Raw genomic sequence first — 72,089 nt, forward strand, 5'->3', positions numbered from 1 at the left:
AGTCTGCTACCTGTCAGTCGAGTCGTTCTCTGAGGGTGGACCCCGAAAGGCTGTGGCTATGCGTAGGACTTAAAAAGCTCTGCAAGGCCTCCATCAACAACACGTCTGTAAAGCATCCTGTCCTTGCCGGCGTGGTCGTGGGAGGAGGAGGATTACTTTCACCTCTTCCCCTGTTAGATTACCGTTGTGCTGTGACATCACCCTTATACGCTGTGTAAAGCATATTTTTAAATTTATTTTGAAACTGCTGCATCCTTTCCGAATTACGGTAATTCGGTAACATTTCAGGCACTTTCTGCTTATACCGGTGGTCTAGTAGCATGGACACCCAGTACAGGTCGTTCTCCTTCAGCCTTTTTATACGAGGGTTCCTCAACAGGCACGACAGCATGAAAGACCCCATTTGCACAAAGTTGGATGCCGAGCTACTCATGTCCCGTTCTTCGTCCTCAGTGATCTCACTGAAGGTATATTCTTCCCCCCAGCCACGTACAACACCACGGGTACCAGATAGGTGACAACGAGCACCCAGCAAGGTCCAGCAAGCGATGCTGATAAGGCTGTTTCTGGGGGTGATGGTGACCACAACTCTTCCTCTTCCTCTTCACGCTCATCTACGGCCTGATCCAGCACTCTTCGCAGGGCACGCTCCAGGAAGAAAACAAATGGTATGATGTCGCTGATGGTGCCTTTGGTGCGACTGACTAGGTTTGTCACCTCCTCAAAAGGACGCATGAGCCTACATGCATTGCGCATAAGCGTCCAGTAACGTGGCAAAAAAATTCCCAGCTCCGCAGAGGCTGTCCTAGCACCCCGGTCATACAAATAGTCGTTAACGGCTTTTTCTTGTTGGAGCAGGCGGTCGAACATTAGGAGTGTTGAATTCCAACATGTCGGGCTGTCGCAAATCAAGCGCCTCACTGGCATGTCGTTTCGCCGCTGGATATCTGAAAAGAGCGCCATGGCCGTGTAGGAATGCCTGAAATGGCCACACACCTTCCTGGCCTGCTTCAAGACGTCCTGTAAGCCTGGGTACTTATGCACAAAGCATTGTACGATCAGATTACACACATGTGCCATGCACGGCCCAATTTCAATGCCGCCAACAAATTTCTTCCGTTGTCACTAACCACTTTGCCAATCTCCAGTTGGTGTGGAGTCAGCCACTGATCCACCTGTGCGTTCAGGGCGGACAGGAGTGCTGGTCCGGTGTGACTCTCTGCTTTCAGGCAAGTCAACCACAAGACGGCGTGACACTGCCGTATCCGGGATGTGGAACAGTACCTGGGGAGCTGGGGGGCTGCCGTTTATGTGGAGCAAGATGCAGCAGCAGAAGAGGACTCAGCCGAGGAGGTTATGGAAGAGGATGGAGTAGGAGGAGTAGAGGAGATGGCAGCAGGCCTGCCTGCAAGTCGTGGCGGTGTAACCAACTCCTCTGCAGAGCCACGCATTCCATGCTTGGCAGCCGTCAGCAGGTTTACCCAATGTGCAGTGTAGGTGATATACCTGCCCTGACCATGCTTTGCAGACCAGGTATCAGTGGTCAGATGGACCCTGTGTGCCAGACATGCCATTACTTCCTTTTGCACAATCGAGTACAGGTTGGGGATTGCCTTTTGTGCAAAGAAATTTCGGCCGGGTACCTTCCACTGCGGTGTCCCAATAGCTAAAAATTTTTGGAACGCCTCAGACTCCAGCAGCTTGTATGGTAAAAGCTGGCGGGCTAAGAGTTCAGACAAGCCAGCTGTCAGATGCCGGGCAAGGGGGTGACTTTGTGACATTGGCTTCTTATGCTCAAACATATGCTTGACGGACACCCGACTGTGGGCAGATGAGCAGGAACTGCTCAAGGCGAGAGACGGAGTGGCGGATGGTTGAGAGGGGGTAAGGAGGACAGCAGTGGTTGACGTGGCTGAAGATGCTGGACCAGGAGGAGGATGGCGGCTTTGAGTTTGTGTGCTGCTTGTACTCATGTGTTGATCCCATAGGCGTTTGTGATGTGCGATCATGTGCCTTCGCAAAGCAGTTGTACCTTGGTGGGTGTTGGACTTCCCACAACTCAGTTTCTTTTGGCACAGGTTGCAAATGGCATCGCTGGTGTCAGAGGCAGACACACAAAAAAATGCCACACTGCTGAGATCTGCAATGACGACATTCTGGTGGTGGCAACAGCATGCGTTAATTGGCATGCTGTCTGGCTGACCCCGGGTGCCGATGCATGCTGTCTGACTGTGCCACTAGCTCCTTGCGACGACCTCCCCCTGCTTCCAACTCGTCTCCTCCTCCTCTCTGTCTCCCCATCTGAACTTTCCCCCTGTTCTTCTTCTCTTCTAGCGGGCACCCACGTGACATCAACGGATGCATCGTCATCATCAACCGCTTCACTTGTATCTGACAACTCAGTAAAGTAAGCAGCAGCGGGTACAACATCATCATCATCACACCGTACGTCCATGTGTGTAATGCTGCCTGACTGAGACATATCCCTGTTATCTACATCCTCTGGCAATAATGGTTGCGCATCACTCATTTCTTCCAACTGATGTGTAAATAACTCCTCTGAAAGATCAAGTGAAACGGCTGTGGTGCTAGTGTTGGTGGTGGCGGCAGGCGGGCGAGTGGTAACTTGAGAGGTGCCCGAAGCTAAGCTGGAGGAGGATGGTGCGTCAAGGTTCCGAGCGGAAGCTGTAGAAGATTGGGTGTCCTGTGTTAGCCAGTCAACTATGTCCTCAGAGCTTTTCGAGTTCAGGGTACGTGGCCTCTGAACACTGGGCATTATTCTAGGGCCAAAGGGAATCACAGCACCACGACCACGACGGCCCCTGCGGGGTGGCCTGCCTCTGCCTGTCATTTTTTTTTCGATTAGTGGTACTATGCATGCAAGCTACTGTGACAACAGATATGCGTGACACTGAGGACTGGCAGAAGTTGGCAGAGTAGACGCTGTAGGCCTGACACACATGCTTGCAGACAACTAACTGCTATTCAATCTATTACAGTCATAATTGTATTTTTTTTTTAAATGTACACTACTGTTACACCAGATATGAGTTGCACTGGTGTGACACTGTGCCCTGGCAGGCCCTGAAACGCACACGTGTGAAGGAAACTGACTGCTATTATTTCACAGTCAAAAAAGTTTTTTTTTTTTTTTAAATGTACACCACTGTTACACCAGATATGAGTTGCACTGGTGTGACACTGTGCCCTGGCAGGCCCTGAAACGCACACGTGTGAAGGAAACTGACTGCTATTATTTCACAGTCAAATTTCTTTTTTTTCTTTTTAATGTACACTACTGTTACACCAGATATGAGTTGCACTGGTGTGACACTGTGCCCTGGCAGGCCCTGAAATGCACAAGTGTGAAGGAAACTGACTGCTATTATTTCACAGTCAAAAAAGTGTTTTTTTTTTTTTTTAAATGTACACTACTGTTACACCAGATATGAGTTGCACTAGTGTGACACTGTGCCCTGGCAGGCCCTGAAATGCACACGTGTGAAGGAAAATGACTGCTATTATTTCACAGTCAAAAAAGTGTTTTTTTTTTTTTTAAATGTACACTACTGTTACACTAGATATGAGTTGCACTGGTGTGACAATGTGCCCTGGCAGGCACTGAAACGCACACGTGTGAAGGAAACTGACTGCTATTATTTCACAGTCAAATTTCTAGTTTTTTTTTTAATGTAACACTACTGTTACACCAGATATGAGTTGCACTGGTGTGACACTGTGCCCTGGCAGGCCCTGAAATGCACACGTGTGAAGGAAACTGACTGCTATTATTTCACAGTCAAATTTCCATTTTTTTTTTAAAATGTACACTACTGTTACACCAGATATGAGTTGCACTAGTGTGACACTGTGCCCTGGCAGGCCCTGAAACGCACTAGCGTGAAGGAAACTGACTGCTATTATTTCACAGTCAAATTTCTAGTTATTTTTTTATGTACACTACTGTTACACCAAATATGAGTTGCACTGGTGTGACACTGTGCCCTGGCAGGCCCTGAAATGCACACGCATGAAGGAAACTGACTGCTATTATATTACAGTCCAAAAAGTTTAGTTTTTTTTAAATGCAAGTTATTGGGACAACAGATATGAGTGAGTGGTGGCACTGGGCAGGCCCTGAAACGCACACTCGTGAAGGAAACTGACTGCTTTTATATTACAGTCTAAAAAGTTTGTTTGTTTTTTTTAAATGCAAGCTATTGTGACACCAGTGAGTGAATGGTGGCACTGGGCAGGCCCTGAAACGCACACTCGTGAAGGAAACTGACTGCTATTATATTACAGTCCAAAAAATTTAGTTTTTTTTTAAATGCAAACTATTGGGACACCAGATATGAGTGAGTGGTGGCACTGGGCAGGCCCTGAAATGCACATTGCTATTATTTCACAGTCAAAAAAGTGTTTTTTTTTTTTTAAATGTACACTACTGTTACACTAGATATGAGTTGCACTGGTGTGACAATGTGCCCTGGCAGGCACTGAAACGCACACGTGTGAAGGAAACTGACTGCTATTATTTCACAGTCAAATTTCTAGTTTTTTTTTAATGTAACACTACTGTTACACCAGATATGAGTTGCACTGGTGTGACACTGTGCCCTGGCAGGCCCTGAAATGCACACGTGTGAAGGAAACTGACTGCTATTATTTCACAGTCAAATTTCCAATTTTTTTTAAAATGTACACTACTGTTACACCAGATATGAGTTGCACTAGTGTGACACTGTGCCCTGGCAGGCCCTGAAATGCACACGTGTGAAGGAAAATGACTGCTATTATTTCACAGTCAAAAAAGTGTTTTGTTTTTTTTTAAATGTACACTACTGTTACACTAGATATGAGTTGCACTGGTGTGACAATGTGCCCTGGCAGGCACTGAAACGCACACGTGTGAAGGAAACTGACTGCTATTATTTCACAGTCAAATTTCTAGTTTTTTTTTTAATGTAACACTACTGTTACACCAGATATGAGTTGCACTGGTGTGACACTGTGCCCTGGCAGGCCCTGAAATGCACACGTGTGAAGGAAACTGACTGCTATTATTTCACAGTCAAATTTCCATTTTTTTTTTAAAATGTACACTACTGTTACACCAGATATGAGTTGCACTAGTGTGACACTGTGCCCTGGCAGGCCCTGAAACGCACTAGCGTGAAGGAAACTGACTGCTATTATTTCACAGTCAAATTTCTAGTTATTTTTTTATGTACACTACTGTTACACCAAATATGAGTTGCACTGGTGTGACACTGTGCCCTGGCAGGCCCTGAAATGCACACGCATGAAGGAAACTGACTGCTATTATATTACAGTCCAAAAAGTTTAGTTTTTTTTAAATGCAAGTTATTGGGACAACAGATATGAGTGAGTGGTGGCACTGGGCAGGCCCTGAAACGCACACTCGTGAAGGAAACTGACTGCTTTTATATTACAGTCTAAAAAGTTTGTTTGTTTTTTTTAAATGCAAGCTATTGTGACACCAGTGAGTGAATGGTGGCACTGGGCAGGCCCTGAAACGCACACTCGTGAAGGAAACTGACTGCTATTATATTACAGTCCAAAAAATTTAGTTTTTTTTTAAATGCAAACTATTGGGACACCAGATATGAGTGAGTGGTGGCACTGGGCAGGCCCTGAAATGCACATTGCTATTATTTCACAGTCAAAAAAGTGTTTTTTTTTTTTTAAATGTACACTACTGTTACACTAGATATGAGTTGCACTGGTGTGACAATGTGCCCTGGCAGGCACTGAAACGCACACGTGTGAAGGAAACTGACTGCTATTATTTCACAGTCAAATTTCTAGTTTTTTTTTAATGTAACACTACTGTTACACCAGATATGAGTTGCACTGGTGTGACACTGTGCCCTGGCAGGCCCTGAAATGCACACGTGTGAAGGAAACTGACTGCTATTATTTCACAGTCAAATTTCCAATTTTTTTTAAAATGTACACTACTGTTACACCAGATATGAGTTGCACTAGTGTGACACTGTGCCCTGGCAGGCCCTGAAATGCACACGTGTGAAGGAAAATGACTGCTATTATTTCACAGTCAAAAAAGTGTTTTTTTTTTTTTTAAATGTACACTACTGTTACACTAGATATGAGTTGCACTGGTGTGACAATGTGCCCTGGCAGGCACTGAAACGCACACGTGTGAAGGAAACTGACTGCTATTATTTCACAGTCAAATTTCTAGTTTTTTTTTTAATGTAACACTACTGTTACACCAGATATGAGTTGCACTGGTGTGACACTGTGCCCTGGCAGGCCCTGAAATGCACACGTGTGAAGGAAACTGACTGCTATTATTTCACAGTCAAATTTCCATTTTTTTTTTAAAATGTACACTACTGTTACACCAGATATGAGTTGCACTAGTGTGACACTGTGCCCTGGCAGGCCCTGAAACGCACTAGCGTGAAGGAAACTGACTGCTATTATTTCACAGTCAAATTTCTAGTTATTTTTTTATGTACACTACTGTTACACCAAATATGAGTTGCACTGGTGTGACACTGTGCCCTGGCAGGCCCTGAAATGCACACGCATGAAGGAAACTGACTGCTATTATATTACAGTCCAAAAAGTTTAGTTTTTTTTAAATGCAAGTTATTGGGACAACAGATATGAGTGAGTGGTGGCACTGGGCAGGCCCTGAAACGCACACTCGTGAAGGAAACTGACTGCTTTTATATTACAGTCTAAAAAGTTTGTTTGTTTTTTTTAAATGCAAGCTATTGTGACACCAGTGAGTGAATGGTGGCACTGGGCAGGCCCTGAAACGCACACTCGTGAAGGAAACTGACTGCTATTATATTACAGTCCAAAAAATTTAGTTTTTTTTTAAATGCAAACTATTGGGACACCAGATATGAGTGAGTGGTGGCACTGGGCAGGCCCTGAAATGCACATTGCTATTATTTCACAGTCAAAAAAGTGTTTTTTTTTTTTTAAATGTACACTACTGTTACACTAGATATGAGTTGCACTGGTGTGACAATGTGCCCTGGCAGGCACTGAAACGCACACGTGTGAAGGAAACTGACTGCTATTATTTCACAGTCAAATTTCTAGTTTTTTTTTAATGTAACACTACTGTTACACCAGATATGAGTTGCACTGGTGTGACACTGTGCCCTGGCAGGCCCTGAAATGCACACGTGTGAAGGAAACTGACTGCTATTATTTCACAGTCAAATTTCCAATTTTTTTTAAAATGTACACTACTGTTACACCAGATATGAGTTGCACTAGTGTGACACTGTGCCCTGGCAGGCCCTGAAACGCACTAGCGTGAAGGAAACTGACTGCTATTATTTCACAGTCAAATTTCTAGTTATTTTTTTTATGTACACTACTGTTACACCAAATATGAGTTGCACTGGTGTGACACTGTGCCCTGGCAGGCCCTGAAACGCACACGTGTGAAGGAAACTGACTGCTATTATATTACAGTCAACATTTTTTTTTTTTAAATGCAAGCTATTGTGACACCAGATATGAGTGGTGGCACTGGGCAAGTGGGCACAGTATACGCTGTGAGCCTGACACACACGCTGGCAGGCAGGCAACTGCAATTACATTACACTGGAAAAAAAAAGCAGACTGATGTTCTAGCCCTAAAAAGGACTAGAGGACACTGAATACACTAGCCTAGCTATCGATTTCCCTGTTAAATCAGCAGCAGCTACACTGTCCCTCCTCTCACTAAGAATGCAGCTTCCGAATTAATCTAAAATGGATGCTGTCCAGGAGGTGGGAGGGTCTGGGAGGGAGGGTCTACTGCTGATTGGCTGGAATGTGTCTGCTGACTGTGAGGTACAGGGTCAAAGTTTACTCAATGATGACGAATAGGGGGCGGACCGAACATCGCATATGTTCTCCCGCTGTGGCGAACGTGAACAAGTTATGTTCGCCAGGAACCATTCGCCAGCGAACTATTCGGGACATCTCTAATTAAGTAACATTCTTTAAGTTCATGAGAATAATCTTCAATAGGAACAATAATCAAGTAGCTAAGAATATTTGCAAAGCAAGAACAGTTCATAGTGAATAAGCATGATGGGAGTTGTCCTTCATGTAATTGGTAGATTGAAGCACTGAATGTATTTGCAAAGCAAGAAACAGTTCATAGTGAATAAGCATGATGGGCGTTGTCCTTCATGTAATTAGTAGATTGAAGCACTGAATGTATTTGCAAAGTAAGAAACAGTTCATAGTGAATAAGCATGATGGGAGTTGTCCTTCATGAGATTAGTAACTTGTAACAATGAAGGTTTGAGTAAGCCAGCATTAGTTCATTAATAAATGATTTTGTAGACAAATAGCTGAAAGATATACTTAACGTAATATGGGTAGTCCTCCAATAGTTCAGAGATCTGGTCCACTTGTAAAGTAGCAAAGTATTCGTTCTCCAGTAATCCTTTATGGCATGCAGCAATCCTTGCATTTGCTCAAAGGCTGGAACGGCTTGTCTGAGCGTGTGGAGAGGCAAGTCTGGTGGAATTAGATCCCAGTAGCTGAGCCTGTGGAGCCCCCAGTCTCGTGGAGGCAGCTCATACGTTAGCTCACACAATCAATCACCAAGCACCCTCCCTCTGGCCCAATCTCCCTAAATACCGTCAGAGCTGTGTCAGAAGGGGGCGGGGTCCGGCTCCTCACAGCTGAGTGCCGAACTCGGAAGTGTTACTCCATGACAACAACATACGTGTATATACCAGCCCACCTATGTGAATATACTTATAACCTGCTGGAATATACACAGGATGTCTGTAGGGTGGGAGACAAAAAACAAAATATGCACTCCTAGTGCAATAAATTACTTCAAATTAAATAAAACCAATGCACTCAGTAAAATGCAACTCACAAATAGGGAGTGGTAAAAGCCCCACTCCTAGCTTTCTCGCCCAGGGAGGATCAGCCCCTTGGGTACGTAGGATCCTTAATGCATGTTCTTGTGACCCAGGTGTCAGGTAAGTGAATATTTATTGATTCAAAATAGAAGCTAAAAGCAGCAATACAATTAGAGTCCACCATAAGCTCACCACACCAATGGGAGTTGGATGCAGTAGGACATGAAAAATCCGCCGCCCTTCTGGATGTGGTCCGTCCGCCCGGTGTGTATGAAAGAGTCACTTCCGCGTTACCCAATCACGTGGTAACGTGGCACGTTTCGCCACTCCTCTTGGGGCTTTCTCAAACAAGCAGTATCCTCCCACATGAGTTGGTCTTTTGTATGAGTCTAAAAGCCGTGATCCAATCGGCTTATAACTTCATATAGCTAATAGTAAAGTTAATAAACTCTAAAGTCCATAATCACTTTAAAAAAAATCATCAATAAATAATATCTTCAAACAAGGCAATCTGTTCAGACAAAGAGGTATCCCAGAACATGTTTAAGACTCATTCAATAAAAAAAAATACAAAAAAAAAATAAAATACAAATTGTAAATAACTTCATCTAAAATACAGCACATAGTATATCTAAAAGTGTTTTCATCCCATATGGACTAGCCACACATAGTTTATGTCACTCCATTCATTTATTTGTAATTAACACATATGATGATGAAACATTGTGAAAAAGGGTAAGATCATCTAACTCAAATTATAAAGTAATATAATATTGTTCACTCCACCACAATAAAATCAAACCCAGGACTGTCCCCTGGCTAGAAACATTCATGTGTCCAGAGGGCGTAACTATATCTGTCCTAAAAACTACTTAAAATCAATATACAAACAGCCCTCATAGTGCAATCCATAAAAATCTTGGAACCTCAAACGGACTCTCACTGGTATGTAAGCAGGGCCGGACTGGGACAAAAATTCAGCCCGGGCAATTCAAGGCAGAGCAGCCCACTAGTAGGGGCGGGGTCAGAAAGGGGACGTGTAATGTCACCACCATTAACACGCACCCCCCACAAAATAATTTGTGTTGTAGTGTATGTGTAAAGGGTTCTGTTCGTGGCGCACTATGTGTGGTTAGATGCTGTAGTGTGTGTGTGTGTTTCTGGGTTGTAAAGTATGTGTGTATGTGCGTGTGCGTGTGTGTGTGTGTGTGTGTGTGTGTGTTTGGAGGGCCTGTGGAGTATGTGGGCCTAGGGGATGTAGTGTGTGCGTGTAAGGCTGTACAGTGTGTTTGTGAGTGTATCTAGGGGCTCTAGTGTGTGTATACATATAGGGGCTGTAGAGCACATGTGTATAGGTGTGTCAATGTATGCATAGGTGGTATAGTGTGTACAGGGGGTGTAGAATGTGTATTTATAGGGGATATAAATCAGTGTGTGTGCATGCAGGGGGTGTAATATGTGTGTTTATAGGGGTATAAAGTATGTGAGTGCAGGGAGTGTAGTGTATGTTTAGGCGGTATAGAGTGTGTTTACTGTGCGTATGTAAGTGCTCTGGGTATAGTGTGTATATAAGGGGTATAGAGTGTGTGTAGTGTGTTTGTGTGAGTGCAGGGGGTGTAATGTGCATACAGGGACATAGTGTGTGTGTAGTATTTATAGAAATGTATAGCATCTGTGCAGTGTGTTTGTGTGTAAGTGCACGAGGTGTAGTGTGTATATAGGGGTATAGTGTGTGTAGTGTTTTTGTGTGTAAGTATGCTTGTGTGTTAGTGCAGGGAGTGCAGTGTGTCTGTGTGTTAGTGCAGGGGAGCAGTATGCATGGGGTTTAGTGTGTTAGTGGAGGGGTTGTAGTGTGTGTTTGTGTGTTAGTGCAGGGGGTGCAGTGTGTCTGTGTGTTGGTGCAGTGTGTCTGTGTGTTGGTGCAGGGGGTGCAGTGTGTTTGTGTGTTAGTGCAGGGGGTGCAGTGTGTCTGTGTGTTGGTGCAGGGGTGTAGTGTGTGTTTGTGCAGGGGATGCAGTGTGTTTGTGTGTTAGTGCAGGGGTGCAGTGTGTCTGTGTGTTAATGCAGGGGGTGCAGTGTGTTTGTGTGTTGGTGCAGGGGGTGCAGTGTGTTTGTGTGTTAGTGCAGGGGAGCAGTATGCATGGGGTTTAGTGTGTTAGTGCAGGGGGTGTAGTGTGTGTTTGTGTGTTGGTGCAGGGGGTGCAGTGTGTTTGTGTGTTGGTGCAGGGGGTGCAGTGTGTTTGTGTGTTGGTGCAGGGGGTGCAGTGTGTTTGTGTGTTAGTGCAGGGGGTGCAGTGTGTCTATGTGTTAGTGCAGGGGGTGCAGTGTGTCTGTGTGTTAGTGCAGGGGAGCAGTATGCATGGGGTTTAGTGTGTTAGAGCAGGGGGTGTAGTGTGTGTTTGTGTGTTAGTGCAGGGGGTGCAGTGTGTTAATGCAGGGGGTGTAGTGTGTGTATATGTGAGGGGAGTGTATATAGATATGGTCTTAAATTAATTATATATTTCAAAAACATAAAAAAAATCCCATTTAATTCCTTTTATAACTTTGTGGTTGGATATGGGCTTAAATTAATAATTTAATTTAAAAAAACAACAACAACATTTTCTCTATTATAACTTTGCAGGGGGAGATGAAACATGCAGGTACCTGGTAGTCCAGTAAGGGGGGGCCACGCCGCACACCGATCCCTGGCGGTCCAGGGCAGGTAATTTCGCAGGGTACAGACCATGTCTCTCTCCCTCTCGCGAGCACCGTATTTTCAGAGCGTTGCCGCAGGTTACCATGGCAACGCTCTGATAATCTCGGAGCTCGCGAGAGGAAGAGAAGGCAGCTTCTCGGCGTGTGCGGAGGGTGACCGGCTCACTGCTCGATCTCCCCTGCGGCTCATGATGGGAACTCCTTCTTGGGGCCGGTGCTGCCCTGCATGGGCCGGCAGGGGAGATCTTTTGATCTTTCCTACCGGCCTTGGCCCATGGCCATCGCGGCCCACCGGGCATTTGCCCGGTGTGCGCGATGGCCTGTCCGGGCCTGTATGTAAGGAATGAATGGGCGTGTAAAAATGAGGAATAACCACACATCTAAAATGGGAGATATCCAACAGGTGTGGCGAAAAATAAAAAACCTAATAATGGAAAAAAATAAGATGTATGTATAAAATATATGTACGTTAAATAAATATATATGCCAAACAACAGACATGTAAAAAAGGTAAAAGGATAAACCACATAGGTAAAAGTCATATAAAACATTAAAAATAATTGTTTCTGGTATACCTAATGTATTACACAGGAGTGAGGGAGTAGGACTAGCCCTAGGCCGCTCAAAACTGGAAATACTGGATTTTACTAAAACCTATAGAGAAAATGGTATGGGAGGACACTATAAACGTGTACAGATACCAGGAGCTGGCCTAAGATATGACTAAAATGTGACAGTAACTGCGTGCAAAAATATGAAAATATAGATATTGGAAGAACAGAAAGATCGAAATCCAAGAGCAAGAATGTAAGTAAGAAAAAATGTGCAAGAATGTAATAAAAATGAATAAAAATGAATGGAAGTAAAAATGCAAAAGCGAGACCAATGTATAGAGGAAGAAAATAAAACCAGATATAAAGTGGATTGGAGATCAATAAACAGCAAAGTAATATATATCTTATTCAATATGTGCAGTGCCAGTGCCTCTATTCCCGCTATAGAACAGGGTAGCTGGTACTTGCTCCAAATTATATACTTTGTATCATGCAAAGATAAAAATAAAAATACAAATATAGGGCCTTAACAATGCATTTTTTTTAAATGTTGTGAAACGCTGTGACACTCTAGACCTTTTTTAATATTGTATATGTGCTCTCTGATTCTGATATGTAGTGGGTGTGTGGCCCTCCCTACATATTATAGGTGACAGGGACATCTGACGAGATATATTACATTATTAGTGTAACAGGTAATATGTTCCCTAATTGTAAATTCTTTTGCAGTTTTTTCAGATTTAATGGTCAACTCTACTTTATTCTTATTCCTGTTAGCTGTCCTACAAGCATAACACATCTTGCATTTAAAGAACCCTTTTGACTGTGCCAGAAAAGTACTAAGTGGTCTATTCGGTTTCTCTCTATAAAAACTATGAACTAAAGAGTTCCTAAGATTAGGTGCACCCCGAAAGGTAACTTAAGGTTCGGGTGGTAGTGTCCCCCCCAAATCTTTATCTGTTTTTAAAATTGGCCAATATTTCCTAATTATGCGTTTAATTGATTTGTGTTGGTCATTAAAATCAAAAACTAAAACATCCTTAAAACCTTCAGGACCACTATCCTGTTCTTTCTGCTTATGTATTAATTCCTTTTGTGTTATAGCCTTCACTTCCTCCAGGGCCTTTTCTAACATTTTCTCTGGGTACTGTTTATCTCTGAATTTATTTAGAAGGTCATGAGCTTGTTCCTGGAACCTAATTTCTTCTGTACAGTTCTGTTTCAGTCTGAGGAGTTGGCCCTTGGGTATGTTGTTAAGCCAAGGGGAATAATGCCCACTACTATAGGTCACATACCCATTAACGTCCACCTTTTTGAAAAAAGTTTCTGTCTTAAGGACTCCATTATCCACAGTGATCTTTAAATCTAAAGAGTCGATGGACTCCGAGCTAAAATTGTCCGTGAGGTATATACCCCATGTGTTCTGATTCATAAAATCTAAAAACGCTTTAAAATCTTCCTCAGTCCCATCCCAAATAAAAAATAATTTCATCTATGTATCTGCGATCGGCAAGTACCTGTGTGCTCCAGTCATGCTGCCCATATATAAGACTACTCTCCCAATGGGCCATAAAAAGGTTCGCATAACTGGGCGCATAGGTACTGCCCATCGCAGTCCCCCTAAGCTGTCCCTAAATTGGGAATTGAACCAAAAATATTCTCTAGAGTCCATCTAATACAATCAACAAGAAAATCAATTTGGTGTGGGTCCATTGTCTAATCTAAGTCTAGGAAGTACTTGACAGCTGCACAACCCTTGTCATGCGGTATGCAGGTGTACAAGGAGGTAACATCACATGTCACTAGTGCATACGCCTCCTTCCATACAAAATCTTTAAGCATCTTTAGTACATCTGTAGTGTCCTTCAAAAAAGAACTGGTATTAACAACTACAGGTTGGAGGAAGGAGTCAATATACTTTGACAAATTATATGAGAGAGACCCAATCCCGGAGACAATGGGTCTCCCTGGGGGATTCAACAGATCCTTGTGGACCTTAGGAAGGATATAAAATACTGGAGTCCTAGGTGTTTGTATATTTAAAAACTCATATTCCTTATCAGTTAGAATCCCTTCCATTTTCCCTTTGTCCAGAAGTCTAACTGGTGACTTTTTCATATTCTCTTATGGATCTCCCTCCAGTTTCCTATAGACCTCAGAATCCTTAAGTTGTTTCTTACATTCCGCCACATACTTCCCAGAGTCCATTATCACCAAACTCCCGCCCTTATCTGCGGGTTTGATGACAATCTGATCATTTTCTCTGAGTCAATTTAAGGCAGTCCTTTCCTCCAAAGTCAGATTATGATATACACGTCTGTTTTCTAATTTCTTAAGATCATTAAAAACCGCTTTCTCGAATGCCTCTATACTGACATGTTTCAAATAATTTGGATAAAAAGTGGATTTATTCTGAAAGGAAGTGTGTCTAAAGATATCCTTATCTTCCATAGTATTTGCGACTATAGGCTGTTTATTCAAAAATATTTTTTTCATACATAGTCTCCTACTGTATTTTAATAGATCCACATATGCAGGGAATGTATTAAAGTTTCTAGAAGGTGCAAATTTTAATCCTTTATTTAGGACCCTAATTTCATTCTCATTAAGGGGATACGTGGAGATATTATTGATCCCAATAGGGGTCATTGGTTGTATATTTTTTCTTTTCTTTTTCTTTCCTCCTCTACATCCCCGAAACTGATTTGCCTCGTCCTTTTGAGTGGAAACTCTTCCCTCCTCGGTTCTTTGTCTAAAAAATCATCCTCAAATTTTCTACCTCTAAGAGCCTCATAACGGTTATTGGAAGTATACGTTTGTGGGCTATTTCTCCTCACTGATCTAAAGCCTCCTCTCTGCTGATTTGGGGGTATCTACCTGTCAGGATCGGGACAGGGATCCAACACACAGAGTACAAACAGTAGCCAGATACGTATACCGGACCTTAGAATGGCCGGACTAACGTAAGTAGTACAGTATAGAATGGTCAAAGACAAGCCGAGGTCGAGGGTAACAGAAGACAGGTAAGCGAGAGACAAGCCGAATCAAGGGTAACAGAGATAAGCAGAGTAAGATAAACAAGCCGGGTCAAAACCAAAAGGGATAATAGAATACACAAGCACTGAGTGACTAGAACAAGCTAGAACCACGACAGGGCAATGAGCTAATGAAAGAAGCTCTGTTAAATACCCTGTTCAGAGCAGTAACCACGCCTCCGAGGCGTCCTGATTGGTCCTGCAGCAATTGACTGACAGGTCGTTCCGGGGGAGTGTCCTGATGACTACTTCCTGCCTAGATGCTGTAAAAGGCAGTCACTCCCTCGCGGCCGACCTAGCATGACCGGATAGACCGCGGGGAAGGGAGCCATCAGACCATCTGGATGGAGGAACAGCTAAGTCTCTACCTCTTTCGGAGGTAGAGACCACAGGTACCCTGACAGTACCCCCCCTCTCAGATACGCCCACCGGGGTGGAATGAACCGGGACGAGATGGGAAGCGAGAGTGATACGCCCTGCGGAGACGGGGAGCATGAACATCCTCCTGAGGTACCCAACTCCTCTCCTCAGGACCATATCCCTTCCAATCAACCAGATATTGTACTCTCCCCCGGGAGATTCTAGAATCAATAATAGAGTTAACCTAATACTCCTCCTGACCCTCCACCTGAACGGAGCGAGGAGGGGCTATTGTGGAGGAAAATCTGTTACATATGAGTGGTTTCACCAATGAAACGTGAAACGAGTTCGGGATGCGTAAGGTATTAGGAAGAGCTAAACGATACGCAACTGGATTGATACGGGTCAGCACCCTGTAGGGTCCAATATAACGAGGAGCGAACTTCATGGAGGGCACTTTTAAACGAATGTTCCTCGTGCTCAGCCATACCCTATCACCAGGAACAAAGACCGGAGCCGCCCTTCTACATTTATCAGCGTGTTTCTTGACCAACATAGAGTTGTGCACAAGGATTTGTCGAGTTTGATCCCACAATTTCCTCAAATTGGCAACATGAACATCAACCGACGGTACCCCCTGGGAAGGAGAATCCGAAGGAAGAATAGACGGATGAAGAAGGGGCTTGAATGAGTAGAATCGCAAACGAGATTGTTGTGTGCAAACTCCGCCCAAGGAATCAAACCGACCCAATCATCCTGGTGTTCAGAAACAAAGCATCGTAAATATTGTTCAATTTTCTGGTTGGTACGTTCAGCAGCTCCGTTAGACTGAGGATGATAGGCAGAAGAAAAGTTTAATTTAATACCAAGTTGAGAGCAGAAGGACCTCCAAAAGCGGGAAACAAATTGGGAGCCTCTGTCCGATACAATTTGAGAGGGTATCCCATGTAGGCGAAAAATCTCCTTAGCGAATATCTCTGCCAATTCGGGAGAAGACGGGAGTTTAGGCAGGGGAATGAAGTGTGCCATCTTAGTAAACCTGTCAACCACGGTGAGGATAACAGTCTTTCTTTTAGAGATAGGTAGATCGACAATAAAGTCCATGGCCAAACAGGACCATGGTTTTTCTGGAACCTCCAAGGGTTGCAGGAATCCACATGGAAGCGTATGGGGTTGTTTGGTTTTAGTACAAACTTCACATGCAGCGATGAACTCCTCAATATCCCTCCGTAAAGCAAGCCACCAGAAGTCCTTAGAGATCAACGCGTAAGTTTTGCGAATACCAGGATGTCCCGCCATCTTGCTATTATGTAAACACTGTAAAAGTTCCAGTTGAAGAGCAGGAGGAACGAAATGACGGCCCGCAGGAGTCTGTTTAGGTGCTAGATGTTGCAACTTAATGATCTCGGCCAATAATGGAGAATGAATCCTGAGATTCGTATTAGCAATGATATTGCATTTCGGAACTATAGAAGAAAGAACTGGTTCAGGTACAGTAGAAGGTTCATATTGGCGAGATAATGCATCGGCTTTAGCGTTTTTAGAACCAGGTCTGTAAGTCAGTACATAATTGAAGTGAGTCAGGAATAAGGACCAACGAGCTTGTCTAGAGGATAAGCGCTTAGCCTCCCCAATATAGGACAAGTTTTTGTGGTCCGTCAAAATCGTAATAGGGTGTAGGGTCCCCTCCAACAAATGTCTCCACTCCTTTAAGGCTTTAATGACTGCTAACAGTTCCCTTTCCCCGATGTCATATCTGCTCTCAGGCCCAGAAAATTTCTTAGAGAAGAAACCACAAGGGTGTAACGGTTTATCCACCCCTAACCTTTGAGACAGAACAGCCCCAACTGCTGTCTCAGAGGCATCGACCTCGAGCAAGAAAGGCAGAGTCGTATCAGGATGGACTAGAATGGGAGCCGAGGCAAAAAGTTCCTTGAGAGTCTTGAAAGCACCCAGAGCTTCCTTAGACCAGAACTTAGTATCAGCCCCTTGTTTGGTCATATTGGTAATAGGCGCAATGATAGAGGAGTATCCTTTAATGAAGCGCCTATAGTAGTTGGAAAAACCAATAAACCTTTGGATAGCCTTGAGTCCTTTGGGCAAGGGCCAGTCTAAAATAGATTGAAGTTTTACAGGATCCATTTTAAAACCTTCCCCAGAAATCACGTATCCAAAAAAGTCTACCTGAGACTGATCAAAACTGCACTTCTCCAATTTGCAATATAGACCATGTTGCAGCAGCTTGTGTAATACCTTTCTGACCTGTCTATGGTGAGTCTCAATCTCCTTAGAGTGTATTAGTATGTCGTCCAGGTAAACAATAACACAATCATGCTGAAACTCCCTAAGTACCTCATTAATCAAATCTTGAAATACTGCAGGAGCATTGCATATTCCAAATGGCATAACAGTGTATTCGTAATGGCCATACCGGGTATTGAATGCCGTCATCCACTCGTGACCTTGCTGGATTCTCACCAAATTGTAAACCCCTCTGAGATCTAAATTGGTGAAGATTTTGGAGCCCTTAAGACGATCAAATAACTCGGTAATCAGTGGGATAGGATAGGCATTTCTGACAGTTATTTTATTCAAACCTCGGTAATCGATACAAGGTCTCAGCGTGCCATCCTTCTTCTTAATGAAAAAGAACCCAGCCCCGGCCGGAGAAGAAGACCTCCTGATGAATCCCTTTTCTAAATTCTCCCAAATATACTCCTCTAGAACCGAGTTTTCCTGAACAGACAAAGGATATACATGGCCCCTCGGAGGCATAGTGCCGGGTAGAAGCTTAATCTTACAGTCAAATGACCTGTGTGGAGGCAAAGAATCGGCATTCTTCTTGTCAAACACTGCCCTTAAGTCTAGGTAAAGGTCTGGTATTTGTCTTTCTGTGGACTGAGTAGGATTCTCCGGTATGTTAATATTAGCTAATGGAGAAACCTTGCACAAACACCGATCCTGGCAGCCCTGGCCCCACGAGAGTATCTCTCATAACTCCCAATCGATAATAGGGTTATGTTTTTTCAACCATGGGTACCCAAGAACTATGGGAACGGAAGGAGACGACATGAGCAGAAGAGATAAATTCTCCACGTGTAGGATACCAACATTTAAATTAATGGGTATGGTCTCACGAAAGATAACAGGGTCTAGTAGTGGTCTACCATCTATGGCCTCAACGGCCAAAGGTGTCTCCCTTAGCTGGGATGGGAAATTGTTCTTACTAGCAAAGGCTTGGTCGATAAAATTCTCAGCAACCACGCCTCCGAGGCGTCCTGATTGGTCCTGCAGCAATTGACTGACAGGTCGTTCCGGGGGAGTGTCCTGATGACTACTTCCTGCCTAGATGCTGTAAAAGGCAGTCACTCCCTCGCGGCCGACCTAGCATGACCGGATAGACCGCGGGGAAGGGAGCCATCAGACCGTCTGGATGGAGGAACAGCTAAGTCTCTACCTCTTTCGGAGGTAGAGACCACAGGTACCCTGACACTACCCTCCCATATTGTCTTTTTCTATTGTTGTATCTTACTTTTGTCCACTCTTCCTTCCCTTTCCCATTCTCAACAGGATCCTCTCCTCTACTGGGATATGTCTCTGGCCGTTGTCTGGAATAAGTGTTACGGGATTTCTTTTCAGTATAGTCCTTATTCCATTTCTGATTCCTATTTACACTCCTATTGGGATGTTCCTTCCTAAAATCGCTTACTTTCCCTCCTTCTTAGTCCCTCTTGTCAGTCTTGTACTTCCTAATTTTCGTCTCTTTGATGTCAATGTCTATTCTTTCTACACTCCTCTGCGTTCTCTGTGATAATTCATTAAAATCATCTGTCCCTATACATGGCTGTAGCTGTTTGTGTATGGAAAGCACTTCTTCGTCAATCTTAGTTAGGGATTCGGATCTACATGCAATGAGAATACTCATGCACTCAAAAGAAAACCTTTCCAGGGCATCATCCCATATTTTAGAATATTTCTTGTTTTCTTTCTCAAACGTAGGTGTTTTAAAGAACCTTAGGCCCCTTGGTGTGATTTTTTCAGTTAGATACTTCTCAATGGTAGCAATTTCCCATTTGTATTTTGTCTCCTTAAGTAATTTCTCTAACCTTTTAAATATCTCTTCTATATCATTATCATTTTTGTCTATTTCCTCACGTCCCACACCTGGATCCAGCGTGCAAACTCCCCATCATCGCCCCTCCTCCTCTCTTGACAATCTTTATTTGGAAGTGGTTGTTATCCAATCTAGTCCTATAACACTAGTGGGTGGTGAGGTAGCTTTTAAGGTGAAAACGCATTGTGCATGAACATGAAACCCAGAGGACATTATGGACCTTCCCCACCTTGTTTAGTGGGGAAGTATAGCTGTGTCATGCGCCTGTGTAGCTGTATCGTGAGTGTGTTGTGTGGGAGAAAGCTTAAAGTGAGGACAGTGTTGGGGCGATAGTCGGGGGTGGCGAGGTCGACTTAGGGTGAAGAAAGTGGGGGTGAGAGAATGAAGAGAAAGACAAAAGGGAGAGGGGGAGAAAAAAAAGAGGTGGTAGGGTATAGTCTCAATCTCCTAGAGCTCCGCTCGCCCCCAGCACACAAACCAGGGACAAATGGATTTTGTCAGAGTGAGAATGACTGGACATCTAGTCCGTTGCATTTTGAGAGGGAATCCAAAATTGGATATTGTTGCGATCAATTGTTAAAAAGAATGATAACACTTCTGCATCAAGTAATATCATAAACATGAATGTATAACTTTCCAAGAAACATAGGTTATAGCAGTTTGGCAAGACCCTGGGGGCACTCGGTTAGCGGTACTCTCAAATGCATCATTCCCTTTGGTTTATTGTTCCCCCCCTTTGATGGTCAAGGTGCTACCAGGTCCCTGACACCCCTTACACATTCTGTGTGTCCAAGCCCAGGGTCTCTCTCCCAGCAGGCGGCCCCCATCCATATCCCCGGCTAACCATCCATCAGGGGAACTGGGGCTGAGAGGGACAACTAAGCAGATGGGGACTGCAACGGTAAGTGCTTAGTGCCCAGGGGCAGTTTGTCTGTCTTAAATAGCCCTTCCCCTCCACCCCAGCACAACCTGCATGTGGCCTCGCTCTCTGCCATAATCTATCCAGAGCACACAAACAACACAATCCAGCCCACAAATTCCCTGTATGACACAGTTACAACTGCCATGGCTACATCCCAGTCAAGACATCGATCCACATTTCATGTATATGCGTGAGTAACTGGTTTCAGGTCCGAGGGGCAGGGCCCTTGAGGGTGCGGTGCGGCAAAGGGCAATGATGATCGCAGGGAGCCGCTGTTTAGTGGCTGATCCACAATGGGTCCATCATACCAGTGGGAGTCCCCCTCGGCCTGAAGGCAAGCAAAACCAGCGGTTCCAGTGCTACTAGATGATAAGTCACTGAGGAAAGCCACCCCAGTGCAAGCAGGCATATCCAGGGCCATGAAACTTGGGAATAGTAGGTTATGTTCGCAAGCTATCCCCCCTCCGCCCTGCCAACCCTCCGTTAGTGAAGTGGTCATGTCCACTGAGGGAGTAAGGGTCAGATGGACACCAACCCTCAGGGTGGGCTATTATTCACCCGTACAGAAGGGGATGGGGCAAACGTGGTAAGAGTCAGAGCCAAAGTAGAAACATTTCCTGAATAGTAAGTGACCAGTGTGCAGGCCAAGATGGGTGATTGGGGCACCACTGCCAGTCCAGGCAAATTCTCCATGGATTATTCTTCAGGGCTGTTTGGGCTGCCTCTGTGTGTGGGCAGGTTACAGCTCATAGATAGTGGCTCTCATGCAAGCGGGTCCCCAGCTGTGGTTGTAGGTAATTACAGGATCATTTATGGCTGGTAGATTCATGCTCCGCAGGAAACTGGGCACATAATTTGGCCAACAGATCGAGTGCCATGTGTTGCCATCCCTGGCCTGGAGACTAAAGGGGAATTCCCATTTGTAGGGTATTTGCCTATTTTGCATCAGACGGGTAAGTGGTGTCAGGGCTCTTCGTGCCTCCAGGGTTAAGGTAGAAAGGTCTTGGTAAAGGGATACCTGTGTGTCCAGATAGGGCACCGATGCTTGTGATCTGTTGGCTCTCATGATCGTGTCCTTCAGCTGGAACCATAGGAGGCAGCAAATTACATCTCACAGTTGGCTGTCTCTCCTGGGCAGGCGCATGGCCCCATGTGGTCTCTCTATGCCAAAGTGATCTGGTGCATTTTGCCCCAAGATCTGGGTGAACAAGCCCATGAGAAGTTCCACCAAGGATTTGCCCTCAGACTCTAGAAGGCCTCTGGTGTGGATGTTGTTGTGTCTTCCTCTGTTATCCAAGTCCTGAACTTATCTCTGCAATTCCAAGAGGACAGAGCCTTGTCTCATGGATGATGCGTCCGTGGCCTGTTCTTGGAGGATAGTTTGCTTGTTGTCTGCTTCCAGTTCCTCCACGCAGTCCTCCAGTGGTGTTAGATCCCTCCGGACCTCCTGCACCTTTTCCCGAATCAACAACCGCAATTCAGTTTCCAACTGAGTTTTATAATTTTGTTTTCCTTTTAAAGCGGCACTGTCATGCCGAATCCTGTTTTGTTTTTTTTAACCCCCCTCCCGCCTCCACTACATCCAATTTGCCCCCTAGTCACCACCAAATGCCCCTAAGCCCCCCACATTACCTATTTTTTATTCTTTATTTTCTGCCCCGATCTTTATTCAGGGCGCCGCCATCTTTGTGTGGGAAGGTGAAGTCCCTGAGGGACACGTCATCTGCCCACACTAGATAGACTGTGAGATTCCCGCACATGCCCAGTGAAACACCTGGACATGCGAACGGGAATTTCACCTATTCATTCATTCATCAGACAGACGAATGAATGAATAGAAAAAATCAAACGAACAAACAAACACCGAATATCAGTGTTCGTTTGTTTGTTCGGTTTATTACAAGGAGGGAGCTACCGGCGTGCAGCTCCCTCCTTGTAATATGTAAAGACAGAAGTGGCAGGGAGCTGTGCTCCCCACCACTTCATAAGCCCCACAGTGCTCTGTGTCATTTTACACAGCGTGAGAAAGTTCTTTGGAATTTTCCCACGCTGTGTTAAATGACACAGAGCACTGTGATTGGATGGATTTCAAGCCATCCAATCACAGTGCTCTGTGTCATTTTATAAGCGTGGGAAAGTTATTTGAAATTTTCCCATGCTTGTAAAATGACACAGAGCACTGTGATTGGATGGCTTGAAATCCATCCAATCACAGTGCTCTGTGTCATTTTACACAGCGTGGGAAAGTTCTTTGGAATTTTCCCACGCTGTGTAAAATGACAAAGCGCACTCTGATTGGCTTAAACCCACCAATCAGAGTGTTCTTAGCCTAATTGCAGGGCGGGGCAAGGTTTTATAAGCCTTCCCCCGCCCTGCGGAGCTCAGTCTGCGCGGAGCCTCCATGGGTGAAGATGGATTATTTTTTTTGCGCTCGGGTTTTTTCTTTTTCGTCTGTTTTTTTTTTTCGCTCGGGTTTTTTATTTTATTTTTAGTTTGACGGGTATGATGGCTTTTTATTTGGCCTTTTTTGGGACTGAAAAATGAAGATTTTAGAAAAAAGAAGACGTCAAATGGTAAGTTTAATTTTTTTTTTTTACAGGTTAGTTATTTTATTCCCACCTCACTATTTTTAGTGTGAGGGGGTAGGTAGGGGATAGTTTGTTTTGGGTGGGGGGGTGACTAGGGGCTTGGGACCCCTAGTCACCTTGATTGGGGGGGTGTTTCATTTAGGGCCCCCACCCACCGCTCAGGGGTGGGGGCCAGTGGGGAGGACAGTAGGTCCCCCCCTTATTGTTTTATTAGGGCCCCCACCCACCGCGCAGGGGTGGGGGCCGGGGGGGAGGACAGTAGGTCCCCCCCTTATTGTTTTATTAGGGCCCCCACCCACCGCTCAGGGGTGGGGGCCGGGGGGAGGACAGTAGGACCCCCCTATCTTTATTTAGGGCCCCCACTGCTCAGGGGTGGGGGCCGGGGGGGAGGACAGTAGGTCCCCCCTATCTTTATTTAGGGCCCCCACCCACCGCTCAGGGGTGTGGGCCAGGGGGGAGGACAGTGGGTCCCCCCCCTTATTGTTTTATTAGGGCCCACACCCACCGTGCAGGGGTGGGGGCCAGGGGGCAGGACAGTAGGTATCCCCCCTTATTGTTTTATTAGTGCCCCCACCCACCGCGCAGGGGTGGGGACCAGGGGGGGAGGACAGTAGGTCCCCCCCTTATTATTTTATTAGTGTCCCCACCCACCGCGCAGGGGTGGGGGCCAGGGGGGGGGAGGACAGTAGTTGTCCCCCCGTATTGCTTTATTAGGGCCCCCACCCATTTAGGTCTTTCAGCCTTTTAGTAGATAGCTCCCTGATACCGAGTTATCTACTAAGCGGCTGCAAGATGCAGCCGCGGCAATGAATAGGATTGGAGTTTCATTCATTAGAATGAAATTCCGATACGAACAAAGTACTGAATTGCATCCTAACACCAATGGAGAAACTCTTCTCATTCTGTTAGGATGCAATTCGGCAGTTTTGTCGGCGTTCTGTCTAAGTGAAAGGACGTTTCGGCAATACTGACAGGAAGCATTGTGGGAACAGGGAGGAAAGCATGGATCATGGGAAAATTGCTCTGACCAGCGGAAATGAAGCACACTTTGCTCCTCCGCTGGTCAGAGCTGGTTAAGCGGAGGAATCCTCCATAAGGCAAAGAGTCCCTACTTTGTCTTATGATTTTAAAGAAAACTAAAGAAGACAGGAAGAAAAAAAGAACAGATCCCGAGAGAGGGGGAGAAGAGGAAGAGATTGAGGAAAGGTAAGTTCGGCATGACAGTGCCGCTTTAAAATTAAAAAAATGGGATCATCAACATCAGGATTAATTTTAATGCAAAAAAAGATATCTTTACAAAAGTGAAAAGAACTGGTTATTGGGCAATTGACAACGCATGCATATCTTCCACCTTGAGAAGAACAAGATGTTAGTGTAACAGTGTAACAGTGCCCTATCAGCTTATACCAATGGCATATGTGAAGGCAGGTGTAGCCATAGCACAAATGAGTTCAGACACTATATATTACTAAGGGAAAAAAGCTTGCAAAGTAGTGGCACTGAAGCACACTGTAAATCAAACAATGTCATGCTAGAAATAGAAAAAAAAATCATAAATCAGTAAAACAATTCTAAATCAGTGAATCAAAGTGAATGGCACTGGCAGTAGCTAGGCAAATAAACCTTTTATTATTATTTTACTAGCCTGAACCTCTGCACTAGCACTTTGTTAAGTAATGCATTGCTATCAGAAACTGTGGTTGTGGTGGTAGTAGTGTTGTTGTGGTTGGTAGAAGTGATGATGGAGGTGGTGAATAATAGGAATAATAATGACAGTGGGTTATCTACATGGGCCATTTGTAGCAGATAATCTTACACCTTTGTCCATTGTATGTGGAGATTCAAAAGCAGATGGAGATACAGCAGGAGAGTGCAGAAAATACTAGCTGCCTGCCCTATCTAGACTGTCCTCTTGTAATTCCTCTGGCTCATAGTAGAAATTTCCCTGGGCCAGAGATAAATAAAAATTAAGGCTGCAGTAGTACAGAAAAGAGTGATATAATCATCTTTAGACTCATCCCTCATCACTTACCTGTATTTTAGATCTGAACCGCCCTTTTGGATGGGATCAATATGATATGCAAATGGGTTAGGTTATCTCTGTAATTGCGCAAGAAAAGTTAAAACTAGTTAGAGAATCGAGTGCCCACCAAAGGGCAAGTTGTTTGAGTTGTTGTTTGTTCGCAGTATTCTCTTGCACTCTGTTTTCGTTTTAAATTGTTTTAAATTTAAATGACACTTCAGAGTAATAGAATTTGAACACCCCATTGATTTGCCAAAATTCAGATGAATTGTGCAAGTCTGAGAATGGTTGGTTTAGTTAAAGCAATTATTCTATAGTAGTTTATTGTATGGAGCCTAATTCACCATAATGACAGTAGCATTGGATTTTAAACTAGCAGTATAACCTTTTTCATATAAATCATGTATAACAAATTAAGGGTTATTCTCTAAAGCGAACATTGTGAGGAATTCAAACATGAATTCAATGTAAATGTAAATGTAAAATGTAATATAATAGCCTGAACTGGAAACATTCTCCACGTCAGGTATATTTCCCCTTGATGGCCTTAAATTTTAAATTAATTTTGAAGTCCCAAAAATTCTCACTTTAATGAATATATCTGAATGTTTTACAGTTACTATCTTAATAACTTAACACACATAACACAACAATGATATTAAGGTTTACGTTAGTTCTTGTAATTATATATTTTACTTACTGCTGCTATTATTGGTTTACAAAAAATGGGTATTGAAAAAACTATTATATCAAATATAATATAGGTCACACAATTCTTGTTTTCATTCCATAATTACATTTTAAAACTAATTTATTTTCCTGCTCCTTTTTTGTTTTTCTTGCTTACATTTGACATTAGGATTGTGTTTGATGAACGTTCTGCAGCATGCTATATATTATCTAATTTAGTGGTATTTGCCTTTTACTCTACTTTCTTGACCTTTCCTGTAGACAAATAACATGGATAAATGGAACTCTGATTTGTCTGAACATGTTTATGGAACATGACCTCTAAAAATTTGACATTTTAATATTTTCAAAGGCTTTTTCTTGGTATTAGAGTGTATAACATATCTGTATAGTATATACAGCATTCATATAAAAATGTGTATGTAGGAAACCTGTATAGGGAAATGTGTATATAGGAAACACAGTCATCTCTTCATGTTTTTAAGAGTGGGCATAATACATATTAGACTGTGTAGAAAATTATATTTTAAATGGGACAGTTTAAGTACAAAGAATGTTTTTTTTTTATAATGAAGTTATTTTGGGGTAGAACTGTGACAAAAAACTTTGCAGCTTTGTAAATGAAAATGGCGACATTTCTGAGAAATGGCAGCACTGTTTATATTTTGTACTCTCCACTTCTACTGGCGGCTGTCAGAGATATGAAATGGAAATATATGTTCTTAAATACATTTTTTTCTTTATTACCGATAGGAAATTTACTTTTAAGTACATTTTAGGAAGCAAAATATACAGGTTGATTTACAAGATCTACAACAAAAGCAGAACATATGAGAACTCTGAGAATGGTCAAAATCTTACATTTCAGTTCTGGACTTTCCCTTATTGGTGGAGTAAGTCTGATATGCGAATGGTATAGTTTCTCTTTGCAATAGCACAAGTGAGCAAAAACATTTTTGAGACCTGAACGGGGACTAACCAAAGGGTAAGTAACTATATATCTCATATTCTCAGTTTCTGTTACAATGCATTTGTCTGGATTACAGACAGTGGAGTGTGGACCAACCGATAAATGACTTAATCTAAGCGTTTGCTTGTTCTCAGAAATATCACATTCTCTAGTTTTGTTGCAATTATTTACTAGATCCAAACACAAAAATAAAACTGTTAAAGGTGTGCCAAAAATTATATTCAGAAGCATGTGTATCTGAGCTGCTATTACAGAAAAAAAACTCCATATTAAATAAATGCACTAAGGAACTTACCTGTGGAAAGTTGCACATTTTAACATGAATCACGTGATTGCTCAAGCCATGAGGGCAAGAAACTTTGGACATTGAAATATATACTATATGATAGTATAACCAATTAAACATATTGCAGAGGATTGGGAAAGCACTGGAGACTGGAGTGGGTAGTGAGAAAAGAATAGAGTTCTATTAAGAAAATATTTGGGGTGAATAAAGATATAGTGGTGCATTGTCAGAGCTCAGCAGGCAAGGGTCAAGATGAATGAGTAAGGTAAGTGAATTTTGTAGTGGTTTTCATTGTCAATTGGAGATGAGGTATGCAATTGATGTAACTACTGAGCTAAAGTAATACAGATATCTCTTAAAGTGGATTGGCATTTTAGTTGCATCTAAAGATGACCCCTGGGTTCGGTCTTAAATTGAAAGGCAGGATTTCGTAATTGACTGAATATGGGAAGAGGATGAACGGTGCAAAACTAGATGTAATGCCAAAGTAGTTGTTTGGACAGTTTGTGAGATTGTGGCATTAGAGACTACAAGAGAAGTATCAGGTGTTAGAATTGAAGGTGAAAGGTCACTAAAAGTTTGATTTTAAATATATTAAGATTTAAATAGTGGAAAGTCATTCAGGAAAGCACTTTAGATATATAGTAACTGACACCACAGCAGACATGGCAAAAGGAGAGGGTCATGAATGCTACCAGCTTCAAAATTTCAGTATCCCAGAAGGAATGCTCAATTGCTGACAGAAATATTTCCCAAAATATAAGGTCAGTGCTTCCCCAAAACATTTTAGCAGATTTATTAACCTTTCTCTTAAATGAAAATAAAAAAATAAAAACTCACCAAAACTGTTTTAAAATGCCTACATTCTGACCATAAAACGTGGCATCAACCATTAAATCTCATGTGCACACTTTAAAAAAATGCAACACAATTCATCCATACAGCGTGTGTGTAAAATAATGTGCTCCTACTGTAATATACAAAATACTAATTTAATTTACTGGGACGTTTTGACACATTATTTTTACTATGACTTTTTAATATATATATATAAATATATCTACGTATCCAAAGAGGTAGCAGCACTCACGGAGTTAAAAAGTCCAATCTTTATTTTAAATTGTTAAAATCACGATCAAGTTTCAGTCCTATCTCCAGGACTTTCATCAGGATCAATACATGTATTGATCAATACATGTATTTACCCTGATGAAAGTCCTGGACAAAGGACTGAAACGTTGATCATGATTTTAACAATTTAAAATAAAGATTGGACTTTTTAACTCTGAGTGCTGCTAACTCTTTATATACCAGAGCACCCGGTAATTAAGGGAAATTTAGGCATGAGTGAGAGAGACTTTTGTGTGTGTATATATATATATATATATATATATATATATATATATATATAATTAAAAAAAAAAGACAATCTGGGTATTCCAAAATCGCTTTTTTGGGCTTTTCCAAAACTTTTTCCAAAGAAAATCAATCTAGTGAAACAACATCTAAACACAACTCTCTACTTTAAGATGCGCAGCCATTGACCATGTTGATTTGGCAGCCAGAAGTGGTGATAGGGAGAAACTCTTGCTACAACGAGACACATACTAGACACTAGAATTAAACACACTATCCCCTGAAGGCTTGAATGAGAAATGCTCCTTCACCTAGTTTCTATAATTGTCTAATCCTTGACAAGTTTATACAATTTTATATTATTATTATTATTGCCATTTATATAGCACCAACAGATTCCGTAGCGCTTTACAATATTTTCAGAGGGGGGATGTAACAATAAATAAGACAATTACAAGAAAACTTACAGGAATAATAGGTTGAAGAGGACCCTGCTCAAATGAGCTTACAGTCTATAGGAGGTGGGGTATTAGAAACATTAGGATAGGAAATATCAAGTAGGAGTGAAGCAGAGCTGGAGGAGAGAGCAAAGCACTATCCCATAGGAGAGCAAGAGACAGAAATGTAAGGGAGAGATTACTCTGGGAGGCCATACGCTTTCCTGAAGAGATGGGATTTAAGGCCCTTCTTAAATGATTGAAGACTAGGGGAGAGTCTGATGGCAGTAGGCAAGTTATTCCATAGGAGAGGAGCCGCCCGTGAGAGGTCCTGCAAGCGTGAGTTGGCCGTACGGGTGCGAGCAGCGGTCAGGAGGTGGTCGCGGGCAGAGCGGAGGGTACGAGGAGGGGCATACCTCTGGATCAGTGAAGAGATATAAGAGGGGCTGGAATTTTTCAGTGCTTTAAATGTATGGGTTAGCACTTTGAATTGACTCCTATAGGATACAGGGAGCTAATGTAAGGACTGGCAGAGGGGCGAGGTGTGAGAGGACCGACTGGATAGGAAAATCAGTCTAGCTGCAGCATTCATTACAGACTGTAGCGGGGCAGAACGGCTTTTGGGGAGACCAATCAGGAGAGGGTTACAGTAATCCATGCGGGAAATTACTAGAGCATGGACAAGCTCCTTGGTAGCATCTTGCGTAAGAAAGGGGCGGATGCCGGCTATGTTTTTGAGTTGGAACCTACAGGACTTGGCAACAAACTGGATGTGAGACTCAAAGGTGAGACCAGAGTCAAGTATGACGCCAAGACAGCGCGCTTGTAGGGATGGACTCATGTGGATATCACTGACTTGAAGGGAGAGTGAGAGAGGAGGATCAGTATTAGGAGGAGGAAAGACAAGGAGTTCAGTTTTAGAGAGGTTAAGTTTGAGAAAGCATGACGACATCCAGTCAGAGATGGAAGAGAGGCAAGCAGTGACACGTTGCAGGACAGCCGGGGAGAGGTCCGGTGAGGAGAGGTATATCTGAGTGTCATCAGCGTACAGGTGGTAGTTGAATCCAAAAGAGGCAATACGTTTTCCAAGAGAGGCAGTATAAAGAGAAAATAGAAGGGGACCAAGGACAGAGCCTTGGGGAACTCCAACCGAGACAGGGCGAGGGGAGGAGGTATCCTTGGAAAAGGAGACACTAAATGAGCGTTGGGAGAGATAGGAGGAAAACCAAGAGAGGACAGAGTCACAGAGACCGAGTGATTGAAGAGTTTGAAGGAGGAGAGCATGATCAACTGTGTCAAAGGCAGCAGAGAGGTCAAGGAGAATTAATATGGAGTAGTGACCTTTGGATTTAGCGGAGATTAGGTCATTAGTCACTTTGATAAGAGCGGTCTCAGTAGAGTGGAGAGGGCGGAAGCCAGACTGAAGAGGGTCAAGGAGAGAGTTGGAATTAAGGAAGTGAGACACACGGGTAAAGACAAGTCGTTCCAAAAGCTTTGATGAGTAAGGGAGCAGGGATATGGGACGATAGTTAGAGGGGGAGGACGGGTCAAGAGATGTTTTTTTCAGGATAGGTATTACAGTGGCATAGGTCCCCTTCTCCTTTACAAATTATGACCTTTTTTTATTAGTTATTTTATTTATTGATTAAATTGCTTATTCATGTGTTTTGTACACTTTGTACACAGCAATAGTCTGACACTTACCCAGCTAATCGTAGAAGTATTTATTATGAAGATAAAGTACCTTCCAATGATTTTCATTTTCTTTGAAAAAACTTTTTTGTCTTTTTTAATGCTTTGTTATATAATATTCATTGATAACTATTGAATTGTTCTAACTCTCATCACTTTATAAATTAGCACTTTACAACAACATAGCACTTACATAAGGCACTTTAAATGAATTTTAATGAATTTTTAAGAATACATAATGTTAATTAATTCACTAATTGAATCTCATCTTCCTCACTATACACAGTTTAATTTTTTAATATATATTTGCTCACTTGCGTGCAACACATTTCTTTAATGTACTTAGTGAATCAACTTATCCAGTATATTGCACAGTACACATACTCTGGATAAGAAATGCAACATTATACAACATATATTGAATATGTATGTTAAATAATAATTATATATATGTCATATTTTAGTAAATAAAATCTTTGGCACTTTGGAACAGTTTGATAGATAAGACACACAATAGTATTGTGTATTATGTCTAATAATCATTTTTTATAGAATATAATAATCATGTTTTTTTAGAAAACATAATGTGTTAACATTGGAATCATTTGTCTCATTTTAATGCTAACTGATGTTACGGCATTCAATTTGAATAAACATGTCCCATTTATTTCCTCATGCACGGCAGGTCCTGGTTGCTATAGTGAGATAAATGGACCCACGTCATTCATAAGGCGGACCAATCACGCTAAAGAGGAGGGAGTCTCCCTATGGCTTCTGTACACGTAGCTATAGCCCATGACCACATTGTATCAGTGGTTACTATGGCAATATGACGTCGCTGGTAGATGTGATAGGTTCCAGCTGGTTGTGACGAAGAGGTATCTCATGCAATAGCACGCATTCGGAAAAACATCAGACAAACGCTGTGCATCAGGAGAAACGGGGAACAGCTGATTAGGTGAGTGTCTTTTGATTGTTAGTCCTGTATAAGCCTGTCATAATGTTATATATTTTTATGTGTCCTGATAAAAGCTCCGATCAGGAGCTGAAACGTTGACCTCCTGGACTGACAGAAAATAAAAGAGCGATTTTGGAAAGCCCAGAGTGCCGGTATTTTTTTCATATCTATACTATTATTGTGACTAGGCACCAGGTTGTATTTTTGGATAGTTGGAGTGCAGGAGTTCTAATTGGCTATAATATTAACTAATTGTCCATGACCACTACTTTTAACTATTTTTATTTAGCTACAAGGATAATTTATAAACCCAACTATAATAAAGTATTAATAAACTATGCTAATATTTTATATGAATAAATACTTTTTATTTACAAATACAATCATTAAAATAGTTCACCATATGAATTATATTGAACAATGTGTGAATAATTATTCAAAATTATGCCCCTTCACATACTGCAAAGCACAAAAAGTTTGATATTTAAAAGTATCATGCATTATTTGTTTGATATTTAACTGAACATAAGGATACTATGATGATATTCAAATATTCAAGCTCTATAAATAATCTCAGACCAGATGTGCAAATAAACAGAGTCTGTTTTTTGTTATCAATTCAAATCCAGTGCAAGGGCAGTCAGGGGAAATCAGAGAATACATTTCATTTACAAATAGGGAGTAAGGGCAAAGAATATTTTCTGTGATAATGTGTTGGATTTTTACCCTCAGTGGACAAGCTGCAATCTCTGCAAGAACATATTTTGAATCACAAAATAAATATACATTTTTTTTAAGAATAATGATTCAAAATGATGATTAAATGGAAATTTAAACTCTTTAAATGTAAACATTTCATATTTGTGGCATTGAAGAAAGTGACATTTTCTATTTCTTTCAAAAACCTTAAATCACAAAACGAGTTGAAAAAGGTTTTGTTAATGAAATGTCCAATGTAATTGCAATTGTAAATAGCAGCTGCATTATTCATGAAATTAGAACCAGAAATAAAGTCTTAGTCTAATAGCTACTTCAGAATGGATCTTAAATATCCAAAATGTTGACGCTGATTTGTAAGAGTAAATTATTTAGGCATGGAAAATATATTGGGGCTTATCAATTAGGCATTCGGTTTATGGATTTAGAATTCAAATGAGAACGTGCAAATATTCTAAATAAATCCTATTATTATTATTATTATTATTATTACTATTTGGAATGTATATAACACCAACATATTCTGCAGTGCTTATAATTATAGAATGGGGATATGTGACAAGTAAGGTACATACAGAATGTATCAGAGACAAAAGGTGAATAAGACTCTGCTCAAACAAGCTTATAATCAATGATATTCCCTAGTGACTCAACCACAATGAAAAATTAAAACTAATATGGTATGTAAAAGGGTCAGTCAAATAATACAAGATAATACAATGGCATGCAACACATTTAAATCAGAGGGGTCAATAGCATCTTATAACAAATATAAGAATTCCAATAGAGCTTGCAAAAGTGCACTAATATGGGCTAAACTTGAAAATGAAAAGCTGATATCCAAAGAGAACAAGTCCAATCACAAAGAGCTTTTTTAAAGCACCTTAAGGTCCAAAAAGTTACTAGGGAAATTATTTGTCTATTGAAATCTTAGTCTTGGCTGTGTTAATCGAGGCAAAAATTCTAAATATTTTTTTTTACAGTATATAGGAAAGAAGAATATTTTGCTTTAGAATTGTGAATCCCTGCTACAAATTTTTTACACCAAACAAAAGATTTGTTAGCACATGATAAATGAGTATAGCAATTAAATAAAGCTAATATAAACAAAGTCCCAGGGCCAGATGGTATTTACCCACACGTGCTTAGGGAACTCGGTGTAGAAATATCCACACTACTGTTTATAATCTTAAAGGATTCTTTTCTTTCAGGAACTGCACCAGGGAATTGGAGAAAAGCTGAGGTATTGCCTATATTAGAAATGGATTCAAAACCTCGAACTGGAAACTACAGACCTGCGAGCTTAACATCCATGGTTGGGACATTATTTGAAAGGCTGTTAAGGGATGATATTCAAAATTTCATTTTGAATAATATTGTCATTATCGGTAATCAATACAGTTTTATGAAAGACAGGTCATGCCAAACTAACTTCTATGAAGAAATTCGTATAAATATAAATCAGTTTGATCCAGTAAATGTGATCTGTCATGCCAAGGGTGCATAATTAATTGTTACATTATTGAATATTGCTATTTAATATGATGTGTATAGTGCATACATGAATTTGCTACTTGGAAGGGATGGTATGACCTATTTGATTGTAGAGAATAGATATCAGAAGGAGTTAATTTAAATTATATAGGAATGTGATAGATGTCAGATTTCCAACATGAAATTATCGTTTGAAGCTGTGATTTCAGAGCTCCTCTGCAAGGTAAAAATGTTACACATGAGTTAACTGTAGGTCTGGCTCAAATGTAAATAACTGACTTTTACCATTTCCCTGTATCTCCTCTTAGATAGTGAGCTCTTGCGATATGCTAATGACCAAGTGTTCCAGTGTCATATCCAACATAAGATTTCTGTTTTGTTTTTGTCCTTTGTTTTTTGTCCTATGTTTCATATATACATTTTTGGTATGACATGAAAGCCCTGTTTATCCTGAACAAAATGATATATAATAAATGTGGGTGCATTTAATATGAAAGAGGTGAATTCTGGTTGAACAGACGTATAGCGCAAATTCAAAGTTTTGTTTACATTTTGTTTTGATCACAACTTGTACAACTGCATCAGTCCTTAAGGGGTTAAAAATAAAGAATTTTTGGAGAAAAAAACTGGAAAAATGCTGAAAAAGATGAAAACAAGGTGTTCTTGGATAGAAAACTGGTTTATAGGTAGAGTGCACAGAGTAGTTGTAAACTGAAATGTTCAAATTTTACAAAAGTGGTGAGGGGAGTGTCTCAGGGTTCTGTCCTGGCACAGTTTCTCTTTAATCTGTTTATGAATTCTCTTGAAGTGGGCATTGCTGGGGTTGCAAATGACACAAAAATATGTAAGATAATACAGTCTGAACATAACTTCTCTACAGAGGGATTTGAATACACTTGGGGACTGGACAGGCAAGTGGCAGATAAGATTCATTACAGATAAATGTAAAGTCATGCATAATGGGATAAGGAACCCATAAGCCACTTAAACATTAAATTGGGTTGAGTTAGGGAGAACATTAAATGAAAAGGACTTGGGAACAATTAAAGATAACAAACTAGGCAAGAGTTTGCAATGCCAGTCTGCAATGGCAAAAGCTAATAAGGTACGTTCATGTATAAAAAAAGAATATCGGTTGACATGATCAAAATATTATTTTGCCTCTTTATAAATCAAAGGTAAGACCTGACCTTGAATATGTGGTGTAATATAGGGCACCAGTTTTTTTTTTTTTGTTTTTTTTTTCAAGATATTGCAAAACTTGAAAAAGTGCATAGGCAAGCTGCAAAATTAGTAAGGGGGATGGAAAACATTAGTTATAAAGAAAGGCTAAAAAAAACTGCATTTGTTTTCCTTATAAAAAAAAGTGCTTCAGAAAGGATATATCATTAAACTAATATATGCAGGGTCAGTACAAACCACTATATGCTAGCCTGTACCTTAGTAGGAATATACAATAGACAATAGGTAAAACTAATACATTTATATGGTTAAAACTAAAACATAACAAATCAACATATCTCCTATTTTCATTCTATCTCTGTGTCAAGTCCCATGTGTGAACAATGTTTTGACTATAAGACTCCAATACTTCAACAACATGGGTTGTCATCAGGGTATCTACTAAAATGTTCTGATACAGAATGATTGCTAAAATTGCTGTTCATATTCCCAACGTATGACAACTTCACTTTTAGCTGTCTCTTTTTTTGGCCTATATACTGAAGGTCATAAGGACACTTTAGCATATATACAGTTTTATAGTGACAAGCAATCAATTATATCATATTATAAATGTTCTTAGTGACAAAGGATAGACAGTCAATAATCTTATTATATGGGAGGCCTACTGCCTTTCAAATTCCACATAAACCACATTTATAAATTTCTGTACTAAGATTTAAAATATGACTAACTGTTAATAGGGCTTTATAACGTCTAACTATTTACTTTTCATATTGAAAAACCTCTCTCTTAGTATTGTAGTCTAAAATTACTGGACACACAAATGTCTTATTTTCTTCCTCCTTATTTTTGTCTTTAAACATATGTTTTCTATCTTCCTTAGTTACTTTATTCAATTTTCTGTTAAAAGAGATTTCAGATAAATATTTTCTAAAAATGTTCTAAAAAATGTTGCTTAAGTCTATCAGCTTGCTCCTTAAATACTTTGTCTCCTGTTCAGTTTACCTTAAGTCTTCTGAACTGTCCATACTGATTGATGGACATTCGTGGAGAATAATGGCAATTAGGGGTCTGGTTAAAACAATTTACTTCAACAGATTAAAAAAAAAGTATGTGACCAAATCATTCATCCTTCAATGCACTGTTTCAAATTAAAACATATATAGATGTTTTACTGTACTTGAGTGTAAAATACATTGACAACTTCACTATGATTCATACCATTTACAAACTCTTGCAATTTAGTTTCTGAAATATAAAGCTATGTTTGTAGAGGACTAGTTTTGTACCCCAGTCATGGCCAAATACCTTGGGTCCTGGCATTCATGTGGATATTACTTTGACACATACCGGCATGTTGCAGACCACGTACACCTCTTCATGGCAATGGTGTTCCATGATGGCAGCGGCCTCTTTCACCAGCATAATGCCCCCTGCCACACTGCAAACATTATTCAGGAATGGTTTCATGAATATGACAAAGAGTTCAACGTGTTGCCTTGGCCTTCATATCGCCCAGATATCAATCTGATTGAGCTGCTAATTTCTTGAAGCCAGATACCACAGAACATGTTTAGAGATCTTGTGGAGTCCATGCATCAATGCACCAGAGTTGTTTTGGAATCACAAGGGGGCTGGCATGTGGAGTGTGCGAGTTGTGCAACTGCACAAGGCGCATGTCAAGAGGCTCACAACAACCAGAAACACAGGAGGGCCAAAAAGTGCTATGTATGCAGAAGCATTTAATCCAGGTGTTTTTTGGCAAGCTCAAAGTTCCTGCACTGATTCCTCACCGGGCTGGCCTCTGCCATTTTAAATGCAGGTCAGCCGAGCTGATTTAACTTTTCTGTTGCTTTCTTGACAGGCCTCTACTCCACACCCCTCTCTTGCAGTGGAGTGAGGAACTTCCTATCCAAAAAGGAAAAGCTTTCATTTACACAGGTATGGACTAGGAATTTTTTTTAAATTTTTTTTTAATGAAAATAAAGTTTAATTGAGGTACATCGGAGATAACACAAACAAACCAACATTATCTCTAACTCTCTAGAATGCTTAGATTCTAAGATATCATAATTGTTTACAATGCATACAGATGTATTTATACACCCACACTACATAACAAACTGCCACCAATGCACACACATGACATTCCACAAATACGATCTAAAAGTATTCACAATACCCTTTTTGCCCCTGTTTCTTTTTTGCCCTCTGGTATCTGACTTATGGAGACACCAGAGAAAAATATCCAGCAGTTGTAAAGGTTATTACAGTGAACAACTGTCATAGTGACATGCTACTGTGTGTTTTATAACCACAACATGTTATGTTACACTGCTTTGCACATAGTGGAGCTCTGTGATACACACATCACACATTACCATGAGATATTTGCTGTTGAACTCTGTACACCCATACACACCACACATTACTGTTTTTTTTTTGTTTGTTTTTTACAACTTTAGTTTGGCTACTGATGTTTTATTTAATAATTATACTTACAGGTCAATTACAAGTTTAACACCAGGGATTAAAACATTTATTTTCATTATGCTTTCTAACCTCTTTGCTTTGGGGTTAATAAGATTTGGAGATTTTATATGGTGGACAGTAAGGGACGAGGGAATTTCCCATAGATGGGCGCTGTAAGAATGTTTTGCACAGGGTGCCTACAAGCTTAAGACTGGCCTTGCAAGGGGGTCATATATGATATATACGTCACACAATCAAATGAAGGTTAATTAATGCTAGAATTTTTATAGATAAGCCTTTTTAAATGTGCCTGATCTAAATTATAGTGGAAGAGTTTGGGAATTACATTAACAATTGTAGGTTTTTCAAAGCATTAAGTTCTGTTCACTAAGCAGTGAATTGCAATTTTAGAATTGATCTCTATAAAACAGGTACAATGGCTGAGTTGGAAAAAAAATCTATTCAATTTAGATGGTGATTTTTTCAGTTCAGTTTTTTTGGTCTAAATTTTGCAAATGGGTTTTCAATTCAACACAAAATGTGGTTAAGTGAATAGAGCCTTCACTTTATTACATTTTATTTCTGAAGAAATATTACCTATTATTTGTAAGCAGTTGTAAGTATATCTGATGAGTCAGTTTTTTTCTTGTTTCTTTAAGCTTAGTCAAATAATACAGCATGTGTCGAACCATAATGATTCCCTTTATTCATGATTATTACACATAAAAATAGCTGATCAGAACACTGGTGGCAATGTGTTACACACTGTGATTTTCTTTTGCTATGTTTAGTTTCCTTAAAATGTACGTTTCTTTACTGATATATGTATTTTATTTCATTAGAAGCTGATTGTATTATTTTCCAGTACCAGTTCAGTATACATTGAAACCATATCATCTGTATATTTATAGCCTGTATTTCAAAAGAAACAATGCCAAGTCCAGTAAAAGGGTGCATTGATATATAGTAGATATATTTGTTTTTCCAAGAAGTCAGGTTTTTTATTAAAGTCAAAACCAAAGTAAAATAAGTTTGTTTGTGATTTATATTCCCCATTATGATCACAGTAATTTTTTTTTTTTTTTTAAATACAATATTGTGAAATACACAGGTGTTCTTAATGCACCATAGGTCATTGTTTAGTCCATTAAAGAACATTCTACTGCCCAAATTAAAAAAACAAAACACTTTTTAGAAGACATACCAGAAATAAAAACATGCATTTAATTATGCATCTTTCCATTAGGGGGATATGTATAAAATGTGCACCAGCTGCAAATCTCTTATCTGAAGCCATTGCAAGCTCTTCTCATCTAACCCAGCCCAGCCTTTCTTTGACTCTCCATTCACAGACTTCCAGATGCAGATCAGTAAGAAGTCTTTGCAAGGCAGGTGCTCCAGGCATTGCAGCCTCTTGAGTTTGGCTCTACTGAGCTAAATATGAACAAGATAAAGTGCTTTAGGAGTGTAGAATGTCATTTACCTTCCAAACTCCAAATAATTAAAATATAATATATTTGTGGTCTGATATTTTGGTAAGATATAGCATTTTCTAAAATCCTTGGAATGAACAGTAAAGATCTGAAGTATTTTTCTTTCTCAAAACGATTGTGGCTAAGGACTTTGGGACTCCTGTCTACTGAGGAGTTTAACCATTTCACACAAGGGAACTAGTCACATCTTGGTCTGATTTAATGTAAAAAATAATAGGGCCACGACAACAAAAATCTTAACAAATTAAAAGTATTCTACAGGTATATAGACAGCAATGTTCCAACCTTATTACAAGATCTACACTGTACTAAATTATAAACGAAAACATTTTGCCCTCATTTTTCATGAGCTGAACTCAAAGATCTAAGACTTTTTCTATGTGCACAAAAGGCCTATTTCTCTCAAATATTGTTAGAAAATCTGTCTAAATCTGTGTTAATGAGTACTTCTCCTTTGCCGAGATAATCCATCCACCTCACAAGTGTGGCATATGTAGATGCTGATTAGACAGCATGATTATTGCAAAGGTGTGCCTTGGGCTGGCCACAATAAAAGGTCACTCTAAAATGTGCAGCATTATCACACAGCACAATTGCAGCTGCAGAACTTGAAAATCAGTCACAGGTAAAAAAAATGTAGTGGCAGAGATAAATCAGTGGTGGGGCGGAGCCAAACTGATAGTGGGGAGCAGGGCCCAGGCTAAACACGGCCTCCACCCGCTGCTGTTACTGCTGCACATTGAGAGGAAGCAGGAAGAAGTCCCTGCTTCCCAAACTAACAGACTACAGGTACTTCGGTGAATCCACTCCTCCTCCAGTCTGTCTGCAAGTAAGAGAGAGAGTGTGTTGACTGTCTGTCTGTAATTGTGTGTGTGTGTGGGGGGGGTGCCTGCCTGCCTGTAACTGTGTGTGTGTGCGTGTGTGTGTGTGTGTGTGTGACTGCCTGACTGTAATTATGTGTGTGTGTGACTGTTTGCCTGTAACTGTGTGCTTGTGTGTGTGACTGTCTGCCTGTGACTGTGTGTGTGTGACTTTCTACCTGTGTCTGTGTGTGTGTGAGACTGCCTGCCTGTAACTGTGTGTGTGTGACTGCCTGCCTGTAACTGTGTGTGTGTGTGTGTCTATATGCCTGTGATTGTGTTTTTGTGACTGTCTGCCTTTAACTGTGTGTGTGACAGTCTGCCTGTGACTGTGGGTGTGGGTGTGACTGTGTGTGTGACTGCTTGTCTTTGACTCTGTGTGTGACTGTCTGCTTTTGACTGTGTGTGTGTGTGACTGTCTGCCTGTGATTGTGTGATTCTGCCTATAACTGTGTGCGTGTGTGACTACCTGCCTGTGACAGTGTGTGTGTGTGTGTGTGTGTGTGATTGTCTGTGACTGTGTGTGCGTACTTTCTGCTTGTAATTGTATGTGTAACTACCTGTAACTTTGTGTGTGTGACTGTCTACCTGTAACTATGTGTCTACTGTAACTGTGTGTGTGACTGTCTGCATGTAACTGTGTGTATGTGACTGTGTGAGAGTGACTATATGCTCAAGACTGTGTGCATGTGGCTATATTTGACAGTATATGTATACAGTAGCGTACCAAGGGTGTGGCAGGAAAGGACGGTCCTCCCCAGGTGCTACTAACTAGGGTGTGAAATGAATGACAGTGCCATGATCCGTCCATTATAATACCGCAATCCTCGAGGGCTGTGCCAAACACAGGATCCACCCTGGATGCCAAATGCTTTACGCGCACCCTTACTGTGGGCAGAGTACCTGCTTCATCTCCCCGAAGTGGAAGGGGATGGCTATTGTGTCTTGAACCCTTTGTTTCTGTCTTTCCATTCAGTGTTAACCTATATTTAATATTTAAATGCTAAATGAGAGTCCCCAGCTGCCCATTTCCACTGTGCTTCTCTGCCGGAGCAGCAATGGACAGCTGCGATTGGCAGAGAGTGTCAGCTGACTGCTCTCAGCATATCACAGTGCCCATTGCATGTATGAATCAATATTCTCAATAAGTTAAAAGATAATGAATAATCTTAGCCACATCTCTTGTAGGGGTCATGGGAAGTCATGGACCCTCATTCAGTGTTAAACTGTTTACAAAGATTTAACATTGAATGGTGGGACAGTGACAGAGGACTCCATGCACTTTACGAATATGCCTTTATGAAATTTTTGCTGGACCATCATGTATGAATTGGTATATGATCAATGATTTTCCATTTCAATTGTGGTTATGTGTGAAGAAATGAGATGGAATTGTTTTTGTTTTTGTTTTTGGCATGGATGCTAGATCAGTGATTAGGTATATGTTAATGGTTTCTCCAACATGAATAAGTCTATGTGGACATTTGCTTCAATACATCACAAAAATACATTCACAGGTGAAGAAAATATTTAATTTTAAATAGTTTCCCTCTCCATGAGTACTGAAAGTGTTGGCCTTTAATCAGAGAGCTACAAGAGTTGCAATTGAGACATAGAGCATTTTTAACTTAGGGTTTGCCCAGCAATCTTTGGCTGTAAAGGGACCTGCTATTCTGCTCTGACCAAGTGGTCACAAATAAACTTGCCCTTCCTATAAGTCATTTGAAATTGATCAACATAAGTTTGTAAGACGTACCAATGTGTAGGGTGAATGTATGCCAAATTGATTAACTTAAGTCATCCAAACACTAGATGATTTCTTATCATGTACTTTCTTAATTTCTCTTAGATATAAGGTCTTGCCACTGGTCTCATGCAGGGCAGAAAGGTCCCTAGAAAGCAACATCTTGGTACCCTTTCAAACATTTGAATAAATCTTCTGTGTTTTTTTTGTGGGGGTTGAAGAATTGTCCATGTGGACCCCTAAAAGAGAAGCAATCGTAGCCACACATTGATTATTGTTGGACATCTCTGTTTCTGGTGATCACTGAGGAATATCCTTCCCTTCTTTTTTTTTCTATTTCAGACACATACCTGGCATATAAGAAACGCGTAGTGCTTCTTACTTTTTGCCTCAGTATCTTGTTATCATTAATATTCCTCCCCATCCCATTCATATATTTACATATATATATATATATATATATATATATATATATATATATATATATTCCTTTCCTAATTAATTATTGTATTATTGAATCAAGTAAAAAGATAGAAAGGAAACACCAGAGGTGATAAGTGCTAACACTCTATTTATTGCCTCCCACTCTCCCACCCCTCCCTTGTGAATTCCTATGGTAGCTGTTGCCTTGCTGTTCTATTTAACTTCCTATTTTGCAGAGAGGGAACCTCCTATTCTAACTACTGTAGTATTATTCTTTTTTTTTCTTATATTATTTGCCCGTTTCTTGGGATCTACAGAGGCCCTTTAAATCCTTCACTGTACCGCTTCTTGGGTTAAAGATTCTATTTTATTAATCCACATATCCCAGTCTTCTATCTTGGTATATCTATTTCCCAGGTTCGTTAGTATGCCCCTTTCCATTTTCGCTCGCAAAATCACCTGAGAAAATAATTCTTGGATATATGGAATTGTCTGTGTTTTCCAGTTGCGTGCTAATAAGAGTTTGGCGGCTGTGATGATATGTATAATCACCATTTGTTCATTCTTTGGCATTCTGGGCCATCTTAAAGGGAAACTCCAGTGCCAGGAAAACAATCCGTTTTCCTGGCACTGGAGGGTCCCTCTCCCTCCCACCCCCCAATCCCCAGTTGCTGAAGGGGTGAAAACCCCTTCAGTCACTTACCAGGGGCAGCGACAGGTCCCACATCGCTGCTTCCTCCTCCCCCGCCGCTCCTCCTTCTGGTTACGTCGGCCGGTGGGCGAGACTGATCTCGCCCGCCGGCCGAGGAGACCTAATGCGCATGCGCGGCAATGCCGCGCATGCGCATTAGCGCACCCCATAGGAAAGCATTGAAAATGAATTTCAATGCTTCCCTATGGGGAATAGAGCGATGCTGGAGGTCCTCACACAGCGTGAGGACGTCCAGCGACGCTCTAGCACAGAAAACCTGTGCTATGAAGCAGGAAGTGTCCTCTAGTGGCTGTCTAATAGACAGCCACTAGGGGAGGACTTAACCCTGCAAGGTAAATATTGCAGTTTTAAAAAAACTGCAATAATTACACTTGCAGGGTTAAGGGTAGTGGGAGTTGGCACCCAGACCACTCCAATGAGCTGAAGTGGTCTGGGTGCCTGGAGTGTCCCTTTAAGTTTAATAGGAAAACTTCCAGTTTAAAATTCATTTTTTTACCAGTTTTTTTTTTTTTTTTTAATTCTTTATTTTTCTTGTGCGATGAGTGGTAACAAACATACTTAGCCAAGATAGCATTTGCAGGCAATATACATATCATTTCAAGTCTTGGCAGTTAGTACAGCACATTTTTTTTTTTAAGTAGCAGGAAGTCAACAGGTTAATTTAAACATAAGTATAGAAAATATGCATTATGTTTTTTCAGGCTTAAGTACTCGAGTCAGATTGTAGATTAGGCAAAATCAGTGCATAAACTGTGCTATGAACATTCCAATCAATGCATTTACTCAACTTTAGCTATGTAAGCAGGCTAGTGCATTAAGGGGTTATGCATAACGTTAGGTACATACACAGAGTATTGGCAGGAGCTTTTCCCTCTGAGTGCAGCCCAGACCATGAGAAAGTCCCTTTGGCAATTTATGCAGTGGCAGTTCATGGTTATCCAACCCCCGAACTGCAGAGTTTGTGGCATGTTAGGAGCAAGTCCATCGTGCATGGGAGGAAGAGGTATGAGTGCTCTCTCCTTGTGGGGTACCATTGTGAGATCTTCAGCTGGACATAGTCGGATTTCTGGGTCGTGGTGTAGGTCGGCAGGATTAGCAGCAGTGCCTGTTGATGGACCGGGTGGCAGGTCCCGACTGCTCATTGCCGCGGGAGCTGGGAATCCCCGTCTGTGGCTTGGTAAGTTGGTAGCTTCTCTGTAGTGAGGGGCCCCATTGCTTTTCCGCCGGCTGGACAGCCTCGGGGTATCGATTTTGCTGCGTACTGGTGGTCCTTGATTGCGCCGCCATTTTAGGGCTACATTCTTCTTCCCGCCATATTGGTCGTGGGGAGCCCCCCAGGCCTGGGCGCTGCAGGTCGCGGAGACAATCTCCTGGGACTGGGATAACCCCCCCGGTCCAGAGGAGGGGGGATACGGGGCCCTTACCGCGTGGCGTCGGAGTTCCAAAGGGAAACCGCAGGGCAGGATAGCGAGGTGGCAGCCGTCCACCTCACTCACCGCTCGGGTAGATCTCGGATGTGGCTGTGCTGATGTGCCTTCTTAGGGGTCTAAACGCTCAGGATCTGAGTGGCCTCAGCTCCAGCACCTCTTTGCCCGCAGGACCGATGTTGCTTAACTGCAGTTGAGTAGTTTTTTTTAGCTTTTTACGGGTATAATTGCTGTGAGTCTGCAGGAGCTCGACATGAGTGCGACCTCTCAGCATGGCGGTCGGCCCCGCCCCCCCTTTCTTACCAGTTTTTTGGTCAATAAGCTTCAGTACTTTCTTCCAGAATTGTTTTATCAGAGGACAGTTCCACCAAGTGTGGATTAGATTGCCTTCGTTAGTATTAAATTTCCAACATCTATCGGATGTCTCCGGAAAAATTCTAGGTGTCATATACCATCTATTGGCTAGCTTAAATTGTGTTTCTGTAAGATTTAAACAGTGTATGTATTTATAAACTTTATTTAGAGAGCTTTTCTAGTCCTCTTCTTATATAGAAATTTGCAGTTCTTCTTCCCATCCTCTTTTGATCAGGCCTATTGGTTTCTCGTGCCTCCATCTGTATATAACTTTAACACATTTTGTCATTAAATTTTTATGATTGTTTAAGTCTAGAAGATGTCTTCCTTGTGGTTAACTCAAGACAAGGTGCTGCAGCAACTAAAGAAAGTTAATATAAACAAAGCTCCAGGGCCTGACGGTATCCATCCACGTATACTTAAGGAACTAAGTGTAGAAATAAGTGAACCTCTGTTTTTAATCTTTCAAGATTCTTTTCTTTCAGGAAGTGTTCCAGAGGATTGGAGGAAGGCAGATGTGGTTCCTATATTCAAAAAGGGTTCAAAATCCTTGCCTGGAAATTATAGACCTGTGAGCTTAACTTCTGTGGCTGGTAAAATATTTGAAAGGTTATTAGGGGATAATATTCAAGAATTCCTTGAGAAGAACATGGTTATCAGCAAAAATCAGCACGTTTTATGAAGCACAGGTTGTGTCAAACTTACTTGATTGCATTCTACGAAGAAGTAAGTAGAAGTATAGATCAGGGTGTTGTAGTGGATGTGATCTATTTGGATTTTGCCAAGGCATTTGATACAGTTCCCCACAGAAGATTATTGTTCAAACTCAAGGAAATCGGTCTAGATGAAAATGCTTGTTCTTGGGTTGAACATTGGCTTAAAAACAGAGTACAAAGAGTTGTCGTTAATGGTAAATTTTCAAGCTGGACAGAGGTGGCAAGTGGTGTCCCTCAGGGGTCTGTTCTGGGACCCCTTCTATTTAACATGTTTATAAATGATCTTGAAGACAGCATTGAAAGTCATGTTTCAGTGTTTGCAGATGACACAAAACTTTGTAAAATAATACAATGTGAGCAAGATATTACTTTGCTGCAGAGGGATTTAGATAGACTGGAGGACTGGGCACTTAAATGGCAGATTAAATTTAATGTTGAAAAATGCAAAGTTATGCACTTCGGCATAAAGAATACACAAGCAACGTATACCCTTACTGGAAGCGAATGTCAGGATCGGGACAGGGATCCAACACGCAGAGTACAAACAGTAGCCAGATACGTATACCGGACCTTAGAATGGCCGGACTAACGTAAGTAGTACAGTATAGAATGGTCAAAGACAAGCCGAGGTCGAGGGTAACAGAAGACAGGTAAGCGAGAGACAAGCCGAATCAAGGGTAACAGAGATAAGCAGAGTAAGGTAAACAAGCCGGGTCAAAACCAAAAGGGATAATAGAATACACAAGCACTGAGTGACTAGAACAAGCTAGAACCACGACAGGGCAATGAGCTAATGAAAGAAGCTCTGTTAAATACCCTGTTCAGAGCAGTAACCACGCCTCCAAGGCGTCCTGATTGGTCCTGCAGCCATTGACTGACAGGTTGTTCCGGGGGAGTGTCCTGATGACTACTTCCTGCCTAGATGCTGTAAAAGGCAGTCACTCCCTCGCGGCCGGCCTAGCATGACCGGATAGACCGCGGGGAAGGGAGCCATCAGACCGTCTGGATGGAGGAACAGCTAAGTCTCTACCTCTTTCGGAGGTAGAGACCACAGGTACCCTGACAGTACCCCCCCTCTCAGATACGCCCACCGGGCGGAATGAACCGGGACGAGATGGGAAGCGAGAGTGATATGCCCTGCGGAGACGGGGAGCATGAACATCCTCCTGAGGTACCCAACTCCTCTCCTCAGGACCATATCCCTTCCAATCAACCAGATATTGTACTCTCCCCCGGGAGATTCGAGAATCAATAATAGAGTTAACCTCATACTCCTCCTGACCCTCCACCTGAACGGGGCGAGGAGGGGCTATTGTGGAGGAAAATCTGTTACATATGAGTGGTTTCAGCAATGAAACGTGAAACGAGTTCGGGATGCGTAAGGTATTAGGAAGAGCTAAACGATACGCAACTGGATTGATACGGGTCAGCACCCTGTAGGGTCCAATATAACGAGGAGCGAACTTCATGGAGGGCACTTTTAAACGGATGTTCCTCGTGCTCAGCCATACCCTATCACCTGGAACAAAGACCGGAGCCGCCCTTCTACGTTTATCAGCGTGTTTCTTGACCAACATAGAGTTGTGCACAAGGATTTGTCGAGTTTGATCCCACAACTTCCTCAAATTGGCAACATGAACATCAACCGACGGCACCCCCTGGGAAGGGGAATCCGAAGGAAGAATAGACGGATGAAAACCATAATTCATGAAGAAGGGGCTTGAATGAGTAGAATCGCAAATGAGATTGTTGTGTGCAAACTCCGCCCAAGGAATCAAACCGACCCAATCATCCTGGTGTTCAGAAACAAAGCATCGTAAATATTGTTCAATTTTCTGGTTGGTACGTTCAGCAGCTCCGTTGAGGATGATAGGCAGAAGAAAAGTTTAATTTAATACCAAGTTGAGAGCAGAAGGACCTCCAAAAGCGGGAAACAAATTGGGAGCCTCTGTCCGATACAATTTGAGAGGGTATCCCATGTAGGCGAAAAATCTCCTTAGCGAATATCTCTGCCAATTCGGGAGAAGACGGGAGTTTAGGCAGGGGAATGAAGTGTGCCATCTTAGTAAACCTGTCAACCACGGTGAGGATAACAGTCTGTCTTTTAGAGATAGGTAGATCGACAATAAAGTCCATGGCCAAACAGGACCATGGTTTTTCTGGAACCTCCAAGGGTTGCAGGAATCCACATGGAAGCGTATGGGGTTGTTTGGTTTTAGTACAAACTTCACATGCAGCGATGAACTCCTCAATATCCCTCCGTAAAGCAGGCCACCAGAAGTCCTTAGAGATCAACGCGTAAGTTTTGCGAATACCAGGATGTCCCGCCATCTTGCTATTATGTAAACACTGTAAAAGTTCCAGTTGAAGAGCAGGAGGAACGAAATGACGGCCCGCAGGAGTCTGTTTAGGTGCTAGATGTTGCAACTTAATGATCTCGGCCAGTAATGGAGAATGAATCCTGAGATTCGTATTAGCAATGATATTGCATTTCGGAACTATAGAAGAAAGAACTGGTTCAGGTACAGTAGAAGGTTCATATTGGCGAGATAATGCATCGGCTTTAGAGTTTTTAGAACCAGGTCTGTAAGTCAGTACATAATTGAAGTGAGTCAGGAATAAGGACCAACGAGCTTGTCTAGAGGATAAGCGCTTAGCCTCCCCAATATAGGACAAGTTTTTGTGGTCCGTCAAAATCGTAATAGGGTGTAGGGTCCCCTCCAACAAATGTCTCCACTCCTTTAAGTCTTTAATGACTGCTAACAGTTCCCTTTCCCCGATATCATATCTGCTCTCAGGCCCAGAAAATTTCTTAGAGAAGAAACCACAAGGGTGTAACGGTTTATCCACCCCTAACCTTTGAGACAGAACAGCCCCAACTGCTGTCTCAGAGGCATCGACCTCGAGCAAGAAAGGCAGAGTCGTATCAGGATGGACTAGAATGGGAGCCGAGGCAAAAAGTTCCTTGAGAGTCTTGAAAGCACCCAGAGCTTCCTTAGACCAGAACTTAGTATCAGCCCCTTGTTTGGTCATATTGGTAATAGGCGCAATGATAGAGGAGTATCCTTTAATGAAGCGCCTATAGTAGTTGGAAAAACCAATAAACCTTTGGATAGCCTTGAGTCCTTTGGGCAAGGGCCAGTCTAAAATAGATTGAAGTTTTACAGGATTCATTTTAAAACCCTCCCCAGAAATCACGTATCCAAGAAAGTCTACCTGAGACTGATCAAAACTGCACTTCTCCAATTTGCAATATAGACCATGTTGCAGCAGCTTGTGTAATACCTTTCTGACCTGTCTATGGTGAGTCTCAATCTCCTTAGAGTGTATTAGTATGTCGTCCAGGTAAACAATAACACAATCATGCTGAAACTCCCTAAGTACCTCATTAATCAAATCTTGAAATACTGCAGGAGCATTGCATAGTCCAAATGGCATAACAGTGTATTCGTAATGGCCATACCGGGTATTGAATGCCGTCATCCACTCGTGACCTTGCTGGATTCTCACCAAATTGTAAGCCCCTCTGAGATCTAACTTGGTGAAGATTTTGGAGCCCTTAAGACGATCAAATAACTCAGTAATCAGTGGGATAGGATAGGCATTTCTGACAGTTATTTTATTCAAGCCTCGGTAATCGATACAAGGTCTCAGCGTGCCATCCTTCTTCTTGATTAAAAAGAACCCAGCCCTGGCCGGAGAAGAAGACCTCCTGATGAATCCCTTTTCTAAATTCTCCCGAATATACTCCTCTAGAACCGAGTTTTCCTGAACAGACAAAGGATATACATGGCCCCTCGGAGGCATAGTGCCGGGTAGAAGCTTAATCTTACAGTCAAATGACCTGTGTGGAGGCAAAGAATCGGCATTCTTCTTGTCAAAGACTGCCCTTAAGTCTAGGTAAAGGTCTGGTAATTGTCTTTCTGTGGACTGAGTAGGATTCTCCGGTATGTTAATATTAGCTAATGGAGAAACCTTGCACAAACACCGATCCTGGCAGCCCTGGCCCCACGAGAGTATCTCTCCTAACTCCCAATCGATAATAGGGTTATGTTTTTTCAACCATGGGTACCCCAGAACTATGGGAACGGAAGGAGACGAAATGAGCAGAAGAGATAAATTCTCCACGTGTAGGATACCCACATTTAAATTAATGGGTATGGTCTCACGAAAGATAACAGGGTCTAGTAGTGGTCTACCATCTATGGCCTCAACGGCCAAAGGTGTCTCCCTTAGCTGGGATGGGAAATTGTTCTTACTAGCAAAGGCTTGGTCGATAAAATTCTCAGCAGCACCGGAATCTATCAATGCCATAGCCCTTACTACTTCCTTCCCCCAAGTTAAGGAAACTGGTATCAGAAGCCTGTGATCTTTATAATCAGGAGTAGAGGACAAAATAGAAACACCCAAGGCCTGTCCTCTAGAGAGACTTAGGTGCGAGCGTTTCCCGGGCGGTTAGAACAGTTCGAGAGTAAATGACCCTTGGCTCCACAATACATACACAAACCCTCTCTTCTCCTGTGCTGTCTTTCCTCCTCAGAGAGGCGGGTATACCCTATCTGCATAGGTTCAGTAAGCAAAGATATCGTGGAGTCAGGACTTGGAACAGCGGGAGCTAACCTAAAAGAAGGTCTCTGGTTCCTCTCTCGAGTGTTCTGTCTCTCTCTTAGACGTTCATCTATACGAGAGATGAACGAAATTAAATCCTCTAAATTCTCAGGGAGTTCTCTGGTAGCAACCTCATCAAGGATTACATCAGATAGGCCATTCAAAAATACATCCATATACGCCTGCTCATTCCACTTGATTTCTGCCGCCAGAGACCTGAACTCTAGTGCATAATCCACCAGTGTTTGGTTCTCCTGTCTCAGGCGCAACAGTAATCTGGCTGCATTAACCTTTCTACCTGGTGGGTCAAATGTTCTTCTAAAAGCAGCTACAAATGCGTTATAGTTATAAACTAATGGATTATCGTTTGTCAGGATCGGGACAGGGATCCAACACGCAGGGTACAAAGAGTGGAAAGGTACGTATACCGGGCCTTAGAATGGCCGGACTAACGTACCGAGAGTAATAGAGAATAGTCAGAGACAAGCCGAGGTCGAGGGAACGAGAAGACAGATAAGCGAGAGACAAGCCGGGTCAAGGGATAACAGAGAAGCAGGGTAGTACAACAAGCCGAGTCAAAACCAAATAGAGCAAACTAGAATACCAGAGCACTGAGTGACTAGACAAGCTAGAACCACGACAGGGCAATGAGCTGAAGAGAGAAGTAAGCTTAAATACCCTGGCTCCGGATGGTAAGCACGCCTCTGACAAGTGCCGATTGGATATCGGACACTTGAGTGACAGGTCGCTCGTGATAGCGTCATGACGTCACGTATTGAGCGTCCTGCTAGAAAAGGATGTGGATTCCTCGCGGCCGGTGTTTAAGTGGCTGGATGAACCGCGAGGAACGGAGGAAACAGCTCGCCTGGACGGATAAACCACCAAGTCTCTCCCTCCCTTAGAGGTAGAGACCTCAGGTACCCTGACAGTACCCCCCCTCTCAGATACGCCCACCGGGCGGAAGGAACCGGGGCGAGATGGGAAGCGGAGGTGAAATGCTCTGCGAAGGCGAGAAGCATGAACGTCCTCCTGAGGTACCCAACTCCTCTCCTCAGGACCATATCCCCTCCAGTTGACCAGATATTGCAATTTTCCCCTTGAAATTCTGGAATCAACGATGGAGCTTACCTCGTACTCCTCCCGACCCTCCACCTGAACAGGACGAGGCGAGGAGACCTTAGAGGAGAATTTGTTGCAAATAAGAGGTTTCAACAAGGAGACATGAAAAGAGTTAGGAATGCGTAAGGCAGGTGGCAGAGCAAGGCGATACGCAACCGGATTGATACGAGTGAGAACCCTGTAAGGGCCTATGTAGCGAGGAGCAAATTTCATAGATGGAACTTTTAGTCGAATATTCTTAGTACTTAACCATACCCTATCCCCAGGAACAAAAACAGGAGCCGCTTTTCTATGCTTGTCAGCGTGTTTCTTGAACAACGAGGAACTATGTAACAGAATTTGCCGAGTCTGATCCCATAATTTCTTCAGGTTGGCGACATGATCATCAACCGACGGTATCCCCTGAGAAGAGGAAACCGAAGGAAAAATCGAAGGATGAAAGCCATAGTTCATGAAGAAAGGGCTAGAGCGAGTTGAATCGCAAACAAGGTTATTGTGTGCGAACTCCGACCAAGGAATCAGACCGACCCAATCGTCCTGGTGTTCGGAAACAAAGCAACGCAGATACTGTTCGATCTTTTGATTGGTACGTTCAGCAGCTCCGTTAGACTGAGGGTGATAGGCCGAGGAGAAGTTCAATTTGATGCCCATTTGAGAACAAAAGGATCTCCAGAAACGTGAGACAAATTGAGAGCCTCTATCAGAAACAATAGGAATCCCATGTAGGCGAAAAACCTCTCTTGCAAAAATCTCCGCCAATTCAGGAGAAGTCGGAAGTTTAGGTAATGGCACGAAATGGGCCATCTTAGTAAATCTATCCACTACCGTGAGAATAACAGTCTGTCTCTTGGAAGCAGGCAAATCAACGATAAAGTCTATGGACAAACAGGACCAAGGTTTCTCAGGAATGTCCAAGGGGTGTAACAGGCCACATGGAGATGCATGAGGTAGTTTAGTCTTGGCACACGTTTCACAAGCAGCGACGAACTCCTCAATATCTTTTCGAAGTGAAGGCCACCAGAAATCCTTGGATATCAAAGAGTATGTCTTGCGAATACCAGGATGACCAGCTATTTTACTTTCGTGAAAACACTGTAAGAGCTCCAGTTGAAGTTCAGGAGGAACAAAGTTTCTTCCCTCAGGAGTGTTTCCGGGAGCTAGATGTTGTGACTTCAAGATCTGGTCAAGTAGCGGAGAATGAATTTTGAGACTGGTATTAGCAATAATATTGCATTTGGGTACAATGGAGGACATAAGTGGTTCAACTGAAGCAGAGGGCTCATATTGGCGAGATAGCGCATCGGCTTTAGAATTCTTTGACCCAGGTCTGTAAGTCAGAACGTAATTGAAATGGGTAAGAAACAACGACCAACGAGCCTGCCTGGAGGACAACCGCTTAGCCTCTCCGATATAAGACAAATTTTTGTGGTCAGTTAGAATGGTAACAGGATGTAATGTACCTTCCAATAAATGTCTCCACTCTTTCAAAGCCTTGATAACCGCTAGTAATTCTCTGTCACCAATGTCATATCTGCTTTCAGTACCGGTCAATTTTTTAGAGAAAAATCCACATGGATGTAATGGTTTATCAACCCCCAACCTTTGAGATAGGACAGCACCTAAACCAGTCTCTGATGCGTCTACCTCAAGTAGAAAAGGCAGAGAAGTGTCGGGGTGAACTAAAATTGGAGCGGAAGCGAAAAGCTCCTTGAGAGTTTTGAACGCATGGAGAGCTTCAGTAGTCCAATTCTTAGTATCAGCCCCCTGTTTGGTCATATTAGTGATAGGTGCAATAATGGAAGAATAGCCCTTAATAAAGCGCCTGTAATAATTAGAAAAACCAATAAATCTCTGTATGGCTTTAAGACCTTTGGGTAAAGGCCACTCTAGAATGGATTGGAGCTTATCCGGATCCATCTTAAATCCCTCCCCAGAGATCACATAGCCGAGAAAGGTTACCTGGGTTTGATCAAAGCTACATTTCTCCAACTTGCAGTACAAGCCATGCTGGAGAAGCTTGTGCAAAACCCTCCTGACTTGCTTGTGATGAGTCTCAATCTCACTAGAATGAATGAGTATATCATCTAGGTATACAATGACGCAATCTTGCTGAAATTCCCTAAGAACCTCATTTATCAGATCCTGGAATACAGCTGGCGCATTGCATAACCCAAAAGGCATAACAGTATATTCATAGTGACCATATCGAGTATTGAATGCCGTCATCCACTCATGTCCCTGCTGGATTCTCACCAAGTTATATGCCCCTCTGAGGTCTAACTTGGTGAAAATTGTAGAGCCCTTCAAACGATCGAAGAGTTCGGTGATCAAGGGAATCGGGTAGGCATTTTTAATGGTTATCTTATTCAAGCCTCGATAATCAATACAAGGTCTCAAAGAACCATCTTTCTTTTTAACAAAAAAAAATCCAGCCCCGGCAGGGGAGGAGGACCTCCTGATGAATCCCTTGTCTAAATTCTCGTGAATATACTCCTCTAGAACTGAGTTCTCTTTTGTAGATAATGGGTATACATGACCTCTGGGAGGCATGGTACCAGGGAGTAGGTTAATTTTGCAATCAAAGGACCTGTGTGGGGGTAAGGTATCGGCTTTCTTTTTGTCAAATACTGCCTTTAAATCTAGATACTGAGGCGGAATTTGTGTCTCTGTAGGATTGTCAGAGGTAGTCGATGTATTAGTTAATCCGAGAGGTAAGACCTTCCGCAAGCATTTTTCTTGACAATTCTCTCCCCACGAAACTATCTCCCCTGACTCCCAATTAATAATAGGGTTGTGTCTCCTCAACCAGGAGTACCCCAGGACTATGGGAATAGACGGAGAAGAAATGAGCATTAAGGATATATCCTCTTTATGTAGGATGCCAACAGTTAAGTTAATCGGTATGGTCTCATGGAAAATAACAGGCTCAAGTAACGGTCTACCATCGATGGCCTCAACAGCCAGTGGTGTCTCTTTTAACTGGGATGGGATAGCATGCTTGGCAACAAAACCCTGATCTATAAAGCTCTCAGCAGCTCCAGAATCGATTAGTGCCATAGTCTTTACTACTCCCTTCTCCCACCTCAAAGAAACGGGTAACAGAAGCCTGAGCTCTTTGTAATTGTGAATAGAGGACAAAGTAGAAACACCCAAGGCCTGTCCTCTAGAGAAACTTAGGTGCGAGCGTTTCCCGAACGATTAGGACAATTTAGGCGTAAATGTCCTCTGACTCCACAATACATACATAAACCCTCCCTTCTTCTGTACTGTCTCTCTCTCTCTGTGAGATGAGTACTGCCTATCTGCATAGGTTCAGAAATACGTAAGTCCTCGAACTCAGAATTTTGAAAGGTAGGCGCTAGTTTAAAGGAGGGTCTACGGGTCCTATCTCGAGTGTTCTGCCTCTCTCTTATGCGTTCATCAATACGAGATATAAAAGAAATTAAATCCTCCAAATTCTCAGGGAGTTCTCTAGTAGCGACTTCGTCAAGAATTACATCTGATAACCCATTCAGAAACACATCTATATAAGCCTGTTCGTTCCACTTAACTTCTGCCGCCAAGGACCTGAACTCTAGTGCATAGTCCACAAGTGTTCGATTGTCCTGTCTAAGGCGCAACAGTAATCTAGCTGCATTGACCTTTCTACCAGGAGGGTCAAAAGTTCTTCTAAACGCAGCTACAAAGGCATTATAATTATAGACTAGTGGATTATCATTCTCCCATAAAGGATTGGCCCATCTCAGAGCTTTCTCAATGAGTAAAGTAATAACAAATCCAACCTTCGCTCTATCTGTAGGATAAGAGCGGGGTTGTAATTCGAAATGGATGCTAATCTGGTTCAGAAAACCACGGCACTTCTCCGGTGACCCGCCATAACGTACTGGTGGGGTAATACGGGAAGAAGCACCTACAGTGGCTAACTCTAGACCTGAGACTGCAGGAGAAATAGAAGGAGTAGGTGTCTCCTCAGGTGGGTTACTAGCACGAGACAAAAGTGCCTGTAGTGCTAGAGCCATCTGATCCATCCTATGCTCCATGGCGTCAAACCTGGGATCAGAAGAACCAAGCTGACTGTTTGTACCTGCAGGATCCATTGGCCCTGTCGTAATGTCAGGATCGGGACAGGGATCCAACACGCAGGGTACAAAGAGTGGAAAGGTACGTATACCGGGCCTTAGAATGGCCGGACTAACGTACCGAGAGTAATAGAGAATAGTCAGAGACAAGCCGAGGTCGAGGGAACGAGAAGACAGATAAGCGAGAGACAAGCCGGGTCAAGGGATAACAGAGAAGCAGGGTAGTACAACAAGCCGAGTCAAAACCAAATAGAGCAAACTAGAATACCAGAGCACTGAGTGACTAGACAAGCTAGAACCACGACAGGGCAATGAGCTGAAGAGAGAAGTAAGCTTAAATACCCTGGCTCCGGATGGTAAGCACGCCTCTGACAAGTGCCGATTGGATATCGGACACTTGAGTGACAGGTCGCTCGTGATAGCGTCATGACGTCACGTATTGAGCGTCCTGCTAGAAAAGGATGTGGATTCCTCGCGGCCGGTGTTTAAGTGGCTGGATGAACCGCGAGGAACGGAGGAAACAGCTCGCCTGGACGGATAAACCACCAAGTCTCTCCCTCCCTTAGAGGTAGAGACCTCAGGTACCCTGACATCGTTCTCCCATAGTGGGTTGGCCCATCTCAGAGCTTTCTCAATGAGTAGGGTGATAATAAATCCTACTTTTGCCCTATCTGTAGGATAAGAGCGAGGTTGCAATTCAAAGTGGATACTAATTTGGTTTAAAAAACCACGACACTTCTCAGGAGCCCCACCATAGCGTACTGGGGGGGTAATGTGAGAAGAAGCACCCACTGTGGCTACCTCTAGACCTGAACCGACAGGAGAAACAGGGGTATTACGTATCTCCTCTGGTGGGTTATTGGCACAAGCTAATAGAGCCTGTAGCGCAAGCGCCATCTGATCCATTCTGTGATCCATGGCTTCAAACCTAGGATCAGGAGCAGCCAGCTGACTGTTTGTACTTGCAGGATCCATTGGCCCTGTCGTAATGTCAGGATCGGGACAGGGATCCAACACGCAGAGTACAAACAGTAGCCAGATACGTATACCGGACCTTAGAATGGCCGGACTAACGTAAGTAGTACAGTATAGAATGGTCAAAGACAAGCCGAGGTCGAGGGTAACAGAAGACAGGTAAGCGAGAGACAAGCCGAATCAAGGGTAACAGAGATAAGCAGAGTAAGGTAAACAAGCCGGGTCAAAACCAAAAGGGATAATAGAATACACAAGCACTGAGTGACTAGAACAAGCTAGAACCACGACAGGGCAATGAGCTAATGAAAGAAGCTCTGTTAAATACCCTGTTCAGAGCAGTAACCACGCCTCCAAGGCGTCCTGATTGGTCCTGCAGCCATTGACTGACAGGTTGTTCCGGGGGAGTGTCCTGATGACTACTTCCTGCCTAGATGCTGTAAAAGGCAGTCACTCCCTCACGGCCGGCCTAGCATGACCGGATAGACCGCGGGGAAGGGAGCCATCAGACCGTCTGGATGGAGGAACAGCTAAGTCTCTACCTCTTTCGGAGGTAGAGACCACAGGTACCCTGACAGCGAATTAGGGATAACAACACATGAAAAGGACTTGGAAATTGTTATAGACAACAAGCCATGCAACAATGTGCAATGTCAATCAGCAGTGGCCAAGGCCAGTAGGGTATTGTCATGCATGAAAAAGGGCATTCATTCTCGGGACGAGAATATCATTTTGCCTCTTTATAAATCACTGGTAAGACCACACATTGAATATTATGGCACTAGAAAAAGTGCAGAGGCGGGCTACAAAATTAATAAAAGGAATGGAACATATCAGCTATGAAGAAAGGTTAACACATTTAAACCTATTTAGTTTAGAAAAACGTCGCCTGAGAGGGGATATGATAACATTATACAAATATATTTGGGGCCAATACAAACCATTGTGTGGAAATCTATTCACAAACCGGACTTTACATAGGACACGAGGTCATGCGTTTAGACTAGAACAAAGAAGATTTCGTCTAAGGCAAAGGAAAGGTTTTTTTACTGTAAGAACAATCAGGATGTGTAATTCTCTGCTTGAAGAAGTGGTTTTATCAGAGTCCATACAGATGTTCAAACAGCTACTAGATGCATACTTGCAAAAACAGAATATTCAAGGATATAATCTTTCAATGTAGGGTAATAACTGCTTGATCCAAGGATAAATCTGACTGCCATTCTGGGGTCAAGAAGGATTTTTTTTCCTAGCTTGTTGCAAAATTGGAAGTGCTTCAAACTGGGTTTTTTGCCTTCTTTTGGATCAACAGCAAAAAAACATATGTGAGGAAGGCTGAACTTGATGGACGCAAGTCTCTTTTCAGTTATGTAACTATGTAACTATGTAACTAGGTATTCAGAGATAAAACCCTTAATTCTCAAGCAGTTGAATTTTTCATTTTCAGGGATGTTGAATTCCTCTAGCATTTGCCTAAAGGGTTTTTATTTTTTTCTCCACTATTTTGTTCTTGTAATTTCCTTGATCCCCCTGGTTTCCCAGTTAGCCATTTTTATATTTTCCAGCATGTCTGAAAACACTGAAATTGGGAGCTCCTCTATAATTTTGTTTTTCAAGCCTATGTTAGATGTGATTTTGTCCCACCAATTTGTTAGGTCTGCGAGTATCTATGATTTACTCCGTGCATCTTTGATCGCTTTTTTATTCAGGTGTAAAATCCAGAATAGCAATGACAAATTGCTTACCCCTGTTTTTATCTTTTCCATATTTGTACCAGATTGGTGGCCATCTTATTTTGGGTGAGCACAATGTGGAAGAGTCTGCCTGCCGTGTAGCTTTGCATTATCTCTGGGCACCCCATACCTCCATCTTGTTTTAACCTAGCAACATTTTTCATTTTTATCCTGGCTTTTTTTTTTTTTCCTCCCCACACAAATTTGCAAAACGATGAGTGTAAAAGTGCCAACCAATTTTCTGGAAAGTTCAACGGTATTATTCTCCATATATGTAACCATTTTGGTAGGATGTATGTTTTTAAGATATTAATTCTGCCAGACCAGGAGAATCCCAATCCTTTCCAGTTCTTTAGTTTTTTATTTGTTTGTGTTAGTAATGGAAGGAAATTCGCTTCAATTAAATCTCTTAAATTTGGCGTTATCATTACGCCCAGATAACATAGTTTGTCTTTAGGTTTTGTACAAGAAAATTCATTACTCTTCTTTCCACATTTTTAGCCATATAATTGATTTCTCTAAATTCATCTTATAGCCTGAAACTCTTAAATATATTGTTATTTCCTCCAATAACTCTGGAACCAAAGTTTCTGGAGCTTCTAATGTAAGTAAGATATCATCTGCATATATATTGAGTTTTGATTGTCCAGCCTTGTTAGTAAATCCCTTTATTCTCTTGTTTTGTCTGACTGCGATTGCCAGAGGTTGTTCTGTTAATCTCCTCTACATTTTTCTTTTTGTGCAGTATGCCATCCTTTAAGCGCCAGTTCTTGCGAAAATTTTCAAAGGCATCTTTATATTCTAATATAATCGGACTGTGGTCTGACCATGTTATATCTTTTGTCTCTATCTTTTGTGTCAGATAAAGCATTGAGACATTTCCCAGTATAAGATCAATTCTAGAATAAGAATTGTAAGTTCTAGAGTAACATGTAAAGCCTAAATCTGAGGGATGGAATGTTCTCCATATATCTCTCAGATTGTAAAAGTTCAGAAGGTTTTGCATTCAGTTTCCACTGGTGGTCTTGTTTATTCATTCCTTCTGATTCTTCCTATCTTTTGTAAGGTCTATTACACAATTGAAGTCCCCCATTAAAAGTACCACTCCTTGCTTAATTTGTTCTATCTTCTTAAGTACTTTTGTAATATAATTTATTGCCGATTTATTTGGAGCATTAATGTTGGCAAGTGTGAAGAGTTTGTTGTTAATTTCACAAACTAAGATGATATATTGGCCTTCTGAATCTATTACTTTATGTTTTATATCTAATGCTATATTTTTTTCAAACAAGAAAGCAACCCCTCTTTTTTTTTAATTTTCCACAGAGGCGCTAATGATTTTGGGGTATCTTGCTGACCTTATTGTCTTTTTATTGCATTCTGTCCAATGTGTTTCTTGTAAGGCACAGATTTGTATCCTATTTTTTGTTAAATATTCCAAAATTATCGACCTTTTGCCAGGTGAATTGATCCCACGGGCATTTATTGATGCTAACTTAATTTAAATTTATCTGTCTGTTCTTGGGGTTCTCTCACTCCATTGTTTTTTATGAGGCAAGATTCATAGGAATAATTTATATTTGCTTCACATGCTAAGTAGTTACAGTGTTTAGGAATCCACTTATACATTAGGTTTTGTATGGCGCAAATACATTTGTTTTCATTATGTGAATAAGTGTCTCCTCATTTGGAATTTTTTTTTTTTGATTTGTTTGTTCAATTCTAAATGTTTTCACTTTTTTTAGTGCTCTTATAGTCTATCTTGTTATGCTTTAAATTACATGTGATTTCATTTTCTCCCACTTTTATATTAACTTTATTTTGTATGTGCTAACTTCTGTCTCTGTGTGTGTGGTTGTCCTTAGCTATGTGTTAACTATTTTTGTGCTGAATATTTAAAACTGTACTAATTTGTCTTTACTTAGAATATTTCCTTTTGTCTTTTCTTTTCCCTTTTTTTCCTCCATTCCCTCTCCCCTCCCTCCTTTATCTTCCCTGTCCTTTCCTTCTTTTTTAACTGTGTTCTTAAATTTCTATGTGTTATCCCTTTCTCTGTTGTGTACTGTGACTAATTTTTATTCTTTATTTAATGTATTTGTTCCCCTTACTTCCTCTTTTAGCTCCTTGAGGTCTCACTAATTATAATTGGATGTTTAGGGCCCTTTCCTATATTATTTGTTGTTAACCAATTTTTTTAGTTCTTCTGCATGATCGATTGATATAGTTTTATTTTCGTGTGTTATAATTATTTTTATGGGGAATCCCCAGCGATATTTAATGTTGTTTTTTTTTAGTATTATTGTACTATCGGCAAAGGTTTTCCTCTTCGGTCTAGTTGACCAGGATAAGTCTTGAAATACTTTCAGGGTTTCATACTCTTGAGAGCTTTTTTCTTCCTCTTAGGGCACTCATTATTTGGGTCTTAAGTTTTAAAGTAGTGCATCGTAACATCACATCCCTTGGAAGGTGATCTGGGACTCCTCTTGGTTTGTTAACTCTGTGGCATCTATCGATAGTCGGAATTTTGAAGTCCCACTCCACATCCAAATGTTTAAAAAAAACCTCTATGTGTGACTCTAGGTTTTTAGTGATTCCTTGTTCTGGTATTCCTCTAATTCTGAGGTTCTTCCTCATTGCTCTGTCTTCAGCATCTATCACCTTATTCTCCATTTCTATATTTTTTTCTTTCCATTGCAAGATATTCCTCTCTGAGGGTTCTTTCCCTGTGTTCCAGTGCATTCAATTTTTCCTCTGTTCCCTGCATCTGTTTTTAGAGGCCAGCTAACTCTTTCTTGATATCCCTGGTACTGTTTTGCATCTCCTCCCTTAACCTCTCAAATTGACTATCCAGGTGTCTAAGCAGGTGGTCGTATTCCTTCCTTCCCTCGCCTGTTTCCTGGCTATCCTCCAAGTGACCTTTGTTAATGTCTCCCTCTGTGGTGTTATTTGTCTGGAGAGAATCGTCCAGGTTTATTTTATTTCCTGGCTTTTGTGGCGAAAAAAAGGTGAGGCATTTTTCTGTTTTGTTTTCAGGTTTTCTTTCTTTTCTTAATTGTTTGCCATCCATTGTCTTTTTTGTGGTCATTTTGTTTATTTCCTCTGTATCTTCTTTTCTTTCCTTCTACTCCCTTTCTTCCTCCTATTATATATGTATTTCTTTCTCCAATCCTCTCTCATCTTATTCACTTAGGTTTCTTTAGTTTATTATACTTTTTAGAATTTCTTTCCTTGCGTCCTCTGCTTTCACTCTCCTCTCTCCCTCCTTGTGCCTTAACTAGGATGCTGTGTATCACACCTCATGGGAATAACACTTCCAATTTTAGGCAGGGGGCGAAACAGCATCGGAACAGTATATCTAATTTTTTGGCAACTTTAGGCAGGAGGAGAGAAAAAAAAATCCAGGACACATATCTCCAAACAGAGAGAGAGAAGATTGAAAAGAATGACCGCGAACACCCAGTGGTGTTGCCTTTTGAGCACCTTACTCCTATTATAAAGAATCAGTCAGCCAAAAATTCTTTTTTTTTATCCTCAAGACCCTATTATATTAGGAAACCTCACTACCTTCCTTGTCACTAGATTTTCATACCCCTGCTAGCCCTTATAGTACAGTAGTATATACTATTTATACTTTTTATACATTAGCTTCTAGCAGACTTTTGCACTTAGCTTTTAGTTGAGTGCAGCAGGCTTGCCGCATGCTTGCCCTGGCTTTTTTTTTTTTCACCAGCTGTCTCCTGTGGTCATCACTGTTCGGGGAATGTTGCCCCTGCTGCTACCCATATTACCTGCGGCACCGCACTTGACTCGTGGGGGATACCTCCTCCCTTTTCCTTTCGGCGGTTCAAATATTACCCTGCTAGCCGGCTCAACTCAGTGTCTCCCTCCGACAGACCCTCGACGCGCTCCTTGAGGACGTGCGCTCTCACGCCGCTACGTCATCGCTCCACATCCCCCCGAGCATAGAATATCCTTCCCTTCAATGCAGTATTTTCTATGTCTGCTCCATTTTCCTGTGGCACAAGTAATCTCAGAGACCCCTAATATGATAAACCAGGAACAGTTTAAATACGCGTTAGTCTTACATTTGTCTAATTATGAATTATATCTGAAATGTCACTTAGTTTGTCATTGTGTCCCTGTTCACCAGTTTCATTTGTTTGTATATGTATTGAATTTTAAATGCAGCTTAAATGCAATTTTAAAAGTTTTTCGGTACGTTTGCCTTAACCCCTTAAGGACACACGACATGTGTGACATATCATGATTCCCTTTTATTCCAGAAGTTTGGTCCTTAAGGGGTTAAAGGACATTTTAAGTAATCTTGTTTTGATTCTCTTGTGTTTGATATAAATAGAAACATATCATTCAGATTACATTAGTTCCAATTTCACAAAAAGTATAATTTCATGCCTCAAATTAAAGATTACACAATAGAAACATTTATTTTTCTGGTGCAAATGGAGTCTGGCTGTTGCAACAAGCATTCATCAGTAGTGATGTCCGGAACTGTTCGCTGGCGAATAGTTCCTGGCGAACATCGCTTGTTCGCATTCGCCACGGATGGCGAACATATGCGCTGTTCGGTCCGCCCCTATTCGTCATCATTGAGTAAACTTTGACCCTGTACCTCACAGTCAGCAGACACATTCCAGTCAATCAGCAGCAGACCCTCCCTCCCAGACCCTCCCACCTCCTGGACAGCATCCATTTTACATTAATTGTGAAGCTGCATTCTTAGTGAGAGAAGGGACAGTGTAGATGCTGCTGATTTGATAGGGAAATTGATAGCTAGGCTAGTGTATTCAGTGTCCACTACAGTCCTGAAGGACTCTGATCTCTGCTGTAAGGACAGCACCTCAAAAAGCCCTTTTTAGGGCTAGAACATCAGTCTGCTTTTTTTTTTTCTGTGTAATGTAATTGCAGTTGCCTGCCTGCCAGCCTGTGTGTCAGGCTCACAGCATATACTGTGCCCACTCACTCACTGGTGTCACAATAGCTTGCATTTAAAAAAAAAAAAAAACTTTTTTGACTGTAATATAATAGCAGTCAGTTTCCTTCACGAGTGTGCGTTTCAGGGCCTGCCCGGTGCCACCACTCACTCATATCTGGTGTCCCAATAGCTTGCATTTAAAAAAAAAACTAAACTTTTTGGACTGTAATATAATAGCAGTCAGTTTCCTTCAAACGTGTGCGTTTCAGGGCCTGCCAGGGCACAGTGTCACACCAGTGCAACTCATATCTGGTGTAACAGTAGTGTCAATTTTAAAAAAAAATAAAATTTTGACTGTAATAGATTGAATAGCAGTTAGTTGTCTGCCAGCGTGTGTGTCAGGCTCACAGCGTATACTGTACCCACTTGCCCAGTGCCACCACTCATATCTGGTGTCACAATAGCTTGCATTTAACAAAAAAAACACAAAACTTTTTGGACTGTAATATAATAGCAGTCATTTTCCTTTACGAGTGTGCATTTCAGGGCATGCCCAGTGCCACCACTCACTCATATCTGGTGTCCCAATAGCTTGCATTTAAAAAAAAAAACAACAACTTTTTTGACTGTAATATAATAGCAGTCAGTTTCCTTCACGAGTGTGCGTTTCAGGGCCTGCCCAGTGCCACCACTCACTCATATCTGGTGTCCCAATAGCTTGCATTTAAAAAAAACAATTTTTTTGGACTGTAATATAATAGCAGTCAGTTCCTTCACGAGTGTACGTTTCAGGGCCTGCCCAGTGCCACCACTCACTCATATCTGGTGTCCCAATAGCTTGAATTTAAAAAAAAACTAAACTTTTTGGACTGTAATATAATAGCAGTCAGTTTCCTTCACGAGTGTGCGTTTCAGGGCCTGCCCAGTGCCACCACTCACTCACTGGTGTCACAATAGCTTGCATTTAAAATAAAAAAAAAAACTTTTTGGACTGTAATATAATAGCAGTCAGTTTCCTTCACGAATGTGCATTTCAGGGCCTGCCCAGTGCCACCACTCACTCATATCTGGTGTCCCAATAGCTTGCATTTAAAAAAAAACTAAATTTTTTGGACTGTAATATAATAGCAGTCAGTTTCCTTCACGAGTGTGCGTTTCAGGGCCTGCCCAGTGCCACCATTTACTAACTGGTGTCACAATAGTTTGCATTTAAAAAAAACAAACAAACTTTTTAGACTGTAATATAATAGCAGTCAGTTTCCTTCACGAGTGTGCATTTCAGGGCCTGCCCAGTGCCACCACTAACTCATATCTGTTGTCCCAATAACTTGCATTTAAAAAAAACTAAACTTTTTGGACTGTAATATAATAGCAGTCAGTTTCCTTCATGCGTGTGCATTTCAGGGCCTGCCAGGGCACAGTGTCACACCAGTGCAACTCATATCTGGTGTAACAGTAGTGTACATTGAAAAAAAAAATACAATTTTGACTGTAATAGATTGAATAGCAGTTAGTTGTCTGCAAGCGTGTGTGTCAGGCCTACAGTGTCTACTCGGCCAACTTCTGCCAGTCCTCAGTGCCACTCATATCTGTTGTCACAGAAGCTTGCACGCATAGTACCACTAATCGAAAAAAAAAAAACAGGCAGATGCAGGCCACCCCGCAGGGGCCGTCATGGTCGTGGTGCTGTGATTCCCTTTGGCCCTAGATTAATGCCCAGTGTTCAGAGACCACGTACCCTGAACTGGAAAAGTTCTGAGGACATAGTTGACTGGCTAACACAGGACACCCAATCTTCTACAGCTTCCGCTCGGAACCTTGACGGACAATCCTCCTCCAGCTTAGCTTCGGGCAACTCTCAAGTTACCACTTGCCCACCTGCCGCCACCACCAACACTAGCACCACAGCCGCTTCACTTGGTATGTCAGAGGAGTTATTTACACATCAGTTGGAAGAAATGAGTGATGCACAACCATTATTGCCAGAGGATGTAGATAACAGGGATATGTCTCAGTCAGGCAGCATTACACACATGGACGCACGATGTGATGATGATGATGTTGTACCCGCTGCTGCTTCCTTTGCTGAGTTGTCAGATACAAGTGAAGTGGTTGATGATGACGATGCGTCTGTGGATGTCACGTGGGTGCCCGCTAAAACAGAAGAAGAACAGGGGGAAAGTTCAGATGGGGAGACAGAGAGGAGGAGGAGACGAGTTGGAAGCAGGGGGAGGTCATCGCAAGGAGCTAGTGGCACAGTCAGACAGCATGCATCAGCACCCGGGGTCAGCCAGACATCATGCCAATCAACGCATGCTGTTGCCACCACCAGAATGCCGTCATTGCAGAGCTCAGCAGTGTGGCATTTTTTTGTGTGTCTGCCTCTGACACCAGCGATGCCATTTGCAACCTGTGCCAAAAGAAACTGAGTCGTGGGAAGTCCAACACCCACCTAGGTACAACTGCTTTGCGAAGGCACATGATCGCACATCACAAACGCCTATGGGATCAACACATGAGTACAAGCAGCACACAAACTCAAAGCCGCCATCCTTCTCCTGGTCCAGCATCTTCAGCCATGTCAACCGCTGCTGTCCTCCTTGCCCCCTCTCAACCATCCGCCACTCCGTCTCTCTCCTTGAGCAGTTCCTGCTTATCTGCCCACAGTCAGGTGTCTGTCAAGGACATGTTTGAGCATAAGAAGCCAATGTCACAAAGTCACCCCCTTTCCCATGGCGTCTGACAGCTGGCTTGACTGAACTCTTAGCCCGCCAGCTTTTACCATACAAGCTGGTGGAGTCTGAGGCGTTCAAAAAATGTTTAGCTATTGGGACACCGCAGTGGAAGGTACCCGGCCGAAATTTCTTTGCACAAAAGGCAATCCCCAACCTGTACTCGATTGTGCAAAAGGAAGTAATGGCATGTCTGGCACACAGTGTTGGGGCAAGGGTCCATCTGACCACTGATACCTGGTCTGCAAAGCATGGTCAGGGCAGGTATATCACCTACACTGCGCATTGGGTAAACCTGCTGACGGCTGCCAAGCATGGAATGCGTGGCTCTGCAGAGGAGCTCTTCTGCTGCTGTGTCTTGCTCTTGCTCCACATAAACGGCAGCCCCCCAGCTCCCCAGGTACTGTTCCACATCCCGGATATGGCAGTGTCACGCCGTCTTGTGGTTGACTTGCCTGAAAGCAGAGAGTCACACCGGACCAGTACTCCTGTCCGCCCTGAACGAACAGGTGGATCAGTGGCTGACTCCGCACCAACTGGAGATCGGCAAAGTGGTTTGTGACAACGGAAGAAATTTGTTGGCGGCATTGAATTTGGGCAAGTTGACACATGTGCCGTGCATGGCACATATGTGTAATCTGATCGTACAACGCTTGTGCTTAAGTACCCAGGCTTACAGGACGTCCTTAAGCAGGTCAGGAAGGTGTGTGGCCATTTCAGGCGTTCCTACACGGCCATGGATCACTTTTCTGATATCCAGCGGCGAAACAACATGCCAGTGAGGCGCTTGATTTGCGACAGCCCGACACGTTGGAATTCAACACTCCTAATGTTCGACCGCCTGCTCCAACAAGAAAAAGCTGCTTTGTATGACCGGGGTGCTAGGACAGCCTCTGCGGAACTGGGATTTTTTTTGCCACGTTACTTGGACGCTCATGCGCAATGCCTGTAGGCTCATGCGTCCTTTTGAGGAGGTGACAAACCTAGTCAGTCGCACCGAAGGCACCATCAGCGACATCATACCATTTTTTTTTCTTCCTGGAGCGTGCCTTGCGAAGAGTGCTGGATCAGGCCGTAGATGAAGAGGAAGAGGAAGAGTTGTGGTCACCATCACCACCAGAAACAGCCTTATCAGCATCGCTTGCTGGACCTGCGGCAATGCTGGAAGAGGATTGTGAGGAAGAGGAGTCAGAGGAGGAATGTGGCTTTGAGGAGGAGGAAGACCAACCACAACAGGCATCCCAGGGTGCTCGTTGTCACCTATCTGGTACCCGTGGTGTTGTACGTGGCTGGGGGGAAGAACATACCTTCAGTGAGATCACTGAGGATGAGGAACGGGACATGAGTAGCTCGGCATCCAACCTTGTGCAAATGGGGTCTTTCATGCTGTCGTGCCTGTTGAGGGACCCTCGTATAAAAAGGCTGAAGGAGAACGACCTGTACTGGGTGTCCACGCTACTAGACCCCCGGTATAAGCATAAAGTGCCAGAAATGTTACCGAGTTACGGCAAGTCGGAAAGGATGCAGCAGTTCCAAAATCAATTAAAAAGTATGCTTTACACAGCGTATAAGGGTGATGTCACAGCAGACCGGGAATCTAACAGGGGAAGAGGTGAAAGTAATCCTCCCACGCCGGCAAGGACAGGACGCTTTACAGACGTGTTGTTGATGGAGGACATGCAGAGCTTTTTATGTCCTACGCATTGCCACAGCCCTTCGGGGTCCACCCTCAGAGAACGACTCTACCGACAGGTAGCGGACTACCTCGCCTTAACTGCAGATATTGACACTCTGAGGAGCGATGAACCCCTTGACTACTGGGTGTGCAGGCTTGACCTGTGGCCTGAGCTATCCCAATTTGCGATAGAACTTCTGTCCTGCCCCGCTTCAAGTGTCCTGTCAGAAAGGACCTTCAGTGCAGCAGGAGGTATTGTCACTGAGAAGAGAAGTCGCCTAAGTCAAAAAAGTCTAGATTACCTCACCTTTATTAAGATGAATGAGGGATGGATCCCAAAGGGACTGACAGTGGGCGATACATTCGACTAAAAAAGGCCTGATAAGGGGTACGTAACAGGAATTAAACTGATAAGAATAGTACTACTTAACACACCACTCCAATCTGGTGGCACATTAGCTTGCACCCGCAGTGCCCCAAATTTGAAGTAGGAGGACCGACCAAGCATCTTTTTCCATCTCCCAGTTCCTAAAATCAATGCCATATGCACGTCCCCCGATAGGGGACGTAACAGGGATTAAACTGATAGGAATAGTACTACTTAACACACCTTATAATAATGCAGAGAGAGGCAATGCAGAGAGAGGACTCTGAAGAAGAGGAGTTGGCTTTGAGGAGGTGGAAGACCAAACACAGCAGGCGTCCCAGGGGGCTTGTTGTCACCTTTCGGGGACCCTTGGTGTTCTATGTGGCTGGGTGGAGGAAGAGACCTTCAATGACATCAGTGAGGACAAGGAACGGGACATGGCTAGCTTGGTATCCAACCTTGTGCAAATGGGGAGTTGCGGTTGTGCAAATGGACTGTTTGCGGTTGTTTGCGGTGCGTTAAACGGGGTGTTTGGTCTGTCACTGTGAAGCGGGCGTAACCCTTACACTACCTGATCAATACAACATCATACCTAATGTTTTAAAGCACGTTATTCCAAACAATTTAGGAATGTTAGGTGATTTATGCCCTTTATGGATTAAAACCAGACTCTGCATCAACTATGTAATTTTCCATGGGAGTTTTGCCATGGATTCCCCCTTCAGCATGCCACAGTCCAGGTGTTAGTCCCCTGGAAACAACTTTTCCATCACTATTGTGGCCAGAAAGAGTCCCTGTGGGTTTTAAAATTCATCTGCATTTTGAAGTCTATGGGGGTTCACCCTGTTCGTCCGTTCGCGAACATTTGCGGAAATTCGCGTTCGCCATTCGCGAACGGAAAATTTTATGTTCGCGACATCTCTAGTGGTGACAGTTAAGGTCGAAGCAACAATGCTACAGCCCCATTAAACAATGGCCCTGCCGCAATTGAAAGCAATCTGAATTGGGCAAAACGCTCCCCTATCAAGTTAAGGAAACTGAACCACACCCATATTAAAAAAGCAACATTTACTCCAAAGAGAACAAAGAAAAGATAAAAGAATTAAGAAAGTACTAAGAAATTATAAATATCTACTTGTTTGTTTTTTTCTTTTCTTCAATATCGACCAAATCATGGCAACTAAAAAGCACGCTACTATAAAAAGAAAAATTTAAAGAACCTTAAAAAAATCCAGAAAAAAGGATGTCTTACTTTTTCTCCCCACAGCCATCTAAAGAACAAGAGAACAAAGCAGTGATGAGGATATCAATTCTTCAGTAGAAGAAAATTTAAATACGTTACCATATACTAAAGGTGAAAATCATATCACTCAAGCTTTCCTCAAAAAATATCTAGATAATCAATTACAATTGATAAAACTAGAAAGGTAAAAGAATTCTAACAAACTACAAGAGATTCAGATGATAAAAGAAAAAAATCAATGCAAATGAATCAACAATAGAAAAACTCAATATTGAACAAGAATCAATAAAAGATGATGTGAAAGATTTACTTATCAAAACACAAAATTTACAAAGCTGATTAAATGATTTGGAAGACAGATCTAGAAGAGGAAATTTGAAAATAAGAAATATCCCAGAAACTATTACCTATGATAATCTCAAAACTATTTGATAAACATGTAACTCATTAACATTTAAATCATTTGAAACAACAATTCAAGACCATGACACTGTTTTAGAAAGATTCCATCATTTAAATAAACCAAAATACCTTGATTCAAATATTCCGAGAGATGTAATAGGCCAATTGCATTCCTATAGTTTTAAAGAAAGTATTCTAAAACTATTCAAACAATTTAATCAGCCAGATGAAACTTATAAAGATATCAAACTCTATCAAGACCTATCAACTGGAACAAGAACTTGGAGAAAGGACTTTAAGGCATCTTTATTAGTTCTCAAAAAACACAATCTCAAATACAGATGGGGATATCCTAACAAAATGAGAATTTTTTGGAAAGACTCCATTCAATAATTTGAACAGGCTGATAAGCTAAAGAATGGATATATAAAAAGACCATCTGAATTTGAATTTTGTCTGAGAACCGGGAGATATAAAGAAAAATAACAATCAAGAAGAAGGAAGAATAACAGAGAAAAAAAAGAAAAGAAATATTTATACACATTTATATATATTCTTTTTCATTTTCCACATTTCATATGTCTAATATAGAGACAATTCTACAATATCTGAAAATACAATAAGAATAGTTTAACCAGAAAAAAACAACAGGGACGAAATTTGATAAATAAGGAGAGTTATGCTTAAGAGACGTAGTAATATGACTATACGGTTAAACCAATATAATTTTTTTATACATACAATATTTTCATATTTCACCAATCTTCCATATAATTATAATAACATAACTTATAATCTCATACACAATCCCCTTCACTTTCCATATCTCACACATCCCTACACTATCATCACATCATCATTAGAGTTGAGCGAACCAGAACTGTAAAGTTCGGGTTCGTACCGAATATTAAATTTTTTGGACCCCGGACCCGAACACGGACATATCACTGTATGTTCGGGTTGGAGTTCGGTGTTCGGCGATTTAATGGCGCGTTTTCAAAGGCTGCAGAGCAGCCAATCATCAAGTGTTTGACTTGTGTGTCCTTAGAAGCCATCACAGCCATGCCTACTAATGGCATGGCTGTGATTGGCCAGTGCAGCATGTGACCCAGCCTCTATATATAAGCTGGAGTCGCGTAGCGCCGTACGCACATGAGCTCTTATTAGTGTAGGGAGAGGATGCTGCAGCTGTGAGGGACAGCTTAGGAAAGAATTCTGCAAACTAGTACATTAGTGTGGTGCACTTCATATCTGAGAGTCAAGTAGAAGCTTCAAATACCGCAGTTACATCGGAGTTTTAAAAAGTACATTTTTTTGGGTGCTAAAAAGTACATTAGTGGGGTGCACTTCATATCTGAGAGTCAATTAGAAGCATCAAATACTGCTGTCACATTGCAGTTTTAAAACTTAAATTTTTTTGGGTGCGAAACTGCTAAATAGTATTTTAGTGGGGTGCACTTAATATCTGAGAGTCAAATAGTAGCGTCTAATAGTGTGCTTTCAGCGCAGTGGTAAACATTCTAATTGTTTTGCTGCTAATCTGCTAAATAGTACATTTTGGGGCGTGCACTTCATATCTGAGAGTCAAATAGAGGCGTCTTATAGAGCGCTTACAGCACAGTGGTAAACATTCTAATTGTTTTGCTGCTAATCTGCTAAATAGTAAATTTTGGGGCCTGCTCTTCACATCTGAGAGTCAAATAGAAGCGTCTAATAGTGTGCTTATAGCGCAGTTGTAAAAAACTAACCTTCTGGGTGCTAATCTGCTAAATAGTACATGTTGCGGCCTGCACTTCATATCTGACAGTCAGATAGAAGCATCTAATAGTGTGCTTACTGCGCAGTTGTAAAAATTCTAATTTTCTGGGTGCTAATCTGCTAAATAGTACATTTTGCGGCCTGCACTTCATATCTGAGAGTCAAATAGAAGCGTCAAATACTGCGGTTACAGCACAATTGTAAACATTTTAATTGTATGCTGCTAAACTGCTAAATAGTACATTTTGGGCATGCTCTTCATATCTGAGAGGCAAATAGAAGCATCAAATAGTGTGCTTATTGCGCAGTTGTAAAAATTCTTATTTTATGAGTGCTAATCTGCTAAATAGTACATTTTGGGCGTGCTCTTCATATCTGAGAGTCAAATAGAAGCGTCAAATACTGCGGTTACAGAGCAATTGTAAACATTCTAATTGTTTTGCTTCTAAACTGCTAAATAGTACATTTTGGGCATGCACTTCACATCTGAGAGTCAAATAGAAGTGTCAAATAGTGCGCTTAGAGCACAGTTGTAAACATTCTTATTGTTTTGGTGCTAAACTGCTAAATAGTAAATTTTGGGGCGTGCACTTCATATCTGAGAGTCAAATCGAAGCGTCAAATAGTGCGCTTACTGCGCAGTTGTAAAAATTCTTATTTTCTGGGTGCAAATGTGCTAAATAGTACATTTTGGGGCGTGCTCTTCATATCTCAGAGTCAAATAGAAGCGTCAAATACTGCGGTTACAGCGCAATCGTAAACATTCTAATTGTATTGCTGTCAAACTGCTAAAAAGTACATTTTGTGGCCTGCACTTCATATCTGAGAGTCAAATAGAAGTGTCTAATAGTGTGCTTACAGCGCAGTTGTAAAAATTCTAATTTTCTGGGTGATAATCTGCTAAATAGTACATTTTGGGGGGTGCACTTCATATCTGAGAGTCAAATAGAAGTGTTAAATAGTGCGCTTACTGCACAGTTGCAAACATTCTAATTGTTTTGCTGTTAATCTGCTAAATAGTACATTTGCGGCCTGCGGTGCACTTCATATCTGAGAGTCAAATAGAAGCGTCAAATTGTGCGCTTACTGCGAAGTTGTAAACATTCTAATTGTTTTGCTGCTAAACTGCTAAATAATACATTTTAGGGCCTGCTCTTCAAATCTGAGTCAAATAGAAGCGTCAAATACTGCTGTCACATTGCAGTTTTAAAACGTAAATTTTTTTGGGTGCTAAAAAGTACATTAGTGGGGTGCACTTCATATCTGAGAGTCAAATAGAAGCGTTGAATAATGTGCTTACAGCG

Source organism: Pelobates fuscus, chromosome 5, assembly GCF_036172605.1.
Source record: "Pelobates fuscus isolate aPelFus1 chromosome 5, aPelFus1.pri, whole genome shotgun sequence".
In the NCBI taxonomy this organism is placed as follows: Eukaryota; Metazoa; Chordata; class Amphibia; order Anura; family Pelobatidae; genus Pelobates; species Pelobates fuscus.